We start from the raw sequence: 72,089 nt of genomic DNA, 5'->3' as shown, positions 1-72,089 counted from the left end.
CCAAATGCTCATGCCCATTTCATTCATAGCAAACAATGCCTTAGGGTGGTGATGACTCCCTTACATCCTTCTTCTTAAAGTATTTCTTGTTATTCTTGACGGATGAGAATTTTCCTTTGCCAAATGACTTCCCATTTTTCTTCATCTTCAGAAATTTGTGGAAGTTCTTTGCAAGATAAGCCATCTCTTTCTCACCATCATTCTCATTCAAGGATTCACCAATTCTTTCATTTATAGTTTCGCGAGCAAGTGATTTGTTAGACTAGTGAGAAGGCAAGCCGAGCTCATAAGTTTGAAGAGAACCGACAAGCTCTTGAATCTTGAATCTTGATCTCATCCAAGTCTTTACTTCTCTCAATGGCGGTGGCTTTAGATCAAGAACTTTCGGGTAAGGATCTTAAGACTTTTCTTACAACTTTGGCATCCTCAATCTTACAACTTTGACAATCTCATTGAGTCTACCATAGAATGAGTCAAACGACTCATCTTCACTTCCTTAAACTGTGTAGTGAGCATTTGAAATTTGGTGTCTTCGACCGTCTTATTTCCCTTATAGGTGGTCCCGAGAATTTTCCACGCCTCTTGAGCAGTCTTCACATGAGAGATCCTGTGAAATTCATCAGTTGAAACACCACAAAATATTGTATTAATAGCTTTGCTATTGGTATTTACCAAAGTAATGGCACCCTTGTCTCACTCAGCCTTGGGTGTTGTTGGTCTCACCCATCCATTCTTAACGAAGTCCCAAATGGTCTCATTAATGGCATATAGAAAAACACGCATATGTACTTTCCAAAACGCATAGTTACTCCTAACAAAGAAAGGAGGTGCGTCGAGGGATTGAGATCTATCCATCTCAAATAGGGTCTAGGATCACACAAGGATAACAAAATCCAAAAAAAGTACCCGCTCCGGTACCAATTGTAAGCTCAAATAGTGTGAAACACTATATCTAATTTAGACCCCTAATTTTAAATTACGGCTTAATTACTTTTACTCTAACTTAATTAAGTGCGGAACAAGAGCAAATGAGTTGTAATAAAATCAGAACACTACTATAAGGTATAGGTAAGTACAATAAACAATAAATGTAAAAATTAAAGTGTAGGGAAGAGAAATGCAAATAAAAAATAACACCAAGACGTGTTATAGAAGAGAAAACTGAAGTACTCAGAGAAAAACTTCCTCGCGGCCCTTCAAGCTAAAATCGATCGACTAGTGAATAAAGTTAGAGTGAATATTAAAAAGAATCTCCAAGCCTAATCTACCTAATGTACTTGAACCCTCCAAGTTCCTGCTATCAACGGGTTCACGGAACCATGTCTCACTAGTTGTCCAGATCCTGCAATTAGCTCCAAATTGCATCTACCACTCAATGGCTTCTTCTAATGCTTCCCATATGCACAAAAACTTCTCTTAACACTCAGATTGGGTTTTGGGCTAAGAACCTCTCAAGAATGTGTAGATGGGAGAGATAGGAATAAAGGAAAATTTTAGAAAAACGGTGTAGATGATTGTGGGTATACAATCTCTAACTCTCAAGTATTTAGCTAGGGTTTTGTCTCTCAAAATTTTCTTGGAAAAACTTCTTACAATTTCATGGGAAATGAGGGATTATATAGTATTGGTAAAGGTATGAGAAAAAACACACTCAAAAAGCTTTAGAAAGAGAGTTTCGCGGGTCACTAACGACTTGGCTTGAGTCACGAAGTAAATCGCAAAATCCAACCTGGCAAAGACTCTTCAAATTCTAGAATGTGCTTCTCACGTGGCCTTTTGCAGGTTGGCACTTGCAAGCCAATCACAATCTAGTCGCGAAATCTGCATCTTCACCAATCTCTCCCACATGTCACTTACATTAAATCCCACAAAAATACAGGGAAATGATTGAACAGACATATAATCAAATTTGACACGGAATTAAAGCTCAATCAGAAATGATTGCAGTTAGTTGTAAATCACAACTTTATAGTTTGAAACTTCAAAGTTACCGAGATTGCAGATGGCTACTAATAATGACTTCATCATTAATGATGGTATTTTGGCCAAATAGCATTTTAAAACAACAATTTTCTGGTCTTTATAATATCAAATTGCTGGGCAAGGACCAGTGAAATAATCTGATCTCTCTCTCTCTCTCTCTCTCTCTCTCTCTCTATATATATATATATATATATATATATATATATATATATATATATATATATATACACATATACATATCAGGTATTTGAATGTCAAAGAAACAGTAGAAAACTACTTTAAATATACTACTTTTAAATCTAATTGATTTCATAAAAAGTTCAAGAAGAAAGTTGACAAATGGTGCAAACAAGAATCATCAGTGGTCCAAACCTCACCTAGTTATTACTTAGTTATCACACACCATCATATCACTAAATCAATATGTTGGGAAATTTAGACCCCAGTTGATAGAATTAATAAGTTTTAAACCCAAGTTGTTAATTAGATTTATTATGAATAAATCTTGTGAAAGCAAACAAACATCAATATCATGTCAAAATCATATGCAGTGGAAAAGTAAATAAGACAAGATATGATGACCTAGGAAAACCAATGAAACCAACTAGTTTCATAGTAAAAAACTTGGGGGGAAACCTTCCCGAAAAGTAATTCAGTATAGTAAAGAGAAGTTTCAGATCTAGTACAACACCTTTGTCCTTAGACTCTACAATCCCCGTAGATGAACTTACAGTAGAAACATTTTACCGCTTCAGAACCTCTGAACTCTTCAATATATGAATGTCACCCTGTGATGCACAGATCTCAGTACGTAACTAACTCTTTGCACGAATCCCAGTACGGGATTCACTTACCAACTCAAGGAAGAAGAATGCTGGCTGCAAAGTTCTTCACTTCATCAACAATGAAGATCAAGAAGCACTTGGTTACAAAACCCTAAGGCGCAAAGACGCAGTAGCTTCTTTCAGAGAGAATAAGGCATCGATCACCTTTTGCATATGTTCTCTATGCATTCTCATGTGTGATGGCCTCTAAAATAAGCCTTATATATGTCTAGGGTTGTGAGAAAGGAAATCCTACACAAATACATAAACATGGGCCAAAAATCAAATCTGAAAATTCTGATTTTGTAATTCTTGATAGATAGCTATCTGTCGGCAACTGTCGAGCTATCTGTCTAGCTTTAATGAACAGCTTCTCTTCACTTGTTTCTTGGTCCAATCTTCATGGCTTTAATACTAGACTTGAACTCTTGTTCTTTGAAGTATTAAACACATTCTAGATCTACCAAAATACAAGTAGAGTGTGTTTTCACAAAGGATATGCCAATTACATAAAAATATGTCCCTAACACAATATAATCATATTTTCTTGGAAATGAAAGACTGTTAAACTTGTGTTGGGTGTGTATTTGGTGCATAAGATTTTTGACATTACTTTTACCTACCATATGTCCGTATGTTGATGGACAGTTCAACAAATTAAAACCATATAATAAAATAAAAGAAATCTGTTGTAATTGAATTCCCCTAAAACCCCTTTATAGTTTATGAACTTCTTTTAGAGAATGTGTGCTATCATAAGGAATTAAGGATTAATAACATATTAACCAAAGTTTATTTGAATGCTTTTGGATTGTTTTCACTTTTTAGCAATAGCATCACAACAAGGACCAATAGCTAATTCATTTTGAGCAATGTAATTAAGCATCATAAAACTTGGGTTTAAATTGGATTTATGACTACAAAAACACTTAGCTTAGTTTAACAGGTTCAAATTGGATATATTAGCCAATAGGCCCCAACTTTGTGTGACAAAAAATACTCCAACCTTGAGAAAGTACATGGTGAAGGAGAGAAGAATTGTTCTAGTGGGACCGATGATTTATAATATCTACATCAGTAGTTCGCATCGCCAACTAAAAAGATAAACATATGAAATAAATGTTTGAATATATCGTAGAAATGTTTGCAGTGGAGAAGCTTCTTGATCTCAATCGTCTTGTTGGTTTGGCTGTGCTATCACTACAAAAAACGTACTATTGAAGCAGGCTAAAACCGCCACAAAAGCCCATAAAAGCATTGCTAAAGGTACATTTGACCTTTAGCAGCAGGTGCTATTGCGGCGATTCTTCCCGCCACTATTGCGGTGCCGCAATAGATCTGCCATTTAGCGGCGCTTTTGGTCAATTGATGTGGGTGTAAAACCGCCGTCATATGAGGTTACCATTCGGGTTAAGTGACCTTTTAGCGGCAGGAAATAAGCACTGCTATAGGGCTTCATTTACAACGGACCCTATGTACCTTTTAGCGGCGGTTACGCCAGCCACCGCTATATGTGTGAAGCTTTAGTGGCGGGCTATAAACGCCGCTATAGGTCTTTAATTATATCATAATTTTAGTTCTTCAGTGGCGGGAGGTTAAATTTTTCTCTTTTTTTCTCCTGGGTTCTAAAACCACATTTCTATTACAAATAACCTGTAATAATTTTAGCTTCACTAAGACAATACCACAAATGTAACTAGATAATACCACAAATGTCTCCAAACTAACATTATATTAACATAGAAATATATTATCAAATACATAACATTGTCTATAACCATCATCAAAGTTCCAAGCTAATACCACAATCAAAGTTCCAAAGTATTTAAACAAATCCTTCAACATTTCCAAAAAATGCGGTTGTTCAAATGTAGTTCTTTGTACACAAAAAGCCAACAAAAAATTATAGCAACTTCAGTATTGTAGCACCACCATTAGTAATTGTCACGTCTCCAATATCATCAATGAGCATCTAAAACCATCAACCAGAAAGCAAATCAAAATTATACCCTTTGGCAGAACTACTTAGTCCAAATAAAACTTAGTAATGAAAAGGGAAAAGAAACATAAAGCTTGAACATGTGTTGGCTCAACAGCAAAAAAAAAAAAAATTATAACAGCAATGGCAAGCTATATGTCTAATAGATGTTGCTATATACATAATGGTAAAAAAACCAATTTTTTGTTCTAAGAAATAAGCATCAATGACAAGCTATATGCCTAATAGATGTTTCTATATACATATGCACAACTAAATCCTGCAAAAATTAATTTATAAAATGTAACATCATAATTCCGCATAATATGCATTTGGCAGTATATGCTAGGGTCACAACACTTGATAACTGAATTGAACCTCCGAAATTTAATTGAAGAGAAGTTAAACAAACTTTAGCTAGATTATAGCATGCTGACACCCACATAAGAGCTATTACACATTTCAATTATACCAAAAAAAAAAAAAGGCAAATTGAGGAGAAAAAATAATGATCCTCACTTGGATTTTGACAAATGCAAGACATCTCCACAGCACATGCATGGCTTGTGATACCCACCAATGGAACTAGCATTAGCCTTTATTATAAAATGATAACGTTTCCCACATATAGGATTCCCACTCCAACCTGAAGTTTTGATAATAAGTTAGTAACTGCAATCTTTTTGGAAGCTAAATCTTAGCAATTTCCCACAACTCGAAAATTAGACAAGATGATTTGCATAGTGATAAACAAGCACCAAATAGAACAACCTTTTTTTTTTTTTTTTCTTTTTTAATAGAAACCTAAAACAAATTGTCAAAAAAAAAAAAAAAAAAAAAGATAAGGTCCTTTTGTGACAGCAATGAAAAAAAAAAGAAAAAATCCTATCTTATAAGCAATCATTTTTCCAAAATTGATTTACACAAACAAACAAAATTAGTACTGGACTAATTTCAAACAATTAGTCCAAGAATTCTTTAAGAAAAAACACACAAACATTGACATATAATTTTAAGGAGAAGAAACTAACCAGAGAGAGGTTTTGAAACTCTAATCATTAAGGAAAAATATAATGAGTGATAACAAAAGTATTAACTACACTCATCATCATTAGACTCATAAAAATCATCATTAAGCTCTTCATCATCGATAAAGTCTAATTCAAGCAATTCATCCTCACTGATCAACAATGTATCATAAATGGTTCCTTCTTCATTAACTCGAGCCCAAGCATGGCTATCATTTGCATCATCACATGCATCATTAGTAGTTATATTATAAGGGACAATCTCAAGATAGGTACCCACTTCATCATCATCATCATCATCATCATCATGTGAAGCATTAATACCAATATCAAGCACCTCCCTAGGTTTTGTTTTGACCACCACCACCCAATCTTTATGTCTCACATCTTCCACGTAAAACACTTGTAAAGCTTGAGATGCTAATACATAAGGCTCGTCAATCAATCGATCACCCATGTGTATCTATCGTGAAAAATTGACAAGGGGAAATCCAAGTTCAACAATGTGCCAATTATATTATCGACTACATTCTTTTCAATATCTATCATGTCAAGATTGTGACGCAACACATGGTGCTCCTAATAAGGCAAGGTGAAAAATATACTTCTCCTCTTCCACACAGTTAAGTTTTTCTCCCCTCTTTTCCTTTTATTGGGCAAATTAACTGTTTTCTTCCCAAATACATGATCGGCTACAACATCCGTTTCTAACATGATTTCCCCTTTGGATACTGTAATAGGAGCTGATCTTATATCAACATGCCCATCAAATGAATTTTTTTGCTTACGGAATTTATAATCACTATCCAAGAATTGCCTATGTCCAATGTAACTAAATTTCCTTCCATATCTTAACCAAGGAGACTGACTATCATAGTTACAAGGTAGACATGCAAGAGCACCTTTGGTACTCTAACCCAAGATATCACCATATGCAAGAAAATCATTTATGGTCCACAATAATGCAGTAGGATTGATTTTTTGGAAGACACATCAAACGTTTCTACTCCAACATCCTATAACTCCTTCAGTTCTTCTACTAGGGGTTTTAAGTACACGTCTGTATCATTCCTAGGCGAGGTTGGACCAGGAATCAATAATGATAGCATGAAAGAAGATCTTTTCATGCACATCCATGGAGGGAGATTGTATGGGATCAAAATGACAGGCCATGTACTATGAGTATTACTCATATTCATATACGGGTTGAGAACTCAAATGAGAACTCTATGTACTTAGAGTCAAATGATTTCCAAGCTTCAAAATCAGTAGGATGCCTCAATAACCCGTCATTCACACGACCATTGGCATGCCACTTCATATGATTGGCTGTTTCAAGAGACATAAATAGTTGTTGTAGTCTTGGCTTTAAGGGGAACCATCGTAGGATCAATGCAGCTTTCTTCTTTCTTTTCTTGGAGGAAGCATTAGTACTTTGTTGACCTTTAGACTCAATACTTTCCCATCTTGAATGGCTACAGTTTGGATAAGCTTCAAGGTTGGCATTCTCCTTCCAATATAAAGTTCAATCTTTAGGAGAAGCATGAATCTTCTCATAGCTCAAGCCCAAATCCTTAATAAGCTTCTTAGCCTCATAACAATCTTTTGGAAACTTAGCATTTGAAGGAAGAAAATCAAGCAAAAATTGCAGCAACATGGTAAATGATTTGTTGGTCCAACCATTAAGACACTTCATGTGGTAGAAATGCACAATGGCTGACAATTTGCTAAAATGCTTACAACCTTCATAATAAGGTTGATTAGCATCTTCAAGCAATTTCATAAATCGAAGTACATCTTCATTAGGACATTTTGCAGGACCTGTGGGTTGTCGCACAATAGGGACTTCTTCCATTGGCCCAGATGCCATATCTTGTATGGGAAACATGTCATGCAACATGTCACAAAGATCGGCATACTCTATCGGGTTTTCTTGGACATGAGTATTAGGAATTTTTGTAGAAGTCTATGCAAATGATGATTCCCCATTAAAAACCCAAGGCTTATAACACCTACAAATCCTTTTTGACACTAAGTGAGCTTGTACAACATCTATAGGCCACGAATTTGTATGCACACATTTTCTACACGGACATGAATTCGTTCCATTCGAGTGTGCATGGTTAGATGCAAAAGTCAGATACTATTGGACTCCATCTAAATATTCTCACGACCTTCTATTGGTAATTTTCATCAAACTCCTATCCATTGTTATAAAGTAGTTTACAAGAAATACCTATAATGTGACTTCATGAAAGCATAAAGCAAGAGTTAACACACATTTCATTTACACAATTTCACTTTAATTTAAGAAACAAATCGTCTTTAATCGTTCACTTTCAGCTATGTTCCTAAGAAAACAATGAATTTAAACACATAGAGAAGTTATCAATACATTTAGTAACTATAACATCATAGCCTAAAATGAATTAATCAAATAAAAACAACTCAACAAGAATCATCCAATATTACACAAAATAGTCAACACTCCTAATATCAGCTAAAACCACCTTATTACTCCATGCAAGCCACCTGCTTGCCCCAATTCAACAACCCACCACACACACACACACACACACACACACACACACACAGAGTACCTTAATTCTTTCACCAACTTCACTTACTTTGCCAGCAATCACCAACTTCACTTACTTTGCCAGCAATTAGTTGTATCTATATTGCTACTTTGCACATATATAGTCATTATCAACAGAACTCTATCATGAACTCCGCACTGATTAATAAGTAGTTTCTAATTCAAATGCTATAGCAACCATAATTGAAAATCCATTTCCTCCATTTGTCAGCCATCAACATGAAATTACTTAAATCAAATATACAATATATGCAATTTTGTTTTTATAATATAAAAGGAGACTACAAACTTACAAAAATATATGCAATTCATACTTTAGTTAAATATCCATATTACTTTGAAGTTGGTGCAGTAATAAGTATAGTAAAAGTAATCCAATGAATAAAATTTTTAGATTAATTTTTACATGTGAATCAGAACGAAGCATGCAAGCTAATTAAAATTTCTATCCAAGTATTAGGAATTCATACAAGAGTCATATATACAAAAGCAACAACACAAATTCTGACTTTGAAACTCCCAAGCACAACACAAAAATGTATTAAACAAATACAAAATTAAGAATTATATTACAATAAGAAAAGAAGTGGAACAATCTGGTTCTATAATAATACAGCAATCAAGGTTGAATTATAGGATCAAATATGGTTTTTCTAAGAATGGACAGAACTATTAAAATTTAGCCAGCCAAGATTGATCATACTAATAAAACTCCCAACTTGAAAAGTGAAAACAGAATCCAACTGTCCTATACAGAAATGAATTCATTGCAAATTAAAATACTTAAACATGTTACTTAACTAGTTGATATTATAGTGAACAATATATTCTAAACACAAGTAAAAGACATTGTAATGCAAATCCTAGCTCTACATTTACTTTAGGAAGAGGAGAAAAGTTGGAAGACATATTTACTAGGTTGTTTATAGATTTGGAATACAAAATTAGTTATATTACTCCAATATTTATTTAGAGATATAAGTACATTAACGAAAAAGAACTGAGACTTAACCACAACAGAGTTTTGATTTGAAGAAAACTGTTAGCTAAAACAACTACCATTACACTTATTAAGAAAACCATATTTTGAACAAAAGCAAAACCAAATCCAACTCCTCAAAATTCCATCTCTTGGCACAAGCATTCACCATTACATTGAATGTAACAATATTGGGCTTAATTCCTCTACCAATCATCTCTTCCACTATCTCCCTACCCCTCTTGACCTCTCCACTCCAACACAACCCATCCACCACCACTGTCAAATAATACATAGAAACCTCAATACTCGATTCAACCATTCGATAAAAGAAGTCTAAAACCAATTGCAAAAGATCACAACTTTTAAGTGCAAGCAAATGAACAGTACAAGTCCTCTCATCAATCTCAATTCCATTATTCTTCATATAATCAAATCTTGAGAAACTAAATCGAAAATTTTACAATCCGAAAAAACCTTAAGCATAGAATTGAAAAACTTGGCTATAACTTTTGGATCATTGCAACAATTCACAATTGTAGAGGCAATAACAGAAAATGGGTACCTAGGATTTTGGCAAACCAAGTCAGATTTCATGGTTTTCTCATCATCAAAATATTGCAAATCTCAAAAGGCACCAAGAAGAAGAAGATATATGCACACCTAAAGAAGAAGAGGCCGACTCTAACTTTGTCCATGACTCAGATTCTACAATCGCACAATATATGTCACAAAGGGTCAATACACCTAATAAAAAAACACTTAATTACTCTCCATTTTCTACATTGCCTCATCAACCAGGAACCACCAATATATCTTTTCCTTTCCCATATTTTCTCGATAACCAAACAAACCCAAAATGCAATTCTTAGGACATATGTGATTCATGTTAGGAACATATGTCATCACGTATAGGCTAATCCTTTGACAAAACGCACTTTACTAGTAATTAGGTAGATTTAGGATGTGTTTAATGCTTCAAGGAACAAGGTTTCCAGTTCAAGTGCTAAAGCCATGCAAGTCTGTCTAAGAATCAAGTGATGAAGTGCTCGTTTTCAAAGCTCGACAACTAGTATCTTTTGAGGTTTAAAAATCTTTTTAAGCTTGAAGCTCAACAACTGCTCAATAGATAGGGTATCTATCAAAATTTATGAAAATCAAATTTTCAGCTTTGATTTCTTTCCAATTTGTGAGTATGTGTTGAGGCTTTCTTTTTTCATAACCATAAACATATATAAGGATTATTTTAAGGGCCGTCATAGTGAGCACTGTTGCACGAGTTTGAAGCAAAGTGTTGTTCATGCAAATTGTGACCAAAACCTAATTTACCATAGTTCTTCTTTATCTTGAAGAAGCTGCTGTGTTTGTAAACCATAGGATTTTGTGACCAAGAAGTTTCGTGATCTCATCGTGTGATGAACTGAAGAAATTTGTAGCCAACATCTTTCTCAAGTTAGTGATTAAGTCGTGTACTAGGATCTGCGCATCTATTAGTTAGACACGTATTGTAGTCGTGCATTAAAAGGAGAGATTGTCACTACAGAACAAGTCCAATTAGGTATTGAGGTAAGGGTTCAACTGTAGGTTGGTATAAGGTACTGGGATTCCTTTACTTGTAACCGCTTATTGTGATAATAGTGAATTCTTGAGAGTGGTGACCTTAAAATCACCCGGTGGGGTTTTTGACTTGGAGGTTTTTCCCATTCGAAAACAAATCACCTTGTCAACTTTATTTTCGGCTGCATTTTATTTTAATTGGTGATTTGTTTGTGCTGCCACGTATATTGCATGTTAATTTGATTAATTAAAAAACTTGGTTAATTAATCAATTAATTCATCACAAGGGGTCAATACATTCTTGGCCTATCAACAATATTTCAAAACAAACCAAATTAATATTAATAATTTGGGTTGACATGGGTCGTACCTAATGACACACGATTATACAGAAAGAAAGATGAAAAGATTGAAAAGATTACAACTAAGAATTTTTTTTTTTAATCAAAGGTTTAATACAAATAGAGAAATGTATGATCTACAAGTTTCTCTTTCTTTTCTTGTTTTCTTGAAAACCAAACAGGGAGTAGTAACTGATATATTCACATGCATAATCATAAATCAAAGGCAACAAAAATGGTTGAATCAGAGAGAAAGGGAGAGTACCTTTGGATTCGCGTGACAAGAGAAGCTTGAGAGGGAGATGGAGATGGAACCTTAGGGAATGGTCCAAAAGGGAGAGAAAACGAAGGGGCGTTGGAGAGAAAATGAAGTTGGTTTTGTGAGAGTGAGATTTGGGGGCAAACGACGCTGAAGAGATTTTGAGAGAGTTGAAGAGATTTTGAGAGAATGAGGGAAATTTTGTGGCTAACGACGTTCAGTGATAAGTGGGAAGGAAAAAATAAAACAGAGGGAAATTTTGTGGGAAGTGGGAAATTCAAAGGTCTATTGCGGTGGTCCAACCTGCCACTATAACTAAGGCAAAGGGCCACTAAAACTTGCATATTGTGGCTATTTTTAATACCGCCGTTATAGTATCCCCGCAAATGCTATATTTATTGCGGTAGGTTCTTTGGAGTGCCGCTATATCTTTGTAAATGCTGCTAAAACACACATATTGCGGTAGTTCTATGTACCGCCATTGTAGTACGATGCAAAAGATTAGAACTACTACGGCAGTCCAAAAAAACACCACAATATGCGACATATAGCGGCAGTTTTTGATCCCGTTGCAAAAAACCCTCCACAATAGTATAGATTTCTTGTAGTGTATACAACATAGTGCAATTAAATTCTATTTAGCCTGTACACAGAGTCACATGGAACCCGAGTGTGTGTGTGTGTGAGAGGAACTCTCAATGATGAGCCTCCAAACTTCATAAATGTGAGGGTGGCTTATTGTTTCCTATTGTGAATAAGAGCAACCAAAGCTTAACAGCACCAAGCTACGTAAGTTAGTTCAAATGTGATGGTGGCCCATTGTCTCCTAGTTGTAGGAATTTGATGATGGAGTACACAGGGCAGACCATAGTAAGGATTCTAATCACACACACATATCAAACGTAATTGCATGGGAGAAGGGTTATTAACAATTTTGTTTTACATCACCAAATACAATGTGTATATATGGGCTTTGATTTAATAACTATAGGTTTATAGAATTACAAAGGTCAGACCATTTTGTAATTATACTCTAGTTATATAATGCATTATGAACCAGATTTAAAACTGTTAAGGACATATTTTATGTAGTTGGCTATTCCTTTGACAAAATGCACTTTACTTGTATTTGGATTGATCTAGGATGTGTTTAATATCTCAAAGAACATGTTGTTTAAGTCTAGTATTAAAGCCATGAAGATTAGACCAAGAAATAAGTGAAGAAAAGGTGTTTACTAAAGCTGGACACCTACTAGATACCTGCGGATAGCTGCTGGACACCTGCTGGACACTTGGTGGACAGCTGCTCGATAGCTGCTCAACAAATAGCTATCTATCGAGGTTTAATGATGCTCGACAGATGCTATCTATCGAGGCTATCTATCGAGGTTACGAAAATTAGAATTTTCAAATATGATTTTTGGGCCAGGCTTTTGTATTTGTGTAGGGTTTCTTTTCTCACAACCCTAGACATATATAAGGCATATTTCAGAGGCCGTCACATAAGAGAATACAAGGAGAACATATGCAAAAGGTGACCGAAGCCTTATTCTCTAAAAAAGAAGCTACTGCGTCTTTGCGCCTTAGGGTTTTGTAACCAAGTGCTTCTTGATCTTCATTGTTGATGAAGTGAAGAACTTTGCAACCAACATCTTCTTCTCTAGTTGGTGGTTGAAGTCGCGTACTAGGATCCGCGCAATTGGTTAGTCACGTACTAGGATTCGTGCATCAAAGGGTGGCGTTCATATATTGAAGAGTTCAGAGGTTCTGAAGTGGTAGGAGGTTTCTGTTGTGAGTTCATCTACGGGGATTGTAGAGTCTAGGGACAAAGGTTTTGTACTAGATCTGAAACTTCTCTTTACTATAGTGAATTGCTTTTTGGGAAGGTTTTCCCCTAGGTTTTTTTACTGTGAAACTAGTTTGTTTTATTAGTTTTCCTAGGTCATCATATCTTGTCTTATTTATTTTTCCGCTGCACTTAGTTTTGACATGATATTGATGTTTGTTTGTTTTAACAAGTTTTATGCATAATAAATCTAATTAATAACTTGGATTTAAAACTTGTTAATTCTATCAACCGGGGTCTAGATTTCCCAACAAGCGGTATCAGAGCGGGTATACTCTGATTGGATTAATTTCTTGAGTGTGATCCGACCCCCGTTTGTCATGGAAACTTTTGGAAAGTTATTAAAATCTTTGAGATTTTTAACTCAATTTCAGGAGTATTCTAACTCCTCTATGTCCTTTAGTAGTCATACTAGGACACGTGCTTTTTCATCTTCATGGCCAAAGACTCGTGTTGTGTGGGTGAGAAAGGAGCCTAAGACTTAATTGTCTTTTCTGTTTTTCCTCTACTTTAATTCTTTCTATCTAAAGTAGGACTCTCTTTGCTTGATTTCTTTTCTGCTTTTGAAATCATGCTTTCATGCATCTGCATTTTTCTATCATGCCTTCATGCATTTGCATCTTTCTTTCATGCATTCATGTTGTCTGTCTGTTTTTGTTTGGTTGTTTAGTTTTTATTTTGTATTTTTTTCAAAAAAAAAATGGAAAAATCAGAAAAATACAAAAATAGTGTGTGTTTGTGTACATCGGTTCTTGTGAACCTTAAAATGGTCATTGAAACAGAGTTTTCTAAACTTTGTATCTCTTGTAGCTTAGATGAGCATTCTTATGCACAACTAAACAAGTGAGCTTTGTGGCTCTTTGTTTGTGATGAGTAAGGTTAAGTGATCGCTTGTACTTAACACTCGTATCACTCGTTTTAACGGGTAGGACTAGAAAATCCTAAGAGAAAGACATAAATAACCATCTCACCACTGTTACCAGCCAATCGTAATATGACATCTGTATGCTTCGGCATAACAAAAGTGCAATGTCAGTGACATCTATATATGCTTCGGCATAGCAAAAGTGCAATGTCAAAAGCTTAACATAATTGGGTATTTCTTTTCTCTCCTTCGTATACCCATGCATGCTTTGCTTAATAAAAAGAAAATATGCAAAGAAAATAAAAGCAATAAGAACAAAATGCTTTAAATATGATTGCAAGCGTGTTTTCTAGGAGATGTGGGAGTTATAGGATGTACCTCAAAGGTGATAGTCTCCATTAAACAGTTATGATTGTGTGTGAGTTAAAGTGATTTTCTCATATCTCAAATTGTCATAACTTTGAGACACTTATGCAATCTTGCGATGTTTTTCACACACAACACGCAAAATTCTTTGCTACTTTTGATACATATGCAGGTACAATGTGATTTGGCCATCACAAGGTTTACATGTGTTGATGTATGCTCACTAAACTGTCTTGACTTGTTTTTGAAATATAAAATTTGTTAGAGGTGTTTAGTGTGTGAGTGCGTGTTTTGAGATCCATGTGCTTAAGATTGTTGGTTGAAAGATGTTTTAAGAGGTTAAAATGTTGGTTGGGTCATTGGCTGAGTTGCATATTTGATTGCATTCATATCTGTGTTTTTCTCCTCTTTGAAAAACTGTTCTTAAGCCATCTCAACACCTTCTCGACACCTCTCGATACCTGGCTTATCTGTCGAGATCTTCTGTTGCATCTTATCGCAATCTCGACACCTCTCGATAGCTAGGTGGATCGATCGAGAAAGTTTCTGTCTCCTCGATAGCTGTTCGATCCATCGAGGTATGCTCGATAGCTTCTCGACACCTCTTGATCCATCGAGATTCTCTTGCATGCATTGTTTTTTACATGTTTTGCATGTTTCTTTTATCTTGTCATCCATAGCATCTTGTTTCATTACATTCATGCATTTTTATGGATCCTTTGTACCCCCTTGATCATTTTTTATCATCTTTATGTTTCTCGAGTGAAGCTTTCTAGCTTCTTGTACCCATTGTCCATCGTGACAAAAAGGGGGAGAAATTGGAGAATTTGTGGTTTCTTTTTTAGATTCTACAAGTTAGGGAGAGAAATACATGACCTTGTAAGGGGGAGATGTGTTTCATCTTGTTAGGGGGAGTGTTTACCTCCTTGTTGTTGTTATAGGAGCTACTTTTAGCTTCTTCTTCTTGTACTTAGGTCTTGTGACCATGTTTACATACATTGTGCTTATCTTTGATATATATGTGATGATGCATGTTTTCTTCACCTACCTCTACATGTGTTGTTTCTTTCCTCTCTTTATACACATGTTTCTTTATTTGTATGCAATCTATTATTTCTGTCTCACACTAAGATGCCTTGATGAGTTTTGTTTAAAGTGTTTCAGAAATACAGGTTGTCAAAGTCTTCCATGCTATGAACTCTCTTCTTGCAAAGTTTTTCAAGAGTTTGTGTTAGGGTAGATTTTATTGTATTCAACAAGTGAGTATGAGTTGAGTGATTTATTACTTCTCTTATATGTTCATTTGTTTGTTGTGGTTTTGTCACGGATTTCCAAAGGGGAGATTGTTAAGGACATATTTTATGTAGTTGGCTAATCCTCTAACAAAACGCGCTTTACTTGTATTTGGATTGATCTAGGATGTGTTTAATACTTCAAAGAACATGTTGTTCAAGTCTAGTATTAAAGCCATGAAGATTGGACCAAAAAACAAGTGAAGAAAATGTGTTTACTAAAGCTGGACACTTGCGGATAGCTGCTGGACACCTGGTGGACAGTTGCTTGATAGCTGCTCGACAGATAGCTATCTATCGAGGTTTAATGAGGCCCGACAGGTGCTATCTATTGTATTTGTGTAGAGTTTCTTTTCTCACAACCCTAGACATATATAAAGCATATTTTAGAAGCCGTCACATAAGAGAATACAAGGAGAACATATGCAAAAGGTGACCGAAACCTTATTCTCTCAAAAAGAAGCTACTGCGTCTTTACGCCTTAGGGTTTTGTAACCAAGTGCTTCTTGATCTTCATTGTTGATGAAGTGAAGAACTTTGCAATCAACATCTTCTTCTCTAGTTGGTGATTAAAGTCGCGTACTGGGATCCGCGCAATTGGTTAGTCACGTACTGGGATTCGTGCATCAAAGGGTGGCGTTCATATATTGAAGAGTTTAGAGGTTCTGAAGCGGTAGAAGGTTTCTCCTGTGAGTTCATCTACGAGGATTGTATAGTCTAGGGACAAAGGTTTTGTACTAGATCTGAAACTTCTCTTTACTATAGTGAATTGCTTTTCGGGACGGTTTCCCCCCAGGTTTTTTACTGTGAAACTGGTTGGTTTCATTGGTTTTCTTGGATCATCATATCTTATCTTATTTATTTTTCTGTTGCACTTAGTTTTGACATGATATTGATATTTGTTTGTTTTAACAAGTTTTATGCATAATAAATCTAATTAACAACTTGGATTTAAAACTTGTTAATTCTATCAACTAGGGTCTAAATTTCCCAACAAAAACACTAGTATTACTATTTTCATGTGTGTTCTAATAAGCAATACTCTATACTTAAAAAAAAAGAAAAAAGAAAAAGAAGAAGAAGAAGAAGGATGTTAATCCCACTTTGGTTGTGTGTGTCTAGTGTCTATGGTTTATAACTCCAGTCTACAATTACAAAGGTTAGGCCGTTTTGTAGCTGTACTCTAATGATGTAAAGTATTATAAACCCGGCTTCAAACGCTAGTTTTACTATTTTCGTGTGTTCTATTAATCCCACTTTGGTTGTGTGTGTCTAGTGTCTACGGTTTATAACTCCAATCTACAATTACAAAGGTTAGGCCGTTTTGTAGTTGTACTCTAATGATGTAAAGTATTATAAACCTGGCTTAAAACGCTAGTTTTACTATTTTCATGTGTATTATAATAAGTACTACTGTTTACTGGAAAAAAAATATAGTCACAAATTTAATTAAGTTCATAATTAAAGACATTAATTATATGGGAAAACATTTGGCCTCAATTCAAACTTAAGCATTTCGCAAGCAGATTAATACTATTACATGTTAGCCTCTAGGTACAAACATTTTTTTACACAATATTTACATACCTGGATTACTAATTCTAAGAAGATCATTACTCAAGATAGATAAAAAATGAGGTTGGTGCATGTGCCTTGAATTAAAGAAACAATCCATGGGCTATTGTCCAACCAATGAAAGAATCTATCCAATGCTCTATATTAATGACATTTTGTTTTCATATTACACTACTGTTTTGGCAAAGCTGGAAAATTACAAGCTTTAGGAGACGAAGCCAAAACAAGTTAGCAACATACACAGAAAGAAAAAGTCATCACTATTTCATTTGGTGAATTACATCACATGGGAAAAACATGAGTTAGCCTATCCAACACCAGCAGATAGGGGAAGAAAATGGCTGTCCCAAGAATAGCTCTGTTTTAATTTAATTTTTGTAACAAATTAGTACAAAGTCTTTTTTGAAATGTGATGAAGTGTAAAAGTAGCGAAGGCCACTTTCTACCATTTCCATCGTATGGAGGACTTCGAAAAGATGACTAAGTACAAACAGGAAGGGGTTTGAGGCCCAACTCTAGGTCAGGGCCTTGCTGTAACATGTTGGGCCCTTTTTCACCTCTTAACATTTTTTTTTAAAAATAATTTAGTTTTTTCTAATTTTAGTGTAGGCAGAGATTAAACCTTAAATCTCTTATTTAAACATCAAAGAGTTTACTAGTTGAGCTAACTAGAACTCACTATATTATAAAATAAAAATAAAAAAGTTAAACCAATAGATCTTAAGTTGTAAACATTAATAAATCACTAATTTGTTGTGCTCAAGTATACATCCAAGCATCCAAGAAGGCACGTCCACCATTAGCCCAATGCCCCTTTTTTTTTTTTTTTTTTTTTCTATTTTTTAGAAATACATCTGTTAGGTTCTAAAGATTTAGGATTAAATGTTTAGAAAATTTTTTTTTTTTGGCAAACCAAGAACAAAACATGTCTAGTCTATGTGTAAGGAATTGCTTAAAGGTGTATGTTTCAAGCTTCAAGTTCAAGCTGACTGCAGAAAAGAAAAGTCAGAATCTACCAAGCTTGATCAATCTAAAATTAGATTCAACCGATCGAGAATCGCAGAAATCAAATTCTGCAAAATTTTTAAACAAGGCCTAAGCTCGCAAAAAAGTTAAGGGTTTCAATCTAACTTGTCCACATATAAAAGGGAAACCCTAGCTACGTTTTAGAGATCTTTTTGAAGACTTGTGTGTTACTCTTTGTGAGATTTGAAAGGTATTCTAACTACACAAGTGTCTACCGGAGCTAGATCTACAATCAAGCATTGGTAGAACCTAATTGCTGCTACAAAGTTCAACAAGAGAAGCTGATTTGAAACCTTTGAATGGTATCTCAAAATCACAAGCGTGGGTGCTTGTGTTGTAGCAAGTCCAAGAAGAGAAGAATAGTTGACCTCTAGATTTGAAAGCATTAGAATGTCTAATGATGAGTCCTTTGATAATTCTAGGCTAAGTTGAATGATATTGTTAATTCTGCTTTTAATTTGGGTGAAGTTTATGATCAATCTAAAATTGTTAGGAAAATTCTTAGATCATTAACTGAGGACTTTAGACCCAAAGTGGCAGCCATAACTGAAAGTAAAGATGTGGACTCCATTCCTGTAAATGAACTTATAGAATCTCTTTAATCCTATGAGTTTGACTTACCCAAAATTAACAAATCCAAATCAATGGCTTTAAGATCTGTTGATGATGTTGATGATTGTGGATTTGACGATGAACTCTCATCTACTGAGATTGCTTATCTTGCCAAGAACTTTAGAAATTTTATGAGAAATAATAATAGAAGGGCTTGAAATAGAAATAATGTTGGCCCCAAGAATGTGAAGAAGAATGATACAACTAAAAATAACAATTCTAAAAAGTAAAAAGATAAGGTTGTCCAATCTTCTAATAGTTCTTTAGGCCAACAATGTTTTGGTTGTCAGGGGTATGGTCATCTAAAATCAGAATGTCCCGCATTTTTTAGATCTAAAGAAAAAGCTATGGCTCTTACCCTAAGTGATGATGAAGTTTCTAATCATGAGTCTGAAAGTGATCAAGAATGAAACTTCATGGTTTTCACTATTACTGCTATAGTAAATGAAGCTAAGAATGCTGATAAGAACCCTTCTGATGGGGAACTCTTTGAGAATACTAACTTGCAAGAAGCTTACAACAAGCTTTGTAAGATTGCAGCAAAAGATGCCATGAGTGTTGATCTAGGGTTGAAAAAGATAAACATGCTTAAACAAGAGAAGAAATACTTGTTGTTAAAACCATAGTTTTAAAAACTAGACTGGACTGGCCAGTTCGACCGGTTCAACTAGGAACTGGCCCTCAATCTGGTTTGGTTATGTCATAAAACCAAAAATAGACTGAAAAACACTAAATAGTAAAAATTGGCCGATTCAACCGGAGAACTGGGAACCGACACGATTGAACTAGTTACTAACCGGTTTGTCTTTTCTCACCTAAAACTACGTCGTTTAAGTGGAGGAGTCCTAAAAACTAACCCTAACAGCTAACACTCTCATCTGAACTCACTTCTCTCACTCTCAGTGTTCTCACTTCTCACTTTTCTCAAGTAGCATGCCTCTCAACTCTTAAGACTCACCGTCAAGCACCCTCACCGTCTCGCACTCTCACCCATTCTGCGAGTCACGCGGCATGCCTTTCTGCCTCGCCCACTCTGCCTCGCCCTCTCATGCCTCTCTGCCCGCTCACTCTCTCTGCCTCCATGCACGCCGCCACGCCCACGATCATGCCTTCAAGCATAACGACGCCATGCCCACGATCATCTCTTCGCCCGATCAAGGTATGGTTCAATTTCATTTCTCATTTTTCCCTTTCTTTTTTCATTGCAATTTCCCTTTCTTTTCATTTTTTTTTTTTTTCACTTCAATTTCTCATTTCCATGCTTCAATTCTTGTTTGCAAGAGAAATTTCTGGAGCATAGAGACAAATGTTGCAATTTACTTGGTATGGTTGTGATCGTGGACCTCTGAAGTGCTGGTTTTTTTTATTCTTTTTTCCTTCTCATTCTCACCCTCTGAAGTGCTGTGCTCTCTACTTCTCAGCTTCATCAAGTAACATTCTTTTCTATTGATTTTGATTTTGATTTTGATCATTTTCTTTTCACGGTTCTGGTTTTTTTTTCATTTCTCTCTGCTTCATCTCAGATTCTCCATTCGTGTTCTTGGCTTCATCTCAGGTTCTCTATTCCGTGACTTTGCGGGTAAGTGGTAACTTCTATCTTTCAATTATTAGTTTACAGAGTATGTTGTGAATTTGATTTACAAAGCATTATTATTTGTGAAATATAGTTTACAGAGTATTTTACAGAGTATATTGTGGATTTTGTGGATTTGATTTACAGAGCACTATTATTTGTGAAATATAGTTTACAGAGTATTTTACAGAGTATGTTGTGGATTTTGTGTATGTTGTGGATTTGATTTATAGAGCATTATTGAAATATTGTTTACAGAGTATTATACGATTGTTTGTGTATGTTGTGTTGATGAATTTATTTGTTGATAAAATGGTTGCTACTAGTCTAAAATTGTTGATGTTGAGTGAAATGGAGTCCGCCTCTGTACCATCTAATGAACATGCTTCTACAACCGGGTCTAATGATAATTCTTCATCTGTGAGAGCAAAATGTGATCCCGCATGGAATCATGTAATAGAAGAGTTGAAAGACGGAAAAAGTAGTTATAGATGTATACATTGTGGGAAAAGTTATAAAGGAGGGGGCATCAATAGGATAAAAAGACATCTAGCTAGAATTAAAGGTGATGTGGCTGCATGTATGGGTGTACCTTATGATGTTAGGTTTCAAATGGTTGAGAATTTGAAGGAAATTGCTAAATCTAAAGAACAAACAAAAAAGGATCAAGAAGCATCTAATTATTCGCCATTAGAGGACTCATCAGAATTTGAAGATGTCCAAGAAATTACTCCTAGAGGTAGGGGGTTAGGTAGGGAAAATAGAAGTGGTCCTAGTAGTTTTCCACCAAGATCTAATGGTGGCAAGAGAAAGGTTGGTGACATTGGTAATTACTTCGCTCCTAGAACAACACCGAGAGCTAAACCTTCTATTAAAAGTGTTCTTGCTGGCAAAGAAAAGAAGTTGAGGGTTGATATGGCTGTAGCAAGATGGATGTATGATGCTTGCATTCCAATTAATGCTATGAATTCTAGTTATTATCAACCTATGCTCAATGATGTAGCTTTTTATCGTTCTGGATATAGAGGCCCAAATTATCATGCCCTTCAAGTGCCTTTATTGAGAAAAGCAAAAAGAGAAGTCCAATTGATTGTTGATTCTCATCGCTCATATTGGGCTGACACTGGTTGTACAATAATGGCTAATGGGTGGATTGATACTAGGCATAGAACATTGATTAACTTCCTTGTCTATTGTCCTAAAGGAATTGTTTTTATACATTCTGTTGATGCTTCTGACTTGGTTAAGGCTGCTATTAATTTGAGTAACTTGTTTGATGAAATTGTTAACTAGGTTGGTCCTGCAAATATAGTACATTTGGTCACTAACAATGCTGCAAATTATGTAGCTACTGGAAGAATTTTGTGTGGAAAATATAGGAACATTAGTTGGTCACCTTGTGCAGCACATTGCCTAAACCTAATTTTTAAGGAGATTGGGAAGATGGATCATGTAGCTAAACTTGCAAAGCTTGCATTCAAGATCACAATGTTCATCTATAACCATGTGGCTTTGTAAGCATGGTTGAGGACTAGAAAAAATTGGACGGAAATTGTGCGTCCAGGGCCAACTAGGTTTGCTACTACTTTCATTGCCTTAGGGAGTCTTAATGAACATAAGCATGACTTATAAGCATTAGTGACTAGCAAATTTTATGTTGAATCAAGATATGCAAAAGATAAGAAAGCAAAGGCAGTGGTGAAAATCATTCTTGGCAATCAATTTTGGAATGATTGTCATGTAATTATGCATATTATGTCACCATTGATTCGTTTATTACACATTGTTGATTTTGATGAAAAACCAGCTATGAGTTATGTATATGATGGCATGTATAGAGTAATTGATGGAATCAAAAAAAAATTCAAGGACTAGAAGAGACTATGGGAGCCTTATGTTGATATTATCAAGGATCGTTAGGATAATCAATTCTATAGAGATATTCATGCTGTTGCTTATTGATTGAATCCTGCATTCCAATATGACTCATCTACTCTTAATAAGAGGCTAGAGACACAATCTACTGTGACAAATGTTATTGAATCAAAAGTTTCCATTGGTCAATTGAAGTTGGTGGAGGAATTAAGGTTGTTTCAAGAGCGTGAACAAAATTTTGGAACCCAACTTGCTTAAGAATCAGCCAAGACATCTCAGCTAGGTAAGATATTGTTTACTTTAGCTAATAATAAAATGAAAATATTTTTTAATGATCATAGCTCTTTTTTATATTTTTGGGATAAGTATAGTTGCGTCTATTGATTTATTGTATCTTTGTTTTGTGTTGTATATGGAACTTAGATGAGTGGTGGAAGTTGTTTGGATCTTGTGCTCTAACCTTACAAAAATTTGCAATTCGGATCCTTAGCCAAACAGCTGCCTCTTCAGGATGTGAGTGGAATTGGAGTGTTTTTGAACAAATACATAGCAAAAGAAGAAATAGATTGGAGCATTAATGACTTAATGATCTTGTGTATGTTCATTATAACTACCGATTGAAAGAAAGGTATATATTATATAATCTCTTTGTTTCAACATTTTTGTGGGGAAATATGAGTGATTCACTGATTTGGTCAAGTGGGTTCTTTGTGATTGTGAAATATCAGTGATTTGGTTATCAATTAATCATTATGTTCATCTTATGATATAGAGTCAAAAGGAAGAAGTTCAATTTTGATCCTATTGATTATGTAAATATCGATAAAACTGAATTTTGGGTAGTGGAAGATGACGAACCTCCATTTCTAGATCATGAGGAGATAGAGAATGCATTATGTGAAGGGGGAGCCTATCCAATCAAAGTAGGGTCTTCTAGCCATGTACAAAGAGGTTAGCTTATAACAATTCTTTGCCTAGTTGCATATTTTAATTAGACTATTTATGATTTATGAGAAATGATTATTAGAGTCGTTATTTCATTTATTGTTCTTTGGTTTTGGAATTTGTATAAATATGGACAATGAAGTGATTGAGGATGATAATGACATCAATTTGGAATCATTTGGTGATGAAGATGATGCTCCTCCCGGATTTGGAGATAAAAATCATCGTATTCATGTTGAAGATGAAGAAGATGAGGATGAGGATGATCATAATGATGCTAGTGGTGGAGCATTTGGTTCACATGATGATATTGATTTCAATTTTCTTCATAACAGTTAGACCTCGGTCCGACCTTAAAACCAGTAATTAGCTCATTTTTCGATTCTTTGACCGTACCGGTTTCTAAACCATGGTTAAAACTGTTTGATGCCAATGAACTCTTAAATTCTTTTAATATTGAAAAAATTTCTTTGATTGAGAAAGTTAAAAGTTTAGAATATGAATTATCTGTTACTAGAGAACAACTGGATAGGTCTTCTACTTCTAAACATGATGATATGCTAAATGTTCCAAAATTTGTTTATGATAAGATAGGATTAGGATTTGTTGAGTGTGGTTCCACTTCTATTGTTCATCCTCCTAAGTTTGTACCTCTAATCCTTTACCTGAAGTTAAGGTACCTAAGGAAGAAGTTCTAGCTTCTAGAAGAACTAGGGTAGATCTATGTAAGTCAAAACCTAAGAATCTCAATCATCCAGGAAGCAATAAACAACACAAACCTCAGTGGTTTTGTCATTTTTATGGTGGAGCTAGGCATACACACCAAAATTGTTTTAAGTTGCAAGCTTCAAAACAAGCATGAAACAAAAAGTGTCTGTGCTACAAGCACAAGATCCTATGACACTTATTCATGAATTGGTAAAAGTTCTTAACCTTTATTCCAATACTGAATTTGAATTTAGGACTAATTCAACTAGAAACTCCAACTCCAAGTTTGCATCTAAAAGAGTGTGGATGCAAAAGACTCAGTCTTAGTGAGTTTGTCTAACATGGTCTGTGTGCTAATTCTTTCAATCTCTTGTGACCAAAAATGTTTTTTTATTAGGATTTGCATTTGCCTTACATTCATGCATTTCATTCTAGGTTTGTTTTGATGTTTTTAAGTTTTATTTTAAAAAAATAAAAATAAAATAAAATTTTTGTAAGGTCACAATTTGCGCCCAAACCCAAAAGTAAGAATGGGATAGGCCCAAAAAGTCCAATATAATGAAATTTGTAAAGAGTGGGCTTGAAATCTAGGTCTTAGTGATGTTAAATAACAAAAATGATGGGCTAAATTGCAACATCATACACATGGGATTGTTTATGTAACAGAAATTGTCCTCGAACACAAGCCGAGGATGATGGATCTTATCTTTCACTCTTTCAAAGATAGATTATATTAGGGACATATTTTTATGTAATTGGCATATCCTTTGACGAAACACACTTTACTTGTATTTGGGTAAATCTAAGTAGGTTCAAGATGATCATTACAAGTGGTTAAATTGAAGACATGAAGATTACTCAAGAACTACTCAAGAAAAGTGCAATCTGTAGGTCTTGATACCTCCTCGACAGAAGCTCAATCTGTCAAGATTCATTAAAGCTCAACAAATGTCTCGATCTATCGAGCTTACGGGATTCAGTCTATAGCTAGCAACGTTTTTATTTTAAAAGGCTATTTGTTAAAGGGTTTGTATAATCCTTATTGGACTAGGAAAGCCCAAGGTTTGTGTAAACTTATTTGGAATAGGAGGGCCCATCAAACTCCTATATAAAGGAGGTGGAAAAAGAAAGCCTAATCCTAGAGAGCTTCATAAGGTTTTCTTTTTGAAACCCTAGCCTCCTCCTACAGAAGAAAGAGTTCTTGCTGTGTTTCTTGTACGCCTTTAGGTTTTGTAACCAAGCAAAGTCTCTTGCACCAACATTGAAGATCTTATTGGTGTTTCTATGTGAAGCTCCTGCAAATTAACTACAACAATCAAAGGGTTGCTATGGAGTTAGTCACGTATTGGGATTTGTACAAAGGAGTAAGCCACGTACTGGGATCCGCGCATCAAATTGGTTAGTCACGTACTGGGAGCCGTGCATCAAAATGAGAGATTGTCACTACAGAACAAGTCCAATTGGGTATTGGGGTAAGGGTTCAACTGTAGGTTGGTATAAGGTACTGGGATTCCTTTACTTGTAACCGCTTTTTGTGATAATAGTAGATTCTCGGGAGTGGTAACCTTAAAATCACCCGGTGGGTTTTTTACCTTAGAGGTTTTTCCCATTCGTAAACAAATCACCGTGTCAATTTATTTTCCGCTGCACTTTAGTTTATTGGTGATTTGTTTGTACTACCACGCATTTGCATGTTAAATTGGTTAATTAATTAAACTTGGCTAATTAATTAATTAATTCATCACAAGAGATCAATACGTTTTCGGCCTATCAAATTACAATTATGGATGCTAATGTGCACAGTGTTTTTTCCCTTTTTTCTCCGATCCCCTTCCTTGAATGTCTTCCTTTACTTTTTATATCATCCCCCTTCTCCTCTCCATCTTCCACGTATAGATCAGATTTCTGATTTAGATACTTGTCCCATCCACCTATCCCTGAAGTCTTTGGAGGCAGTTGTAAGGCTGAACCCTAAAACTCAGGCATCACTTCCCCATTAACGCGGTCAAAGAGTTAGCCACAGAGCATTCAATGCGGTGGTAACAGCTTTTTCTTAGATATTTCGTAACCTTCCTTCTTATCTTGTACATCCACCATGCCTACCCTTACTTATAGGATTTCCTAGAATATCGCCTTTGGACGCCGGACAACCCTCTCCTGCCTCGGCTTTACATAGCCGAGGACATACTCTTCCTTGGACCACCTTCTTGGACAACCTTGATCAGACCTCGCTTCTTTATTCATCAATACAAGCTCTTGGGGTGATATTCCTACATCCTCGGACCTTTCAGTGTCCTCGGATTGGGCCTCTAGCCCAACATATATTCCTGGGCCCATTAACCCCACAATAGCCCCTCAAGATTCTCATTTTTGCCACTTTGGGAGAAAAAGAGAATCTCGACATTTGCCACCGTTAATTTGTGTTCGCCACACATCTTCCCTAATAGTGATGATGTCCCTTGAACTGCCCACTGCACGTTCTTGACATTTCAGCATGCGGAGCGTCCCCTAATTAAATTCTGATAGCTTTTTGTCCCCCCACGTTTGACGACGCGATGCGCATCCAACGACTGAGGATTGCATAGGAGCATAGGCGGGAACTTTCCCACTTCATAACTCTCGCTGATATAAATATCAACAATTTAAACCATTTTCCTCACTTCAACACTCATACAACGAACCTGCCAACTCTTTCAATCTATAGATGCCCTCACAATTCCCAAGAATTAGGCTGAGGTTGTTTTTTTGTCTAAAAGTAAGTCTTCCCGAACTTCCTCATTCATTATCTTTTTACATACTTTTCTCTTTTTTGTAATTCTTTCTCCTCGGCTCACCTATCCTTCTCTATATTCGTCAATACCTCTAACCCTTTCCTACAAATGGGTAGATTTGCCTCCTTAGTAGATTTTGATGAAAAAATAGAACAATTTAAGGCTCGATATGGAATTCCACTGGGGGTTTCCATTACATACTGTACGGAAGGGGAGTGGCATGAGAAAAGGCAAACGGGAGGGGTAGTAATCCCGATGATCGCCTTCGTAGAGGGAGGGATGAAAATCCCAATGGGGACGGTTACTAGGGACTACCTTAGGGCCTTTAGATTAGCTCCTACCCAGTGCGCCCCAAATATGTTTAGGATTTTGGATTCTATAGATGCACTAAATGAGAAGATGGGTCTAGGGCTTACCCATCACGACGTGAACTAGATTTACAATCTCCACAACCAAAAGGGGCAGAGGTATTATTTAAAATCTAGGTACCCCGAGGTTAGATTAATTCAATGCCTCCCTAAATCCAACAAGGGTATGAAAAAAGATTCCTGATCATATCAGGGGATTGGCACGATGGCCTCCCCTATCCAACAAGGGAAGGGGAACTAGGTGAGGCTCTAAGTTTAGATGAACTACTTACAATTACTCTTTCTTCTTCTTTTCTAACGTGAGTTTATGTAAAAACATTTGCTTGTTTAATATTGTTTTTCTTGTCGATTTTGCAGACCCACACGCAGCTATTCATCACTCCGATCTTGTCAACCATGAAAAATTGGACGAAATATTGAAGGCTGAAGTGTTTGTGCACACAGATAATCAACTCCAAGCAGCACATTTGATCCTCGATTACAATCCCATCTCCAAAGCTTTCCAGGCGCCGAAGTGCGTGATTAAAGCGAAAAACCCACGCTTACACTGGATAAGCGTTGCTGCCGAGGGCTTCCTTTTACCTGCGGGCGCTAATATCCCTCAAGGCACCCTCGTCACATAACCCATACCTAATGGTATTCCCCTGATTCCTCTTCCAACCCCCCACACAGTCGGTGAGGCGACCTCTTCTCAACCCAGCGTAAAGGAAGAAGAAGAAATTGTTGAAGTTTCAGATTCTAAGGACAAATTTGAAGTCTTCAACCAAATCCTTCTTCTTAAGAATCGAACTAATGACCTCGGCACATCATCTGCAAGTCATCCACAAGGAGAAACTCATAGCCCTGACCCAATGGGAATTCAGTGCAAGCCTAGGCAGAACGTTAGAGACCTAATGGAAGCCAGGTAGTGAATCAAGAGCCTGAAAAGGCTGCTCAGACTAAACATCCTCAGACCAAGGATAAAGGCCCAGAAAAGTCTTCTCAGCCTAAACTCCCTCCTCCCCCACCTACCCGATCTCAACACACTGACTAAGCTGATCATAAGAGAAAGAGGGATCAGAATAAGGGGAAGGCCGTGATTGAGGGAGGGAAATGCCTCCTTCCCAAGGAGGTGGAGCCCGAAAAAGGAGTTAAACAGGCTCGCACAACACAGATGAGGTTAGAAAAAAGGACCGAGATCCATGCGCCTACGTCTGCCCTGATTTGGACTCCATCAATGATCATGGATGATCATGCGGTTACCGCCGATGATTCCATCAGGAGTTTTGATGCAGGAACAGCTGCCTGTGTGGCAGACGCGTTAGAACAAGCCTTTCTGTTGCCTGAGGACATGAACGAGTTGAGGCAGATAAGGGATCAAAATGTCTTTATGACATTAAAAAAGGAGCTTGCTATGGTAAGAATCCCATTTAATTGTTACTCATTTCATTTTCTGTTGCACTTAGGTTTTTGACCATATCCCTTTGCTCTACTCTATTACTGTGTATAGGTTGTCCAGTCTGCCCACAAGGTTGAAGAGATTATCATTAGCACTTACAAAACCCTTAAGGATGAGGAAATAAGGCGCAACAACGCCTAGAAGACCCTTGAGATAAAAGACAAAAACCTACAAGATGTCACTACCCAATTGAACAAAGTAGAAAGCAGCTTTAAATGTAGCTAAGAGGCAAGCCGAGACCCAGCGACTACAACTTTGCCAAGTTGATGAGGATTATGCTGCGGTGAAAAAGCTGATAGAGGACCTTCAAAAGGATTTAAGGGAATCTGAGAAGGTGAATGAGGAGTCCGGCAAAGCTAAGGAAGAAGCTATAAAAGCCAAAGAAGAAGCCGAGAAAGCAAAGGACCAAGCTGAGCAAGATGGATATGAGGTTGGGGTGGCTGAGACCGAGAAAACCTCAGACTTCAGGTCTCTGAGGTATGTAGATATTACTGCCCCTAAGTGTGGAATGAAGCACTTACCCAGGCTGGGGTTGATGCTTCTTCTGCCCTTTGGAAGACAGACAATGTCTATTACCCCCCCAGCCATCCGAGCCTCTACTCCATCCATTGCCAAGGCTAATGCTACCACCCAGGGAGCAGATGCTGAAAAGGATAGCTTTGTTGAGGCCCTTCCCTCTACTGGCCATGGGTCCTAGGAGGTTAAGCAATCTGAGGCCACCAAGCAACCTACTGAACCAGTAGAAAGGGTGGCCCATGATGATGCCTATCCTCCTAATGCCCCTAAGGAGTCTAACAAGGAGAAGGGAGCTACTGAGACAATGGAAATTGTCCTGGCGACCCTTCCTATCACCATTTAGGAGGATCCAAAAGGCAAAGGGCTTGCCTCTGACTCTACAGCTCCTATCCAGCCTCCAAAAAATCATAAGGGCAATTTGATAATAAAACTAAAGCCGTGATTGATCCTCTTCTGTTCTTCCTTTCAGCTTTATTTTTCTTTTTATTTGATATAACTTGATAGTTTGTAAGCAAATTGTCTTTTCAAAGGACTTTAAATCAATGAAAATACCAAGCTGTTTCTCTTATGCGTTTGACAATTATATTTTTTCTTTGTATCACTCCTACTTCACTTAATGCTTAATTGATAAGACAATGGCACACGCCTAGGTTTGTCATCTGCATAAACGATAACTCTTTTTTGATGAATTTAGAATTAGTTAATCAACCAAATCTAGCAAAACCATCTTGTAACTGATAACCCCCATCATTTCCAATATAACTTAATGATTCTAAAGAAGTAATCAGACATGAACCAGACAACAAATATGTTTATTATACCTACAAATGCTTTAAGTGATGCTCATGAACTCCCATCTGTTCATCACTGTTTTGAGAGTCTTCAAGATACGCTATCATGATAGCAAAATAGCGCTAAAATCAAATCTAGACATTAGTTGACCCAAGAATAGATCGTCCGAAGACCAGACATAGTTAAGATTCTGACCAACACATAATAAAATATCAATATATACAAGGTATGTGGCCCGAGGAGCCAGGCATGACCAAGTTTCGGTTTGATACTTAGAAAAATGAGTTGAAGTGTTAATTTCCCCAAAGCAAACGATCCGAGGACTAGACATAACTAAAGTTCTATTCAACACTTAATAAAATATCAATTTATATAAGGTATGTGGTCCAAGGAGCCAGGCATGACCAAGTTTCAGCTTGATACTTAGAAAAATGAGCTGAAGTGTTAATTTCTCCAAAGTAGATGATCCAAGGGTCAAACATAACTAAGGTTCTATTCAACACTTAATAAAATATCAATTTATAAAAGGTATGTGGTCCGGGGAGCCAAGCATGACCAAGTTTCAGCTTGATACTTAGAAAAATGAGCTGAAGTGTTAATTTCTCCAAAGTAGATGATCTGATGACTAGACATAACTAAGGTTCTGTTCAACACTTAATAAAATATCAATTTATACAAGGTATGTGGTCCGAGGAGCTAGGCATGACCAAGTTTCAGCTTGATACTTAGAAAAATGAGCTGAAGTGTTAATTTCCCCAAAGTAGATGATCTGAGGACCAGACATAACTAAGGTTCCATTCAACACTTAATAAAATATCAATTTATACAAGGTATGTGGTCCGAGGAGCCAAGCATGACCAAGTTTTAGTTTAATACTTAGAAAAATGAGCTGAAGTGTTAATTTTCCAAAGTAGATGATCTGAGGACCAGACATAATTAAGGTTCTGTTCAACACTTAATAAAAATATCAATTTATACAAGGTATGTGGTCCGAGGAGCCAGGCATGACCAAGTTATAGCTTGATACTTAGAAAAATGAGCTGAGGTGTTAATTTCTCCAAATTAGATGATCCGAGGACTAGACATAATTAAAGTTCTATTCAACACTTAATAAAATATCAATTTATACAAGGTATGTGGTTCAAGGAGCCAGGCATGACCAAGTTTCAGTTTGATACTTAGAAAAATGAGCTAAAGTGTTAATTTTCCCAAAGTAGATGATCCAAGGACTAAACATAACTAAGGTTCTGTTCAACACTTAATAAAATATCAATTTATACAAGGTATGTGGTCCGAGGAGTCAGGCATGACCAAGTTTCAGTTTGATACTTAGAAAAATAGTAATCAACGTAACACAATGTCAACAGAAATAAGATGGCAAAAGTGCCCTTCATTAATAGTAATACCTTCGTAGGGTATTTACATTGCAAGGACGTGGTACAACATTTTCATCTAGATCTTCTAGATATTATGCCCCTATTCCAGCTACGGAAGTGATGCGATAAGGTCCTTCCCAGTTAGGTCCTAACTTTCCCCATGCCGGGTTCTTCGTAGTACCCAAAACCTTCCTCAATACCAAATCTCCAGGTGCAAGTGGCCTTAGCCTTACATGGGAAGCATACCCCTACTTGAGCTTGTGCTGATAATAAGCTAGCTGAACCATAACGTTTTCTCGTCGCTCTTCAACTAGGTTTAAGCTTTTTTTCTAATAAATTGTCATTACTACTTGGGATGAAAGAGCTCGTCCTCAATGTCGGAAACCTAATTTGCGAAGGGATCACAACCTCGACTCTATAAGTCATAGAGAAGGGTGTCTCTCCAGTGGACCTCTGAGGTGTAGTTCAATATGTCCACAAAACATGTGGCAATTCTTCCACCCACCTTCCCTTAGCATCATCCAGTCTTTTCTTGAGCCTATTAACTATAACCTTATTAACAGCCTCGGCTTGCCTATTCCCTTGCAGATAAGCTGGAATGGAATATCTATTCGTAATACCTAGATCACAACAGTATCTTTTGAAGGTCTTACTATCAAATTGCAGGCCGTTATCTAAAATAAGAGTGTGAGGGATCCCAAACCTGGTGACAATGTTTTTCCAGACAAATTTCTTCGCATCCAAATCCCTAATATTTGTCAATGACTCAACTTTAACCCATTTAGTGAAATAATCTGTTCTAACGAGCAACCACCTCCTATTTCCTGTTGCTTTTAGGAAAGGCCCTACAATATCTAAGCCCCATTAAGCAAAAGGCCAAGGACTAGATAGATGGTTAAGGACACCTCCTGGTTGATGGATGTTGGGAGCAAATCTCTGACATTGGTCACACTTCTTTGCATAATTCTATGCCTCTCTTTGCATATTTGGCCACCAATACCCTTGTGTAAGAGCTCTATGAGATAAAGACCTTCCTCCTATGTGACTTCCACAAATCCCTTTGTGTAACTCTTCTAAAAGTAACTCCGTTGCTTCAGGGTGTATACACAGAAAATATGGTCCTGAAAAATAGCGTTTGTACAACTTCTGGTCCTCGGATAGCCAGAACCGAGGTGCTTTTCTATATACTTTATCTGCTGCAGACTTTTCTTCGGGCTAGATATCATTCTTAAGGAATGACACTATAGGATCCATCCAACTAGGTCCCACCCTAATTTGATGAATCTGGATGATGTCACTATTCGTCCCAATAGGTTTACATAGATCTTGAATAAAGATGACTCGAGGTAGGCCTTGTGCTGAGAATGTCGCAAGGGTGGCTAGGGAGTCAGCATGGGTATTCCTGCTCCTAGAAATATGTAACAAGGTAAAAGATTCAAATTTGGATTGTAAATACCTGACCTAGGTTAGATACTTTTGCATTCTGGGATCTTTGGCCTCTAACTCTCCTTCCACCTAGTCCACCACTAATCGTGAATCTGAGAATATTTGCACTATTTTTCCACCCATCTTCTGAACCATAGCCATTCCTACCAGTAAAGCTTCATATTCTTCCTCATTGTTAGTGGCCGAGAATCCAAGTCTCAAGGACTTCTCAAAAGTAATTCCCTCGGGAGACACCAAAACTAGCCCCATACCAGATCCTCTTTGGTTTGCTGCTCCGTCAATGTATACTTTCCATATCAGAGGTTCCTTGCACAAAATCACGCCAAATGATTTTTCATCCATACCTTAGCCTCTTAGCAATCTCTTCTAATGAGGGCTCAGCAAATTCCACCACTAAATCAGCAAGGACTTGGCCCTTCATATAGGTTCGAGGCATATACTTGATATCAAAAGCCCCTAAAATGGTACCCCATTTGGCAATCCTTCCTGTATAGTCAGCACTTTGAAGTATAGACCTAAGAGGAAGTTGAGTTAAAACAACAACTGTATGAGACTGGAAATAATGGGGAAGCTTACGCGTAGCATGTACCACTGCTAGGATCGCTTTTTCCAACGGTAAATAATGCACCTCGGCCTCATGTAGGGATCTACTCACATAATAAACTGGCCTCTATACACCATTACCAACTCGTATCAGAACCAGACTAATGACATGATTAGCCACAGCAATATATACGAACAAAACTTCATCCATTTCTGGCCGAGACATAATGGGTGGTCACGAAACATATTCTTTAAGTTGCTGAAAAGCTAAAGCACACTCCTCAGTCTATTCAAATCCTTTCCACTTATTCAACAACTGGAAGAAAGACCTGCATCTATCTGTGGACCGAGAAATGAATCGGTTGAGAGCAGTAGTCATCCCTGTCAACTTCTGAACCTCTTTAGGATTTCGAGGTGGCTATAAGCTATTAATTGCCCTGGCCTGTGCAGGATTAACTTCAATTCCCCGATGAGTTACCATGTAACCCAAAAATTTACCTGATCCCACACCAAAAGAACACTTAGAAGCATTAAGGTGCAACTTGTACTTTCTTAGCGTTTGAAAGGTGTCATTTAGGTCTTCCACATGCATGGAAACCATTTTACTTTTCACCACCATGTCATCCACATACACTTCAATAGTCTTTCCTAGCTATGGCTCAAACATCCTAGTCATCATCCTTTGATAGGTAGCTCCTGTGTTCTTCAAACCAAAAGGCATTACCTTATAGTGATAATTCCTTGTAGGAGTGACAAAGGATGTCTTTTCCTAATCATCCAAAGCCAAAGATATTTGTTGATAACCTTGAAAGGCATCTAAAAAACTCATCTGAGGATGCCCAACAGTGGCATCCACCAGTTAATCTATACATGGCATTGGGATATAATCTTTAGGACAAGCCTTGTTCAAATCTGTGAAGTCTACGCATACTCTCCACCTCCCATTCTTCTTCTTCACTACCACTGTATGAGCCAACCATTTAGCGCCAGCCTTTTTGAGCTTGACTACCTCTTCTTTGACGGCCTCGGAATACTCCTTAGATGAGCGCCGAGGTGGGTGCTTCCTTGGATCTACCCCGGGGGCCTCATAAGCATTCCATACAAATACATTAACGTTATTTTTGAAAAACATAACCAACTCCTCCTTCTCCTGAGGTGGCAAGTGAACTCCCACTTGAAAGAATTTTTCCAGGTCATCACCTACAGTAACCTCCTCTAACTCCTCACACGCGGGTTCTTCTACCGCTGCCACCCTAGGTGTGGCCAGAGATATTGATTGCTATGACCCCCCCTTAACAGAGGCCGAGGACTCCGACCCAGGTTGATGGAGAATCGCAGCCGCCATGCACTGTCCAGCCACAGATTGACTCCCAACCAGTTCCTCGATCTGATCCCCAGATGGAAACTTCAACTTGACATGTAGAGTTGAGGAAACAACACCTAGAGCATGAAGCCAAGGTCTTGCACCACCACAATGAATTCCACTTCTACTACCTCTGAGTATGATTGCACAAGTAATCTAATTTGCCCTTTTGGCATGACAGCCTTCGCCTCAATACTTATTAACGGTGAATCATAAGTTGTCAAATCCTCAAGCTTCAAGTTTAGCCCCTTGTATAAGTCAGGGTACATAATATCTGCACCACCCTGATCGACCATAACCCTTTTCACGTCGTAGCCCCCTATCCTCAACGTAACCACCAAAGCATCATCATGTGGCTGGATAGTCCCAATCTTTTCTTCTTCTGAGAAACCAAATGGGTTGGATACTCCCCCTAGCCCTCTTCGGCTCAAAACTAGAATCCTCGACAAGGGTTCGTGCTATGGACATCACCCAAGAAGGACGAGAACCAGTCCTCCTAGGAGCAGCAAAGATAACATTGATCATACCCAAAGGAGGCCTTAAAGAAGTGTTGTCCTGATTTACTGAACCTAAATGGTCTCCCTGCTTATTGGGCCGATACAAAAACTGTTTTAACCTTCTCTCCTTAACTAACTGCTCCAAATGATTCCACAGGGTCCTACAATCCTCAGTGGTATGACCCCTTTCTTGATGAAACTGGCAATGAAGGTTCTGATTATGCCTCATGGGGTCCCCTGACATCTTATTGGGCCATTTGAGGAATGGTAGGACTAGATTGCCGGGCAAAATCTCTTCGGGGCCTATTGTTGTTGCATCTGTCTGACCTGAAATCCCTCTTCTGAAGGATAACCTTCGCCTTTCCCTTACCTTGCTGCTGATTTTCGTCAACCTGTTTATATTCATCAATGCGATCCATAAGCCGACATACACTCCTTACAAGCTTTTTGGTCAAAGATTTCCTTAAGTCATGTTCGGTAGGTAGGCCAACCTTGAAAGTCCTTATCGCTACATCATCAAAATCTCCATCGATCTCATTGAACATCTCCTAGTATCTGTTAGAGTATGTTTTTAGGGTTTCCCCTTCTCGCATGGCCATGGACAATAACGAATCCAGGGGCCGAGGAACTCTACTACATGTAATGAAGTGAGACCCAAACCCCCGGGTGAGTTCCATGAAAGAATCAATAGATCTTGCCCTCAAGCCATTAAACTACCTCATTGCCACAAGTCCCAGGCTAGAAGGGAAGATTTTGCACATTAAAGTTTCATTCTTAGAATGCACCGCCATCCTCTGATTGAAATGACTCACATGCTCCACGGGGTCCGTTTGACCATTATAAATGGTGAATGTTGGTTGGGTGAATCGCTGAGGAAGCTTCCCTTTTTCCACCCTACGTGTGAAGGGTGACTTGGAAATTTGGTGCAACGCCCTACTCATAGCATCATTTGCTAAGCCTCTAGAGGAAGGCTTCTTGCCCTCACGACCATGAAGGTTGTCCTCCTTGTCGGAAAAAGATTCACTAGAAGGAGTTCTTGACCTGGGCCTGTAACTACCACCCTAGGTGTCCTTAGAAGAAGGGTCAGAAAATGAAAGAGTTCGCCTTCGCCTTTTCCTTTCGCAGCGCAACTTCTTCTTCAAGTGGTCAATCTCCAACTGCATGGCCTTAGCATTTTCCCTGTGAGGAATTCTGCTTCCACCTCGTGAATGACTCCTACTAGTGTGCGCTATATGCACACTGTCCTCCCGATCTCTTTCTTGCTCAAGATGCAAGAAGTAATCCTCATGCTGGGACCCCATAGACTCTGTATGGTGTGAACCTGAGCCTACCATAATGTTAAACTTCCTAAAACACAAGATTCCCCATAGACGGCGCCAATTATAAGGTCACAATTTGCACCCAAACCTAAAAGTATTTAGGGGATAGGCCCAAAAAGTCCAATACAATGAAATTTATAGAGAGTGGGCTTGAAATCTAGGTTTTATTGATATTAAATAACAAAAATGATGGGCTAGATTGCAACATCATACACATGGGATTGTTCATGTAACAAAAATTTTCCTCGGACACAAGCCGAGGATGATGGATCTTATCTTTCACTCTTTCAAAGATAGATTACAATTATGGATGCTAATGTGCACAGTGTTTTCTCCCTTTTTTCTCCGATCCCCTTCCCTGAATATCTTCCTTTGCTTTTTATATCATCCCCCTTCTCCTCTCCATCTTCCACGTATGGATCAGATTTCTGATTTAGATACTTGTCCCATCTACCTATCCCTAAAGTCTTTGGAGGCAGCTGTAAGGCTGAACCCTGATACTTAAGCATCACTTCCCCAGTAATGCAGCTAGAGAGTTAGCTACAGAGCATTCAATGCGGTGGTAATAACTTTTTCTTAGATATTTCGTAGCCTTCCTTCTTATCTTGTACATCCACCATGCCTACCCTTACTTATAGGATTTCCTAGAATATCGCCTTTGGACGCCAGACAACCCTTTCCTACTTTGGCTTTACATAACCTAGGACATACTCTTCATCGGGCCACCTTCTTGGACAACCTTGATCGGACCTCGCTTCTTTATCCATCAGTATTACCTCTTGGGGTGATATTCCCACATCCTCTGGACCTTTTAGTGTCCTCAGATTGGGCCTCTAGCCCAACATGTATTCCTGGGCCCATTGACCCCACAATTTTGTATTACACATCTTCAAGTTGTGTAATTCAGGTTGGCCTATGAAATTTGTATTTCATGACTGCATACCTTGTTTAGCTTTGATGAGCTTTATTTTTCTACACTTTGCTAGTTTGTACTATGCAGTGATTATATTGTGTAAGTTGTTTATGGATTTTAAAAAAATGCTTTTGATTTTGAAGTTACATTCTTTTGATTGTAAGGACTAAAAAATCCTAGGAGAAATGCATAAATAACCATCTCGCCACTATTACTCGCCAATCATGAACACCTGTGTACAAATTATAAAAGCTGTGCTCGGTAAGGTGTAGCACTTGCACAACAAGATATTTAAGGAGTCGCTTTCAAAATAAACAAAAGAAGCAAAAAGCTTAAAGAAAATCAAAGAAAAATATGCTTCAAAATTAAAAATTAAAAATTAAAAAAAGAAAGAAAAAGAAATTAAGAAAAAATTGCATGATTGCAAGCGTGTTTTCTAAGAGATGTGAGAGTTATATGATGTAACTCTTTAGGTGATAATCACTTTCAAAGTTATGTGATTGATAATATAAAAATTGTGCCTATTTTCCATCTACATTTCACATTTTAGACATCTCATATATTTACTAGTTGCACACACCACAAGCAAACCTTGGTTAAACTCTGTACATGTGATTGTGTGTTAATTTTTGTGGCCTTCCAAAATTTAACTTCTTGATATGTTTAATACTTTTTGGGGATGTGAGGTAAGAATTGTGTGATGAAAGTTTTTAGGCTTAACAAAGATATTTTTTTTAAGGGAAAGAATTTTTGAAAACATTTGAAATCATTAACATGCATCCCATATCATAAAAATCTGTTTTACAAATGTTTTTGCAGAAAATTTCTAGGTTTTTCAAAAAAAATTGAGTTTTCAGGATTCGATCGATCGAAACTGTTTTTCGACAAATCGAAAAGAAAAGTAAAAATCCAGTTTTAAGACTTAAACTTTCAGGTTGCCCCAATTCCTCTCCCGATTCCTTTCGACCAGTTAGATCTGTTTTTAAGTGTTTTTTTATTCTTGTCTCGATTCCTCTCGACCAATCGAAAATTGTGTTTTAAACACAAATAGGAATCAGATCACAGTTCTTCAAGTGTTTTGTCTTCTTCTTCTTCGATCCCTCTCTCGATCCCTTTCACTTAAATTTTTTTTTTTTCTGAATCAAAGCCTCAAGGGTTTTCTTCCTCAACACCTAGTCAGCCTCTTTAACCCTTTCTTTTTTTATTAAATTACATGCATACATACATTTTCATCAAAATATTTCTAAATTTTGAACTAAAGAAATTTTGGGGTTTTTTTATATTTTATTTTATGATTTTGAGTGTTTTGATCCAATTTGCTGGATGGTTTTTTGTTCATGCATCATATAAACATGATCCATAGGCTTTAATTTCAAAATTACTTTAATTTCTCTAAAATTTCGAAATTAGGGTTTATGTGTTCTCGAGAATTTTGAGGATTTTTTTCAATTGGGCTAAATTGACTTAAATTAGCTTATGATATTGCTTAATTGAGTGATTATAACATGTTTTATACTTGTGTTGTTCAATTGATCAATATAAGAATTTTTTAAAATTAGGGTTTTCAAAATTGGGAATTTTGCTAAATTTCTAATTTTCTTCAACTTTCAAAATTGAGATGAAATTGAACTATTTTAGAGCATTAGGTCATGCATCATTTGAGCACTTGTGTCGTGCATCATATAGTTTTTAAAATTTCATGTTATCTAGTGCTCTAACTCTATTTGATGTAGTCTATCCTTGGTTCTTGTTGGTGTTTTATTCTAAACCTTTAGACATGACTCCTAGGGTTGGTAGAAAATTCAAAACCAAAGCCAATATAAACCTTGCATCTTCTTCTTCTGCCCCTTCTTTGATTGATAGGGTAAGGTTTCTTTCTGCTAAGACTGAGGAAGTCTTTGAGACCTTAACCAAGTATAGGTCATTATGGGGAGAGAGACAGATTGTCCTAGATAAGTTAAATCCTTAAATTCGTAGGATTCTAGTGTCTAGGAATTAGGTTTCCTTGTGTGATGTTTCTGATCCTACCCCTGCTACTTTGATTAGAGGGTTTTACTTAAATCTCTCTATTTATCTTCAGGATACAGGTGGCCATTATTTGACTACTTGAATTTTAGATAAAGAGTTTAGGATTACAAAACATGTAGTCTTTGAAGCTCTAGGTGTGCCTTTAGTTCGTAAACCGGCATATCCATATGTTGAGTTTCCTCCTATAGATGATATAATGTCTTTACTTTGTGGAAGGTCAGTTTCTTGGGATTTTGAACCAAGGATAAACACATGTGAGCTTATTGAGCTTAACTATCTTTACCTAAGGATAGCCTTGGCATAACATCTTCCTTATCTCCCATGTCCACACCATTCCTATAGATAGGTGTGCTTTTCTCTATGCTTTTATTACAGATGGATCTATGTGTTTTCCTTCCCTATTCATTCAAACTATTGTAGATATTTATAGGAGTAAGTATAAAACACAAAAGCTGTTCTTTCCCAAGCACTAAGACTTCAAAGAGGCCAAGAGGTGAAGTTTCTATTGCAGCTCCTACCTCTGGTGATATGCCTGCTGCTGAGGAGGTACACGAGAATCCTACTACAGCTGTGGATCCATCTAGTGATGATGATGCTGTTGACTCTACTATTACCCCTCCACTCTCACTTCGTGCCATGATGGAGTCTTTTATGACTACTCAAGCGGCTTATGGACAACTTATTGATGAGCTACTTACTTAGGTTGCTGGCTTGAGAGCTAATTTTGCCAAGTATAGGAGTGCATTTCAACCTCCTCCACCCTCTGATGCTTGATGGTTGCCTTTGGTAATTCATAACAAAAAGGGGGAGTAGGTTTAGGTTTGGGTGAAGGCTGTTGTATTTAGAGGGAGTAGAGAGTTTTTGTATTTAGGGGGAGTTGCTTAGATTTTGAGATGAGAGATTTTGATGTATTTTTCTTTTCTCATTGTTTTGATGTATATATGTTTTGTTTTATTGTTCTTGTTTCACAAACATTGTTGGTTCATTGACTATGATAGTATATTTGATGTTTATTCATTTGTTATTCTGTCTATCTTTTATGTTTTGTGAATTCAAGTTCAGTTTTTATTTATTTATTTTGTATTGTATTTTCCACATGCATTTATGGTTTGTTTTCAGTGTTTCAGGAATTTATAGGTTAATTCTTACAACAGTTGCTATCTATACTAGCATTTAATAGTTTGTAGTTATGATAGAGTTGTATTAGGGCAATACTTTGTAATTGGGATAGTGATTGATTTGAGTAGTTCATTTTGTATGAGTGTTTTGTCACGGATTGCCAAAGGGGGAGATTGTTAGGTTCTAAAGACTTAGGATTAAATGTTTAGAATTCTATTTTGTTTGTGTTGGCAAACCAAGAGTAAAACATGTCTAGTCTATATGTAAGACATTGCTCAAAGGTGTATTTTTCAAGCTTCAAGTTCGAGCTGATTGTAGAAAAGAAAAGTTCGAATCTACCAAGCTTAATCGAACAAAAATTAGATTCAACAGATTGAGAATCACATAAATCAAATTTTGCAGAATTTTTAAACAAGGCCCAAGCCCAAAAAATCATTTAGGGTTTCAATCTAACTTGTCCATATATAAAAGGGAAACCCTAACTACGTTTTGGAGATCGTTTTGAAGACTTATGTGTTACTCTTTGTGAGATTTTAGAGGTATTCTAACTACACACGAGTCTACTGGAGCAAGATCTACAATCAAGTGTTGGTAGAACTTAGTTACTACTACAAAGAGAAGGAGTTCATGGGATCTTGTGTTGTGGGATCTTGTGTTGTGGGATCTTGTGTTGCAGCAATTTCAAAAGGAGAAGGAGTTCGTGGGTTCAGAGCTTGCACGTGGTCGTGTCAGTAAGTTACTATTTGAGGTAGCAATAAATTTAGGGTTAAATCTGAGTGTAAAAACTTAAATTCTCTTATAGTGGATTTGTTTTACCTTGAGGATAGTTAGGTCAAATACTCCCCAGGTTTTACCTTGAAACGATTCTTTTCATTAGTTTTCCTAGGTCATCATATTGTGGTGTTATTTACTTTTCCACTACTATGCGTAATATGATTTATTATTGTTTAAGGTAGATCTAAATAATTAACCTAAGTAATCACTTGGCTAATATATTAGGTTAAACAATCTAGTTTAATGGGTCTAAAAAAAACAAACAACATCATTACTAATTGTTAGGTTCTAAAGATTTAGGATTAAATGTTTGGATTCCTATTTTGTGTATGTTGGCAAACTGAGAACAAAAACATGTCTAGATTAGGTATTAAACATTACAAAGATTGTATAAATCAAGATTCAAGAACATTCAAGCTGCATAAAGGAGAGTTCAAGTTCTGTGAAGTCAACCGATTGAAATTTTAAATCTAACCGATTGAAAATCGTAAAAAATCAAATTCAACAGAATTTAAATTAGGCCCAAGCCTGTGAAAACAATTAGGGTTTTAGTCCAACATTTCTAAGTATAAAAGAAAAACCCTAACTACGTTTTAATGACTCTTGGAAGACTTATAAGTTGCTCCTGTGAGATCTGTGAGGCTCCATAACCATCTAATTCTACAAGTGTCTACTAGAACAAGATCTATAATCAAGTGCTAGTGAAATCTAGTTGCTGCTACAAGATTAACAACTGGTGATCTAATCCTTTGAGTGAGATGTTAAAGTCATAAGCGTGGGAGCTTGTGTTCAACAAATCCATGAGATAAGAGTCCGTGGAGTCAGAGCTACATGTGGTCGTGTTAGTAAGTTCTACTAGCGGTAGAATTAGATTTAGGGTTAAATCTTTTGTAAACATCAATTCTTTCTAGTGGATTTGTTTACCTTGAGGATAGCTAGGTCAAATCCTCCACAGATTTTTACCTTGAAACGTTTTGTTTCATTGGATTTCCTGGGTAATCACATCATTGTGTATCTTTCATTTCTGCTGTGCATAATATAATATTTTGTTGTTTAACCTAGATCTCATAATTAACCTAAGTAGCTACTATGCTAATTCATTAGGTTTAAACAATCTATTTTAAAGGTTTCTGAGTCCACCTCTACTCCATTGATTGAATTTGATCATATTAGGTTTCTTGATTCTGAAAATAAAAAACTTTTTGAAACCTTGATTAAGCATAGGTCTATTTAGGGAGAAAGACAAGTAAATCTAGATGAATTATATCCTTCTGTTTGTAGAAATCTACAGTCTAGGAATTGGGTCTTCGTGTTCCAATCTTGTTTTTCCCCCTACAACTTTGATTAGAGAATTCTATGCCAATCTCTCTATTCATTTTGATGATTCAAGTGGTCATTACTTGAGTACTTGGATTAGAGGCGAAGAATTTCATATTACTAAGAAAGTAGTATCTTATGTTCTTAATGTATCTCTTATTCATAGACCTATTTTTCCATACATTGAGTCTACTCCCATTAATGATGTGCTGACCCTTCTATATGGAAGATCAGTTGCTTAGGGATCTGACCCAAGAATTAACTCAAGTGAGTTCATTGAGCTTAATTACATCTTCTTTAGGATAGCTTGTCATAACATATTTCCTATCTCTCATATCCATACTATTCCTATAGAAAGGTGTGTCTTTTTGTATGCTTTCCTTACTAATAGCTCCATTTGTTTTCCTTCTCTTTTCATTCAAACCATTGTTGAGGCACATAGGAGTATGTCTTAGATGCATCGTTTGTTCTTTCCAGTTTTTGTCTATAGGGTCTTAAACTATCTAGAGTTGGAAAACTTTCCTCTTCTAGAGTTAATCCATATCACTACCCCTATAGGAGCCACTTTTCTTAGACAGCGGTATGCACAAAGGAAGCTTATTGAACTAAGTGTTGGTACATCAAAAAGACCTCGTGTAGATGTTGCTGCTACTGGAGAAATGCCTATTGAAGAGATGGATCCTGACATTGTTGATGTTGAGCCTATTGTTCCTCCTCCTCTCTCACTTCATGCCATGATGGAGACATTTATGACAACTCAAGTAGCTCATGGACAGCTTTCCATCTCCTCCACCCTTTGATTCTTGATGATTGCTTTTGGCAATACGTAACAAAAAGGGGATGTAGAGTTTGAGAGAGAGCTCTTGTACCTAGGGGGAGAGTTTTGTAGCTAGGGGAAGAGTAGATGATGATGATTTTTGATGTACTTATTTTTTATCTTTTTTTCTTGTTTCACAAACATGGTGTTATTGATTTGTTGATACTATGATGGTTTATTGATGATGTTATTCATTTGATATCTATCTACTATTTATGTTTTGTGAATTCAAGTTCAGTTTTTAGTTTTGGATTTATACTTATATTCCACACATGTGTTTATGGTTTATTTTCAGTGTTTCAAGAATTTACAGGTTAATTCTTTCACCAACTGTTGTGTATTTTAGCAACAGATAGTTAGTAGATTGTGATAGAATTGTATTAGGGCAGCACTTTGTTAAATTGGGTTAGTTCTTGATTGAGCAATTCATGTGCATGTGTGTTTTGTCACGGATTGCCAAAGGGGAAGATTGTTAGGTTATAAAGATTTAGGATTAAATGTTTAGATTCCTATTTTATTTATGTTGGCAAGCCGAGAATAAAAACATGTTCAGATTAGGTGTTAGACATTGCTTAAGATTGTACAAATCAAAATTCAAGAACATTCACGCTGCAAAAAGGAGAGTTCAAGTTTTGTGAAGCTCAACCGATTGAAAAATAAATCTGACCGATCGAAAATCACAGAAAATCAAATTTTGCAAAATTTAAATTAGGCCCAAGCCCACGAAAATGTTTATGATTTTAGTCCAACACTTTCAAGTATAAAGGAAAAACCCTAACTGCATTTTGAAGATTCTTGGAAGACTTGTGAGTTACTTCTGTGAGATTTGTGAGGTTTTGTAACCTTCTAACTTTACAAGTGTCTACCGGAACGAGATCTTTAGTCAAGCGCTAGCGGAATTTAGTTGCTGCTACAAGGTCAACAACTAGTGATCTAAACCTTTGAGTGGGATCTTAAAGTCATAAGCGTGGGAGCTTGTGTTTAACAAATCCAAGAGAGAGGAGTCTGTAGAGTTGGAGCTACACGTGGTCTTGTTAATCAGTTCTACTAGAGGTAGCATTAGATTTAGGGTTAAATCTTTCGTAAACTTCAATTCTTTTTAGTAGATTTGTTTACAATGAGGATAGTTAGGTAAAATCCTCCCTAGGTTTTTACCTTGAAACGGTTTGTTTCATTGGTTTTCTTGGGTAATCATATTGTCGTGTCTCTTTCTTTTCTGCTATGCATGATATGATATTTTGTTGTTCAACTGAGATCTCATAATTAACCTAAGTAACTACTTGGCTAATTCACTAGGTTTAAATAATTTTCTTAAAGAGGTCTAAACATACAAACAGCAATTACTAAACATACCCTGCCCTTGTGGGTTCTTGTAAGAATATTTTATAGTTGAATAAACGACATGAAGAGAGATGATTAAGGCCCCCTCAATATCCCAAAACATGTGAAGAGATCAAGTTGAAAAAAATAAAAAATAAATAATTCCTAACAAAAGTAAATTCTCAATTAATATTAGGGTGAGTTTGGTTCATCTTTTTGAAACTTTGTTTTTTGAAAAAATTGTGGTTTTTGAAAAGTGCGGTATGAAATTAGGTTTTTATTTTTTTTTTTTAAGTAGAACATTTGGTAAAAGCTATCAAAAAGAGAATCTTTGTATTTTTAGAAGATTATTAACGGCTTCTTGTGACTCCACATAGTCAGCTATTGCCACACACATCTTCACCTTGATCTTCTTTATTCTCTTTCTTTTTCATTAAATTCCACTGCTCACACATGTCTTCTACGAAAAACAAGCAACTCCTCTCAAATTCCCAACCTCTTATCTTCCAATTGAAAAGCATTGAGACCCGAGGTAATATCTCTTAGTTTCACCCAAAACCTTCAACACCTCTCTCTCTCTCTCTCTCTCTCTCTCGATGACCATAAAATCAAACCGGAATTGAAGTCAGATTGGTGCATCAGAGCTCCTTCTCGTTACTTAGCCTCAACCATGTCGATAAATTCATTTCAGGATGTTGAGAGTGAGATTGGCAGTGGAGGTTTAGCTTTCTATTGCTATGATTCTCTGTGTTTGTGTTTTTATTTTCCTGTGTGTATTGTGGAGATCATGAGAAAGTTAAGGGTAATTTGGAGATAAAAGGAAAAATATCTCAACGGTATTCCGTGCGATTTGGAATCACATCTCTTGGGTTGGAAAAATAAAATCTAATGTTCATTACTGGAAATTTTCCAAGAGAGATTATATATATCTCTAATAACAAAAGGAAGGAAAAAAAAAAAAAAAAAACAATTTGTCTCTCTAACTTTCAATTTTAATCCTTGAAGAAATTAAATCCTTTTTTTACAATCTCAATGCCAACTTTGTTTAGCCAGCATGCATAGGAAAACAAATCCCCCTAGGGAACTTACTATTAATGCTAATCCATTATTTCTAGCTCAAAGTTTGCCCTTAGTTGTCTCGAAGTTATCTGTTTGGCATGAGTAGATTGGCTTGCTCACCTTATTGCTCTTCATCTTTTTTAATTTTAATTTAGTTTTCTTTGTAACAAATGACTCAGTGTAGGTGTACTGCGCGTGAGCCGACCCTATTTTGATATTCAGGTAAGCTTTTATCATTATTTTTTTGTTCTTATAGTCTTGTTCTTTTGCTTCTTTTAGTAGTACAAATCCACTCTTTTGTTGTTGTTGTTGGCTTTCTCTACTTCTATTTATTTTTTGAGAGATTTTTAATTTTATTTCAAAGACTTAAACTTATCTACACTACATATTATGCATTGTCTGTTGATGTCGCAGAAGCCTAAAGAAAATACACACGATACTCTCTTGATGGAATAGAAACTATACTATTAGTTTCTAAGTACCAAACCTCGAGTCCTGTCAGGGGAGTCTTTGACTTCAACATTGTCCAATTGCAAAGAAGTCCAAAACTGGGGTCATTTAGTTGGGTCCCTAGACTTCGACTTCCACGTCCACATCCACATCCACATCCACAATTGTCTTTAATTTTAAAGCGGACTAGAGAAGGTCAGTCCTATATTCAATGGGCCTCATGTGAAATGCATGCCCAGCTTTTTATTTTATTTTATTTATTAGAATAGTAGAATTTGTTTATATGATTTTTTTTTTTTTTTTTTAAATTATACGAAATCCGTGTATTACATGCATTTGGACAATCTCCCTTAACCCAAGAGGCGTTTCATCAATCCACATCCTATCTTCAGCAACAGGTTATTAATGACAACTTGGCCAGCTATTAACTGAAATGCTTGAATTAGACAAATTTTACTAAACAAGATTTAAAAATTGATGTAGAAATAATTATAATTGATGGATTTCAAAAACTTCCATTTTATTATTATTATTATGATTTATTAGTAGCACATAAATTTGTTTGTATTCTAGCATCACAATTTTTTAATTCTTGAGTATTTTATAGTGGAAACCGATGCGTTCTACCTTCTAGAAAAACATAGTTTCAAATCCAAGACATGGGTTAGTTAAGGGTTAATGTTTTTCTGTTAAGAGCACTCCATTGGATTAGTCAAAAGTTTCAAAAATTAATTATAGAAATCATATATTTTTTTTTACTAATATTTAACTACTTACTTTTCAAAATAATTTACAACAACTTTTCTATTTTTTCTTCTCTACTCTATTAGAATATTTGTTTTCTAAAAAATGGAAGCACTTGGTTACAAAACCCTAAGGCGCATAAGAATGTAGTAGTTTTTCTGAAAGTATATGAGTTTCTAATTTGAGTCTTTGTGTCTTTGATGACTTTAAAATAAAGCTTTTAATATCCTCTAGAATTTTAGTAAATGAAACCCTAACAATCTAAGTCATCATGAGCTGAAATTTTGAATTGAGAATTCTAGATCTGCATAGCTTGATAGATTGAGAGGCGCCAAGTTAGTGTCTAGATTTCTTCATTAAGTCTCGATAGATGCTAGCGTCGAGCTTGTGTTAAAAATAGTGTCGAGCTTCATTATTTCAACTTTTCTTCACTCGTTTCTTAGTTTAATCTTCATGTCTTCAATGATATCACTTGTTCTGATTCATCAACACATTTCTTGATATCCTAGACACATCTTAGACCTACCAAATTACAAGTAAAATGCTTTTTGTTAAAGAATATGCCAACACATAACAAATATGACCCTAACATGACCAATAAAACCCATCTAATGGACCAACATAATTTAACACTAATATACATCATCGACAAACCCATATTACCATTAAGATCATCATGTAATATTAAAGCCACCATCTCTTTCTGCCCCTACATTAATGGCCATGCTAGTACCAAATTCCTTCAAAATATCCTTAAATTCATCCACTACCATTTGAGCTGACAAAGGACAACTTGAATCTGAGTGCATCGCTCATATAGGTGACAAATAGGTCTATCATTGTGACTAAGGACATCACTCGCATAGTGTATTTGATGATTGATAGTGTTAAAATCAAAGAGAGAGATGTGGAAGCAGAAGAGAGGAGAAAGAGAAAGGAGATAGGTTTAGATGGTTCGGCAACTATGCTCACGGTGTAAAGCCCTAGCAGCTATATTGTTATATTATGATGAATTGTAGATTACAACATTCCTAATAGGGTTTATATTGGAGTACTAGAGTCTAGGGTTAGCCCTAGATAGATTTTACACTAAATTGGGCCACTTGGGCCATTAATCAATAACTATAATAATATTATCTCTAACACCCCCTTAAACACAATGTGAAATTAACTCCCAGAATGAATGATGAACATAATGGTGTAGCCTAGGAGAAAAACCAATTGACTAATGGGGTGACATGGAAACTTATATATTCTGTTGAAGAAACTCAAAACAAAGGCAAGTGAGTGGTTTAGTGAAAATATTAGCAAGTTAGTGTTTAGTATGAATGTACTTAAGAGACAAGACCTACTTTTATACAAAAAGATCCTTAACAAATAGTGCAAGTGATGATGTTGAAAATTGTCAATAAGCTACACAGTCCTCATATGCTCCAAGCAAGACTTACACAATACAAAGAGAAGAAGAAGACCCTATGAAGAGTACCGGTGTGGTATTGGCCAAATAACCTCCAAATGTCAAGTTAAGAAAATTTCACAACTCTAGAGTGCCAAAGCGGTGGGAATTATGCGTACCTTGGTTTGCAAGGGTTTTGGGGTTTTTATAGTAGGTAGGCTTGACATTCGTATCTTGGCATAGAGGGCTTTTCGTTGTAAGGAAGATCTTCATTAATGTGAGTATCTTGCGAGATCCTTTCCTTATAGGGATTCCCTCGATTAGAGTTAGTCGTAGAGCACAAGATGTTTCCTTATATACTCATGCGTGGAGGCCAAGCAAAGCCATTTTGGGTCTGTCAAGGGCTTCTTTATCCCCGTCAGCTTCCTCTCTTCAGCTTCCCATCCTGCCTGGGCATTCTAATCGTCAGGTCCCAAATATCATTTTCTTGGAGGTGGAGTTGTCAAGTCAAGATCGAAGTTGTCGACTTCGAGTGCATAGACATTGGCTTTACAAGGACGTCATCTTCTTCATTGAAAGTATAGTATGGCGGACACGTTCATTGAGCCCGACAGTCCTATCTTATGTAAACGAGTCTGATATCTTTTCAAAATTACCCTTATCAGCAAGAATGTTTGATAGGATTCCTAACTTCTTGGAGATGTTAATAGCACTTATATTTGTTAAAATCAATCATGGTGCCTTGAGTAATGCTAGTCTTGGAGCAAAAATTTTCATCTCAAGAAGTTGAGTACAACAACTTCTAATGGTAGTGTATTTTGTTTCAACAGGGAAAAAATTATATTGCTTTTACTATTATTTCTTTAGATTTGGTGAATGATTACTGTGGTTGAATAACTATAACTAGAATACACATAAATTGTTCAACTAATATCAACTAATCTATTGCATAAATAATTTGGGGTCTAAATTGGATTTTTGAAAAATGTTTTCCTAATAACCCAAAATGGTGAAAAACATTTTCTACTTTTGAGAATTGGGAGAAATTTTCTACAATTTCCTTACATCCTCCCTCCATTCATTTCTTCATGCTCCTAACACCATTACCACTACCACCTTCACCACGACCACCACTGCCATTATCTTTGAAGACACTACAAATTGTACTCCCACCTATACTAAGTATTGTGTCTATATGAGATATTAATAAATTTTTAAGCATATTAAATGTATATATAAAAGTTTTTCAAGATCATATTCAAAGTTGTAACAATACACATGAAAATTAGTCACTTTATTTTTGGAAAACATTTTCCACAAACAATGTGTTTTCAAGGAAACTATTTTCCACCCAAACAAAACGAATTTGAGACAGTACAATTATCATATCTTGTCGATAGAAATACCAAAAAAAAAAAAACCAATTTGAAATTACAAGGGAAAATGGAATTAGATTGGAAACTCCAACGTTTCACCTCCCCTTGTGTGGATTGTGCCTATTTCATGGGTCATGTACTTAAGCTAATAACATCATCAATTATAACTTAATGTAAATTCACTCTTTGTTAATGTAGGAACCAATTTTCTTGACATGATACCTCATGAAAATTCTCATTTTCTCATAAATTTTTTATTTATTTATTCAATAAATATGAGAGAAAAAAACTAAGATTTAGTTTATTTTCAAAACAAAAAATAACGTGGAACTTGTAAATAGTAGATAATTTAAGCAAAAAGTTCACTTTTAATCTTTGTGAAACACACACTGATAAATATTTCATTTATTCAGTTAATATGAAAATGTGCCAACACACTAGTTCAGCAAATATGGATCTTCATTAATTCCCTGGTAGTTCTTGACTTCTTGCATAGCCTTGTAGATGGAATCTATGCATTCACTATTGCATGATTGAGATGTACTAAATCCTCCCTCTGCCAAGGATACTCAAAAGTTATTCTGGATGTATAGGTAGTGTCCATTATAAAGGGCTCAATCCAAAAGTCAATAAATGATTGTTCAAGTGTTTCTAATGTAGCAAAGATCGTCTTCTGCAACCCAGTTTATGTCAAAAAAAGGAGCATTATCAAAAGTCAAGGAGGAGAATTCTCTGGAAGACGTTTCTAGGGGTAATTGGGAGCTTTCCATAACTTGGTAAGAAGGAGAACTGCTTATAGAACTGTCAGTTTCCACTTTCCATTTTCCTAGCTATATCAGCATCATGTTGGTAAGCTTCATTGGACAGAGTTTTCATCTTGGATATTGTAGTATTATTCTTGGTGCACTTCCTCAGGTGAGCATGCCAATGGTTTTTTATATCATTATCTGTTCTTCTTGTCAAGCTTGCCGCAATCATAGATAGGAATGGCAACGGGTCGGGTTCGGGCCGGGTTTTTGCATACCCGGGCCCGACCCGCGGGCCAAGACCCGAAACCCAGACTCAGCCCGATTATTAATCGGGTTTTTTTTCCCGGGGCCCAGACCCGCCCCGCCGGGCCTCGTTTAACTTCTTGGGCCGAAATTTGGCCCTACCAAAAAAAAAAATTTTGAAGCCCATTAATTTTTTTTTCCTAAATTCAAGCCCATTCAAGCCATTTAACGTGGCCCAAATGCCAAAATTTGCCCTATTATATGGCAGCCAAATCATTTACCTCCATTTATATGGCAGCCAAAATTTGCCCTGTTATATGGCATTTAGGCCACATTATATGGCAACCAAATCAATAAATCACAACTAAGATTTTAAATCAATAAATTACTTAAAAAGCTACAAAATAAATCTCACAAGTCTAAGAAATTACAAAATGTCTTATCCTCCATTAACCAACAAATTAATCTAACAAGTCTAAGAAATTAAAAGGGCTACTAAATTTTTACAAAATGTTTAATCATCCACAACTGTGACACAACTCCCATCCTCTTCATTAGGCTCCCCATCATCAAGAATTGCTTGAAGATCACAATCACCAGACATAGTTGAAGAACCTACAACAACAATGAATTAAAAAATGGAATAAACTTCATCAATTTGTAACAAGCAAATATAAAAATACAATTTTGATTTTATAAATAGAAATTAAACAATTACTAACCATTGATTTCACTCCATAACCAATTCTGAGCACACATCATTGCCTCTATAGTCTTGGGATGTAGCCTACTACGGTGTGGACTTAAAAGCCTCCCACTAATGCTAAAGGCAGATTCTGAAGCAACAGTTGTGACAAGAATGGCTAAAATATCTCTTGCAATCCTTTGTAAAGTAGGATACTTGAGACCATTACTTTTCCACCATCCCAAAATATCAAAATCTTCACTTCTCTTCAACACTCCCTCATCAATGAAATAATCAAATTCCATTCTAGCACTCCCATGTTTCTTTGAACTATTGTTCACAAACAAATCATAAAATGACATTGACCCACTCAACCTAAACTTCATTTGAGCCGCAGGGCTTGAAGCACTACTTGTAGGAATATGAGAACTTCCTTCATTATTTACAGGGGACTCATCTAGATCTTCATACTCATCAAGCAAATCATAACAAAGATTCTTTATTTTTTCAATCTCTAAATTAGAATTATCACCACAAATGTTAGGATAATAAAACTCCAATAACTTCATCTTATATCTTGGATCTAAGATAGCAGCAATAGTCATAACAACACTAACAATAGCCCAATAAGAATTAAATTTAGCAAGCATGCTTTCTGCCATTGTAGCTATCATCTCATTTGAAAACAAACTCCATTCATTCAATGCAATTTTCAACTCACACACCAAAGTAAAATACATATTAGTTGTGGGGTACTTACGACCAGAAAAAAACTCAGTCACACTATGAAACAACTCCAACTTCCCACAAATATCTTTGGCTAACTCTCAATCATGATCATATGGCAAAGAAGAATAAGATGTTTCACGTTTAGCCAAACGCGGGAAAACATCTTTATAAATCAATGCAGTAGAAAGCATTAAGTAAGTTGAATTCCAACGAGTTTTACAATCTAAGACTAACTCTTTGGTGCATTGAACACACAATTGACGTGCATTTTCTTCAAATTTTTGCCTCCTTTTGGGTAATCCAGTCCAATAAATCACACTATCACGAATCCTTTCAATACCATCACCAATAAGAAACAACCCATCTTGAACAATTAAATTCAAAATATGTGCAGCACACCTCATATGCAACATAGACCCACCCAACATAAGAGAACTAGTATCAAGCTTATTCAAGAGAAGTCTTATCATAGCATCATTAGTACTACAATTATCAATGGTTATTGTGGACAACTTCCTATCAATATTCCACTCTAAAAAACAATCAACAAGGACATCAGCAAGGACATCTTTTGTGTGTGGAGAAGGAACATAAACAAACCTAAAAAAATAATGGGAATAATTATAACATAACCCAATAAACATTCTAAATGTAAAGTCTTTAACATTCAATTTATAGATAAAAAAATTACCTTAAAACCCGGCTTTGCAACATCCAAGTATGATCAATAAAATGAGCGGTAATGACCATAAACCCTCTCTTTTTGTTACTTGAAGTCCACATATCAGTTGTAATTGCCATCCTACTTCCATTCTTGTCCATCATCTTCAAAGCTTTCTCATTCTCATTATCATAGATTTTAAGAATGTCACTCTTCAAAGTATTTCTTGTGACAAGTTTAAACAAAGGTTGAAGAGAAACCACAAATTCTCTAAACCCAATGTGGTCAACTATTAAAAGGGGGTATTCATATAGGATGACCATACGAGCAAGATTATTCCTCACTTTGCCTTGATCAAATTGGTAAGCATTTAAACTCATAGTTCCATCCATCTTATTTTGTTGTTTAACTAACACTTGTTGTCGCATATCCCTTATATCTTTAAACTTCAACCATGGACATCTTGCTAAATGATTACGTAAATGGGTTGTACCTTGGCTAGAATCACCCAAGTAAAGTTTGCTACAATGATGGCATTGGGCTTTAATTTTTCCATCAACTTTCTTCCTTGTAAAATGATCCCAAACATCTGAGGTAGTCTTTCTTTTTCTACTTGTATCCAACTCCAAGTCCTCATTTGTAGGCTCTTGCTCTCGCGCTCCCTCTCCCTCTCCCTCTGCCCCTTCTTGTTCCTCTGCCTCTAAGTCTTCTCCTAAGTCCACCGTTGGGGATTTTGGACTCCTAATTGGTTCAAAAGTTTAGGAGTTAGAATCACAACAAATATACTTAAATTTATTATTACACATACTCATTGATTAATACGCACAAATTCATAATTACACAAATTCACAAATTCTATCAACCCAAACATAATTAAACATGATTAACTACAAATTCCAAACACTTACTCATTGTTTAATGGGCATTAAGGTGATGGTGATCCTGAGGGTGAGCTGCCAGGCGACAATGGCAAGGGTGAACGTGAAAATGGTGAAGGAGGCCGCATAGCTGGCAAGGGAAAACGTTCGGTTCTCAAGGGAGAGCCGCTTGGCGAGGAAGAACTAGATTTGTTTCTCAAGGTAGAGCCGCTCGGCGAGGAAGAACTAGATTTGCTTGTGTTTTCCATCTCCGTTTTAGGCTCTGCATTCTCAACAAACACAAAATCAATAAACAATTTCTTCCATTATTTAACACTAGTATGATACTTTGTGCCACCAATACACATCACCAAACATGAAACCCACATTACCCCTTACATAAATTTCAAAAATAAAGAAACCTCCAGATACTCCACTCTAACACTGGAAACTCATAACTCACAAATATATCCAATTAATCACGTATCCCATAATCCAAATTCAATATCCCAACTTATTTTCTAAACCAAAATTCAAGACTATCAAAACCCAACATGCAAATTTCAAAATCTCTCCACATTTCCAAATCCCCAACCACATAAACACATCAAAGATCAAATTTTAACTCAAAACCCATTACACAAATTCACTGGAAATTGACAAGTCACAACTCAACAAGAATATAACATAAATTCAAAAAACCCCTCCACCTTCCCAAAAACTAGACCCATTACACAAATTCATTAAAAACTCAATTCAACAAGAATTACCCAAAACCCACATGCCCCATATTTCAAATTCAACAAACTGTTTAACCCCAAAATTCAAAATTACCAAAACCCAACATGGAAATTCCAAACCCCAACTATGTAAACAATATCATGAAATTCACATTTAAACTCTGAAACCCATTTATACAGATTCACTATAAGCTCATAACCCACATAGAATTGCCCAAAAACGTACACATATATAATTGAAATAAGAATCCAACAATAACACAGATAACACTTAAGTTGCGTTCATGCACCCAAAATTAAAATAAAAAATAAAAACAGGAAAATAATTAGCTTACAATGTTGAGGCGTGAGGCGTGGCTGTTTGCTGAGGGGCTGAGAGGGCGTGATGAGGCGAGGGGCGAAAGGGCGTGATGAGCTGTGAGGGGCTGACTGAGGCGTGATGAGGCGAGGTGAGGGCGTGCTGAGGCGTGAGGGGCTGACTGTGTGAGGCGAGGTGAGAAGGAGTGATGAGGCAAGGTGAGGGGGAGTGATGAGGCGTGGTGTGGCCTGTGAGGGGCTGACCGGCTAAGGTGTGACTCATGAGGGGCTGAGGCGAGAGGGCTGAGTGTGTAGTGAGAGGGGCGGCTGGGCTGTGTAGAGTGAGTAGAGAGTAGAAACTTAGTCACTTAGGGTTACAAAATCAGATGATATATATATATAAGGGGGTGTTTTAGTAATTTAACATACCGGGTCGGGTCCAGGTTTTTTTGATAAAACCCAGACCCAACCTGAACCCGCTTCGGGGGTTTTTTTTTTTTTAAACCCATACCCGACCCTATTCTTTATCGAACTGGGTAGAACCCAGCCCATTAGGGTCGGGCTGGGCCGGGTATCCGCGAGTCGGATCTAAATTGCCATCCCTAATCATAGACCATCTACAAAGAAAAATACAAGGGGTTTATATGGAGTTTTTTTTTTTATGAATGAGAAGCTTGAATTGCATCAAGTGAATAGAGTGCAAAGATCAAGTAACAACACCTCTTAGCAAAACTGGAACAACAGTATATACATTAAATCTAACTCAAATACAAGGGTTTATATATAAGTTCATTGAAAAATTAATTTTGAATCATTTCAAAGAAAAGCTGACTAATTATGGTCACATATCTCTGTTACTTACAGACAAATTTAATGCAAATATAAGATGCTTATGAGTTTCACCATGCCTACATGTTTATGCTAAATTCTTCAAAATTACTAGCATGCGTGAAGTAGGTTCATAAATATTTGTTATCAAGTATGAAAACATGTAAACAAGCAAAAGCGCATGGAAAGAAGGGGAGATTTTGTATATAAACTTATCTACATCTACAAAGTCTTCCCAAATTCTTGTCGAAGAATTTGAAAGTTTTAAGTTTGTACTTATTTCCTAGTTTTCCATGCAATTTGATGATCATAAGCTCTTCTTCTTCTGGGTAGTTTCCTCGTTTTAGATCTGGCCGGAGGTGATTCATCCATCGCAGTCTACAACTCTTCCCATACCTTGATAAACCTGTAAACCAATGTATAACCGAAAAGGTTGATTAGCATGAAATGCAATACCACAAGATTACATTTAAAAATTCTTTTTTTTATATATTTGGATTTTCCCAGGAAAGAAATGTATTACAGAAAATGGATTACAATGATAGTTGATAAAGTCGAATCATGCATAAAAATGTGTTAGGGACATTATTGATGTAATTGGCTAATCCTTTGACAAAACGCACTTCACTTGTAATTAGGTAGATTTAGAATAGTTTAAGACTTCAAGAAACATGTTGTTCGAGTCAAGTGTTAAAGTCATGCAAGTCTGTTCAAAAAACAAGTGAAGAATTGATATTCATTAAAGCTCGACAGAAGCCTATCTATCGAGATTTAATATGAAGCTCGACAGCAGCTTGACAGCAGCTGTATCTGTCGAGAATTACGAAATCAGAATTTTCAGATCTGATTACACGCATATCCAAATGTATTTGTATAGGGTTCCTTATCTCACAACCCTAGACATATATAAGAATTATTTTAAGGGCCATCAAAAAGTGTTGCAAAATGTTTTGTTGTATCCCTACATGCACATTGTAACCGGAGATAGAAATTGTCCTAGTTCATCATTCTCACCGTAGAAACTACTGCGTCTTTGCACCAAGGGTTTTGTGACCAAGGAGTTTCTTGATCTTTATGTTGATGAACTAAAGAACTTTGCAGCCAACATTTTCCTCAAGTTGGTGTGTTAGTCACGTACTAGGATCCGTGCATCATTGGTTAATCACGTACTGGGATTCGTGCATTGAAATGAGAAATTACCGCTAGAATACAATTCCAATTGGATATTGGGGTAAGAGTTCAACTGTAGGTTGGTATTAGGAACTGGGATTCCTTTTACTTGTAACTACTTATTTTGATAATAGTGGATTCTAGGGAGTGGTGACCTTAAATTCACCTAGTGGGGTTTTGCCTCGGTAGTTTTCCTCATTCGTAAACGAATCACCTGTGTCAAACTTATTTTCCGCTGCATTTAACTTAGTTGGTGATTTGTTTGTGCTACCACGCTTATTGCATGTTAAATTGACTTAATTAATTAACTTGGATACTTAATTAATTAATTTGCCAAAGGTATCAATAAATTTTTGGCCTAATAAAATGAACAATAAAAGTCAAGGAAAATGTTCATAGAATAGGCTTCTCTGTCATAAAATTAAAACTAGAAGTGCTTAATCACTATGTTCATTTTTTAGTAATTTGAGAGAAGCTGAGGAATTAGACAGCCTTAATTAGTTAAACATTTCATGAGACAGTAAACATGATGACCACTAATGATACAAATATAGTGTTTTCTCTCTTTTCTTATGTAGAAAAAATACAAATGTGCTTGGATTGATTACTATCTGCTTCAAAATAATAGTTTCTTAAATACCCGCAAATTTGGGAAGTTCCCGCCAGTTCCAATGGCCAAATCTCTAAATATAAGCTCTTAATTTATTATCTTTTTCTACACTCCATGCACCTTTCTTTAGTTCATTTTTATTGATGATGTGCCGAAATCGTCAGTGAGTTGTGGGCTCCAAAGCGCTTCAATGGATACTTGTGAAATAAGAACAAATTGGCCAAACAAAATGCACCGGTGTGGTACCGGCCAAGAACCCTTCGAAGATCAAGTTAGTGAATAAGAAATCTCCAAAAACTCTATAGCGAGAGAGTAAGAGATTTTCTATGTACCTGAGGAAAGAAGAGGTCTGGTACTTATATAGTGGTGAGTAGTAAATCAAGTATCTCTTAGGAGTAGGGATCTTCCCTTGTGGAGGGTTTTTGGTATTAGGATTTCCGTGATTCTAGGGTGTCTTTCCATGTAAAAAAGACATGTGAGCGTGATAAGGTCTTGGTAGGGACCACGTATGGCCACGTGGGTCCCTTCTGCTTCTCTATCTTGTCGGTCTTATGGTCAACTGCCACTTCAATTATTCCCATCAGTATGTGACATATCCGTCGGCTTTGGTGGCATCACGTCTTGAAAGCGTCGTCGGTTTATCAAAGATCCTCCGTCATCTTTTTGTGAAGCCGACGACCCTACAAAGGTCGTCCGCTCTTCTTGCCTTTAGCCTATAGGTCAATTTATTTTTGCCAAAAATACCCCTATCATTTATCATAGAAGGGAACTCTCACCATCTCTGTAAATAAAAATTTTGAGATCAAGTAATTCCCTAGCTCTAAGTAGCACATTTATACAAAAATTTTGAGTTGAAAAATGTTCATTATTTATACAATGATTACAACCTTGAAGGTGGACCTGTCATATGTTCGGTAAACATAATAATATAAAAAACTAGGGCGCAATCTGAAGTTGCAACGAAAAGGGCTTTGATAAAGTAATGATTTCATGGGTGAATAGGTACTCCGTACTCCTTAGAATGTGTTACATGCAGCAATGTAAGCTGAATTCCCGAAATACCATAAATGTTAACTAAGCTTCTATATAGCCATGAGGTTGGCAAAATTTTATTGATAGATATTTGGAGATTATCAATGTAAGCATTGGATTCTAAGAGCATCCACATCAAGCCAGTCAAATTAGCAATTCGGTAAAAAAAAAAAAAAAAAAGGTAAATGATGTATTCGGTCCCTAGACACCATATTTCAATTTTATCCATACCTTTCAATTGTATCCATTTGGTCTTTAGCATTTCAATACTGTGTCAATTTTGTCTCTGTTGTTATCTTTTGAATGAAAATTGATAACATGTTTAATGATCAAAATAAAAAATTAGATTTCGTTGATGTGACAATAAATTAAAATTTTATTTTGATCATTTGTCATATTAGCATTTTTAATCTAATATATAACGGTAGAGGCTAAATTAACATGACACTAAAAGTTATGTACTAAATTGACACAATTGAAATATTATGGACCAAATTGAAAAATAATATAAAAGATAAGGATTAAATATGTTGTTTGCCCAAAAATAAATAAATACCTCTAAAACCGGCATGCACCAGGCTCAAGTGTTTAACATTCCAAAATAACAAATAAATAATAACTTAATACCGTTATTGAATTACTGTGCATCAAAAAATTTAAAAATAAAAAAAATAAATCTCTCTCTCTCTCAATTGATTTTATGTGAATTGTCCAGTGTTTGACTTTGGAGTTCTTTGCACAGAAACTCTCTCTCTCTCTCTCTCTCTCTCTCTGACCAAATCGAATGTATCGACTTTGTAGATCCCACGATGAAACCCCAACAGGCAATTGTTATTGTTGTTCCAAATTGGACAAAGAATTGCAGTCTTGTCGCAGCTTTTTTAGTGCGAAAATCAATGATGAGGGGGAGCTAGGAGAGGTGGTGGAGCTCGTGGGGTGTCTAGTTTGGCAATTGTGGTGGCGGAACTCACGGGATTGCTGAAGACTGAGTTGAATGTGACAGAGATGGAGTGTTGAAATTCATGTAGTTATTTGTGAGTAGTAGATGAACTAAAGTAAGAAAAATGTCCAAATTAGACTAAAATTATGTAGAGCCTAATGGGACTGGTAAGTGAGGTTGAGATTAAAAGTCTTGGCAAAGCTACGTTACCTCAAACATCAGTTCATGTCGAAGTAACTTCCATCCAGTATTCCTGTTGGTGGTCCCTCATCGACGTCATCGTTATACAAAGACAGAAAACAAAACCAACAACGTACATCGATGCAAACATCACCGATGGAAAATTTACAAACCAGCACATGCAGATTATAACATAGCCAGAGTCAGACAAAAATATAGATTTGAAATTGTGATCAATTTCCCACATTTTCATGTACTCTCTCTCTTTGAAAAAGGGGGGAACCAAACTGATGTTGCGACGAAAGTGTGGTCATGGGCTTAATAATTCCATTTGAAAGTGAATTAAGTACGATTCACAATGTGTTACATGCTTCATTCGACATGTGCATTGTAAATAATTGTCTTCTTGACTAATTCTCAGTCATTACTATAGAATAAGAGTTAAAATAAGCTCCTATTCTTTCTAGCCCCAACAAATATAGGAAAACATTACTTAAGGAATTTGGTAATCTATAAGTACTAGCTATATATGATACAAGGCTAAGCCTCTATTTGAATACAAATTATAAATGAAAATTATTCTACTATTCAGCTTATTTTTGCTACTATTTTACTAACAGTCAAAAATATTGTCTTGAACTCATGGTTACATTGTCAGATGAAATGAATTTGAGACCAATTAATTTCTGACACTTCAATAATTCTGTCATGCTAGATTGATCTAAGAATTAGTCAATTCGCTTTTGAAATTTGAACTAAGAATTTCGCAACCTTAATAAATCACTTGAAGCTCAGAAAGGCCATCGCATTACTATTAGCTTCAAAAATATATATGTATCACGTATAACCTGTTCCTATCGTATACAGCGAAACTAAGTAGGCGGAAAAACTTCAGCATCCAAATTTTTATGTGCATTTGCTTCAAGAATATGTTGCGCACGTTTGACAAAGCATGCCAACCTTTTATGCTCATCATAAAATATTGACTAAAAACAGTTTTTTTTTTTTTTGAGACTTTTGTAATTCAAAATCTAAATTATTCATGTCATTGTTTCAAATGGAGTGTGGGGTCTGGGGCTTCGGCCGAGAGCATGGGGTTTTGGCCGAGATCGTGAGTAGTCCGAGTCCGAGGAGGAATATCTCCTTGGATAAACTAATCGCAGATTAGATATAGATCCTAATGATCAAAGTGACCTTTCAAGAAGTTCTAATGATAGAGACGAGTATCATGAACATACAAGAGGGATAAGGACTCAAAATATCTAAGGGAAAGCTGCTACACCGCATTGAATGCCCTGCAGCTAACTTTCTGACCGCATTTATGCAGAAAAGACCCCTGAACAGTGCTACCTCAGCAACCACAACTCACAGAAAGCCAGAAAAGGTGTCTGATGGGACAAGCACTCAAGTGGTGGCTCAAAGGATCAACAAGTGTAGGATTAAAATCATCTAAAAGGAACTATATAATGGAAGAGACCCTTCATGAAAAGGGAATGAAAAAATGAGAAGAGAAAGCACTGTAACAATCTCAACAACTCTTGTAACCATTGTCATCCAATATATATTAGAACAGAGCTCCTCAGAACAGTCCGAGGACAAACTTTCTTGCACAAACCGGGTTTAATTCTTGTTGGCTCATCATCTATGTTAGAAATACTGAATTGAATAGTATTGTATTTCTCAAGTAAAATAATATACATGAGTGCCTTTATATAGGAGGCATATGAGTGTTGTACAAGTAAATATGAGTGCAGTACAAGTAGTACAATGTGTGCTCTACAAGTAAGTGATCTAGATGGGTCAAGCCCACATATGAGTGTACGTTAACAGCCCCCCTCAAACTCAAGGTGGATGTGAGACCAACTTGAGGTTGTCAACCAAATCACGAAAGCGTCCCTTAGGATGGGACTTGGTGAAGATGTCTGCAAGTTGATCTTTGGAGGAGACGGAGAAGAGCTTGAGAGCACCATGAACAAGATGATAACGGATAAAATGACAATCAATCTCAATATGCTTAGTCCGTTCATGGAAGACATCATTATGAGCAATGTGAATGGCACTCTGATTATCACAATAAAGAGGTGTAGCAAAGGATGTAGACACACCTAAGTCTGTAAGAAGCCATCGTAACCAAAGAAGCTCAAATGTGGTATCAGCAAGAGCACGATATTCTGCTTCAGTACTGGAGCGGGCCACAAAGGTTTGTTTCTTACTTCGCCAAGAAATTAAGGAAGAGCCAAGTAGAAAACAATAGCCAGTGGTGGACCTACGATCTGTGGGATCTCCTGCCCAATCAGCATCAGAGAATGCACGAAGTACAAGAGGAGATTGAGCTGAGTAGAAAAGGCCATGGAAGAGAGTTCCCTTCAAGTAACGAAGAATGCGCAGAACAGCAGCATAGTGAGTCGACCATGGAGCAGACAAATACTGGCTGACCTGATGAACAACATAAGAAATGTCTGGACGAGTAACTGTGAGATAAACTAGGCTGCCAACTAATCGTCTGTAAAGAGAAGGATTAGACAATGGTTTCCCCCCCGAGGGAGTCAGATGCGCATTAAGCTCAACTGGGGTGTCAACAGTCTTGCTGTCAGTGAGTCCAGCACGAGACAAAAGATCAGAAGCATACTTGGCTTGAGTAATATAAAGACCATCTGAGGAACGAGTGATTTCAAGCCCCAAGAAATAGCTAAAATGTCCAAGATCTTTCATCTCAAACTGCTGACTAAGAAAATCCTTGAGTTCTTGTATGCCACTAAGGTCATCACCAGTTATGATCATATCATCCACATAGAGGAGAAGTAGAATGGTGCCTTTATCAGTATGACGAAGAAATAAGGCAGCATCATAAGGACTGGCAGTGTAACCCAAGCGAAAAATAGTAGAGCTAAATTTTGCAAACCAGGCTCGAGGAGCTTGTTTAAGACCATACAATGCTCGGCGAAGGCGGCAAACCTTGTTGGAGTCAATGGAGAGACCTGGAGGAGGTTGCATGTAAACTTCTTCACTCAAGTCCCCATTAAGGAATGCATTTTTAACATCCATCTGAAAAAGATCCCATTTTCTAGCAACAGCAACAGCCAGGAGGGCACGAACAGATGAGATGCGAGCAACTGGTGCAAAGGTCTCTTCATAATCAATCTCATACTCTTGTGTAAAACCTTTTGCAACAAGGCGAGCCTTATAGCGCTCAATGGACCCATCTGAGCGAGTCTTAATCTTGTAGATCCACTTACAACCAACCACAGACTGTCTAGGAGGGAGAGGAACTAAGTCCCAAGTATGGTTTTTGGTTAATGCATCAATTTCCTATTTCATTGCAATCTGCCATAAAGGGTCAGTGGAGGCCTCACGATAGGTTTGAGGCTCGTGGAGTGTAGCAAGTGCAGTGTAACAATGGTAATCAAGTAAATGTGTAGGAATGGATCTTACCCGGGTTGAGTGACGAGGTGGAATGTCCTGTGGAGGTGGAAGGTCTTGTGGAGGATCTTCAAGCGGAGCAGAAGCGGGGGACCCAGGCTCGAGTTGGGGTAGCTCGTCATCAATCTACTCGTCATCAATCTGCTCATCTTCGACCTGTCCAGAAGAGACATTAAAAGGATCGAGTGTTTGTATAGAGAAGTCTAAAGGAGGATCAATTGGAGTTGGAGAAGGAACATGAGACTCCTCTGGAAAAACTTCAAGTACAGATGAGGTAGTGAGAGAAGAACGAAAATGAGAGAGCTCAACAAACAAGCGATGTTCCCAGAAGACAACATTACGAGAAACACGAAGGCGATGAGAGACAGGATCATAACAGCGATACCCTTTTTGTGTTTCGCCATAACCAAGGAAACAGCAAAGTCTAGATCGAGGCTCAAGTTTGTTGTGCTCATGAGACTGAAGAAGAACGAAATAAGCAGATCCAAAAGAGCGAAGGTGATGATAGTCAGGGGGTGACCCAAAGAGGTGCTCATACGGAGTTTGATTATGGATGACAGTGCTTGGAATGCGGTTAATGGTGTGAACAGCATGAAGAGCAGCTTCACCCCAGAATGGAGGAGGAACCTTGGCAGAAAGAAGAAGAGTACGAACAGTGTCAAGAATATGACGAAGTTTACGTTCAGCTCGACCATTTTGCTGAGAGGTACCTGGACAAGTTAGATGATGTACAGTGCCATAGGAGTGTAATAGAGCTTGAAAAGCATATTGAGTGTATTCAAGAGCATTATCAGAACGAAATATTTTGATTCTTTTGGAGAATTGAGTTTCAACCATTTTTGCAAAGTTACTATATATTGGCAAAATTTCAGAACGAGATTTCATAGGAAATATCCAACTGTAACGAGAATAATCATCGATGAATACAACAAAATATCGAGATCCACCAATACTAGCAACAGGAGAAGGTCCCCAAACATCAGAATGAATTAACTCAAAAATACTATTAGAAATAGAATCACTATTATTAAAAGGTAAAGCTGGCTGTTTTCCTAACTGGCATGAAGTACAATCAAAATTTTCTTTGGACACAGAACCTAACAGACCCTTAGAAGCTAACTGTTGTACCCGAGAAGAGGGTGCATGACCAAGACGAGAGTGCTAAAGTGAGAGAGAAGGTAAGGAAGACACCACAGCAGCAGCAGCAGCAACAGACACCGGAGCAACGGGTGGAAGATGAAGATTGTCCACTGGAAACATATGCCCAATTCTAGGGCCGGTCCCAAGCTCTTGCCCCGTCCTCGGATCCTGCACAATACACCCAGAATAGTCAAAAATAAGGCGATAACCTAGTTCAGCTAATTGTCCCACAGAACACAAATTATAGGATAGATCAGGAACATGGTAGACCCCAGGAACAGAGAGGTTGGAGGTTGAAACAAAACCAAAACTATTCCCATGCATGGTGGAACCATCAGCTATGTGAATATTGAGGGGATGTGGAGCAGGGTCAAGTTTGGAGAATAAGGACGAGTAAGGTGTCATGTGATTGCAACAGGCAGAATCAAAAAGCCAAGTTTGAGACTTACCAGGTAAAACTGAGAGAGCAGTGGAAAGAGATGCATTACCAGCCATACGAACAGCTTGAGCTATGATCTCCTGTAGGTCAGTGGGTGAGAGGTTGATAGTGGATCCAGAAGACTGGGACTCAGCTGAAATGGGAGGCATTGGCGGAGTAGACTCAGTGTTAGCAACTGCAGCAGTAGATTTGTTGCGACGGTAACAAGTCTCAATAGTGTGGCCAGGGCGCTTGCAATAGTTGCAGAACTTTTTATTGGTCTATCTGCGACGATTGCTGGAGCCAGAAGAATCACCTGAGTGCTGAGGTTGCTCTATGGAAGGAGTAAGGGCCAGAACATTAAACTTATCCTGGGCTCGAAGAGTTGCAAGGCTAGCTTCTTCTCTGACTAACTCATTCACAGCAGTATCAAGAGAGGGAGGAGGACAACGATTCAGAAGCTGACCTTGAATGGGCTCATAGTCCTTGTGGAGTGACATCAGGAACTCATAGAGACGAAATTCATCTCTAATAGCAGCATATTGTTGGGCATCTTTTGAGCATGCCCAAGTTGGATCAGAAAGGTCAATTTGGTCCCAAATGAAGCGAAGCTGATCATAGTAGTCATTGATGGACTGCCCCGGTTCTTGCCTGAGTTGATGCAATTCAACCACTAACTGATATTTCATGGATCCGTGAGTGGTAGAGTATCTTTTGGCCAACATATCCAATGCTGATTTCGCATCATCAAAGCTGCCCAGCAAATTGGAGATGGAGGGAATGGAAGTATTTCGAATCCATGTGAGGATCATGTGATTGTGACTATCCCATTCAATCATGCGATTGAGAAAAACAGCATCTTCTTCACTTGCCCCCTTCACAGGAATAGTAATTGCACCAGTGCAATAATGCCAGAGCATGCGACCCTTAAGGAAACTGCGCATAGCTTGAGACCAAGATAAGTAATTCCTAGTCCCCTCCAATACAGTATTGATGGGGCGAGGAAGAAAAATATCCTTTTTATCCATTTAGAGACACAATATGCAAAAACAGACTGCAAAAATGAAATCTACGCGAAAAACTGAGTAAGGAGAACCTGGCCTGAAAAAAGTCAACTCCAGAAAAAGTCAACAGTCAAAGTCAACGGTCAACGGTCAATGGCCAGAGGTGACGTCAGCAGCGCGCTGGAAGTGACGTCAGCGCTGACGCGGCAGCTGACGTGGCAAGCTGACGTGGCAGGCTGACGTGGCAGATGGCGTGGCAGATGACGTGGCTAGGGCTAACGTCAGCAGGATAATCTGGCGCATGGCGGCGCGTGAGAAGGAGTTTCGGTGCGTGGCGACTCGGTTCGGCGCGTGGGCGCGTGACCTGGAGTGCAGAAACTTTGGGCGGCGCGTGAGGGCGCGTGGAGACTCCGATGACTGTAAGGTTTTCACGAGCAGGTAGATCGGAGCAAGACGATCTTCGTGGTACCTTCGAAAAATTTTTCGGAGCAATATTCACGGCGAAGCCGGAAAAGGCAGTGGTCTTTGCAGTGTTCGAACTCCCCAACGGCGGCTGCTACAGGTCCGGAACCTGAGGACGATGTCTGGAAGACTCGAAGGTTCAACGGCGAAAGACTGTGGCAGTTGTTGTGACAGCGGAAGCAATATGAAGAATGGAGTTACACCAATAAAGACAAGACTGCGAAGAAAAGTCAGAGCAGTGGCTCTGATACCATGTTAGAAATACTGAATTGAATAGTATTGTATTTCTCAAGTAAAATAATATACACGAGTGCCTTTATATAGGAGGCATATGAGTGCTGTACAAGTAAATATGAGTGCAGTACAAGTAGTACAATGTGTGCTCTACAAGTAAGTGATCTAGATGGGCCAAGCCCACATATGAGTGTACGTTAACAATCCAAAACCATATTAACTGTTATCCATGCACTAAATTCTAGCCCTTTGACTCACAATCTACAAATTTATTGTACTGGGTTCACTAGGCCAAGATCCCTTATATTTTGGGCTTGGTCTGAAAATCATGTCCCTACATGGAGTACATGACTTATGAAGTTAATAATTACTTTAGTAGGTTTTTATTTTAATGAGGAAGTTTGTATGTATAATTGTCCTCTTTTGGTCGGTTCTTTTAATAGATTATGTTTTGGAATTAACATGCATAGTTGAGAAAAAGTCATAGGTTAAAATTCTATTAAAAAAAAAAAGAAGTTACTCGCACTGAAAAAAGTTTAGAAATCTCGCTCATCTTTGTCAACCTTGCAAATGAAAATATTCACACTTCGGCAAATAAAAATAATGTATAATCGTGAATGGACAGATACATACCATGTGAATTTAATTTTATAAAGATTGCCAGTAAAACTCAATATTATTATCCTCTTCTGTTATCTTTTGTGACATTACATTTTAATAAAGTAAAGAATGGGCTGTTTTGCAATAAATACAGCCTCATTACAGTAAAGTAAATAGCAAATATAAAAAATAAAAATAAAAGAGACAAAATTTTCTAAAGAAAGAGACAAGACAAACCCAATTAAAAAAAAAAAAAAAAAAAAAAGGATTAACGCTCAAGTTCAACATCTTTGTTTGAGTCTTTGACAAAGGCTACATTGAAAGAAAAAAATGACGATTAAAATAAAAAAATTCGAATTAATATTTGAATCTTTTATATTTAATTTCCTGTGAAAGTAGTTGAGACCCTCAATGCTGATCTTATAGTCGTTGGGTCTCTCTTTTTGTTTTGTGTTTGCTGTACATTTAAATTGTACAATTTTCAATTTTGTGCAAATAATAAATAACATTTTTCAAATTCAAACAATATTTTTCATAACAGTTGTGTGTTGGCAAGGTTTTATAAGTTTTTATCTAGACTCATCACTGACATTATTTTTTTGCTTACAACTAATAATTTGTTACATCAGCCAGATGTAAAATTTTTGTCAAATTCTTTGTATCCATAGACTTTCTCAAATAATAAATTCTCTTGAAAAAAAAAAAAATTCTTTTCACCTATCAAGTAAATTGACCCTTGGATTCTAAACCAATCCAAAACCCCAATTGAATTGGCCAAACAAGCAACAAACTAGTGTAATCTGGGGTACTCAAAGGGATGGGTTTGGATTGGGCATAAGTGTGTTGGATATATAGAACTCATTTAACCAATTAATTATAATCCGAACCCAACCCAACCCAATTATAATAGGTTAAACCCAACCCACCAAATTACCCAAAATTCAATAAATATATACAAAAATGGGTAATTACACTCTCCTCTCTTGAGGTTTTAGGGAATGAGACTCCACCCCAAAATTGAAAGGAAAAACACTTTCCCTCTCTTGACATTCAATTGACCAAATTTTGTTAAATTAATATTAAAAATGTAAAATACTAACCTGCCCTTTTCTTAAAGGCTAGTTTCAAAAATTATCCTCCATTTCAGTATTAAAATTCATTGTGTAAAATTTTTAAATAAAGTGTATTTTAAAATATTAAGTATAAATTTTTTTTATTATTTCTTTTCTCATTTTTCAACGAGTTATGGAGAGATTTGTTGTAGAAAGTGTTTTGGTGCTTGAAAAATTTTGCATTTTTATTCTAAATTTATTATTTATTTTTTACTAACCATGATTAAACTTTTGTAAAGAGATTCATATAGAAATTAAGAATATTTACTAATATAAATAGAAAGGATGGGAGTGTTAATTTCTTAAAATCTTAAGGGAATGAAGTATTGTTTTCCCTTGAGGCTTGGGGGAACAGGTTTGGGTGGAGTTTAATTCCCCCAAACCTCAAGGGAGGGAAGTGTAATTACCTCTAAAAAAAATATACATCAGTAAAACGACCAAAATACCCCAAAAAACCTTTAAAATGACCATAATACCCACGAAACCCCCAATTGACCAAAATATCCCCAAAAATTATTGAAATACCCCTAAAATTCCCAAAAGGACAAAAATGCCCACGAAACTCAAAAATACCCCTAAAACCTAATAAATGACTGAAATACCTCAAAACTATTAAAATAACGAAAATAACTTTGAAACCTTTAGAAAGACAATAAAAAGAACACCCAAATATCTAAAATGACCAAAGTACCCCTCAAAAACCTTAAGACAACCAAAGTACCCCCCTTAAACCTCAAAATGACAAAAAATACACATGAAACCTCTAAAATGACAAAAAAAAATCTCGAAACCTCTAAAATAACCAAAGTATCCCCCCCCTCCCCCCTCCCCCCTCCCCCTCCCCCCCAAACTTCAAACTAACAAAAAATACTCATGAAACTCTAAAATGATCAAAATATCTTGAAAACTCTAAAATGACCAAAATACCTTGAAAACTCTAAAATAACCAAAAATACCCTAAAACCTCAAAACGACGAGGGTATTTTTATAGGTTTAGGGGTGTTTTGATAATGTTATAGGTTTCGAGGTATTTTGGTCATTTTAGAAATTTTAGGGTAGTTTAGTCATTTTAGAAATTTTGGGAGTATTTTTGGTCATTTTAGAGGTTTCGGGATATTTTGGTCATTTTAGCAATTTAGGGGTATTTTGGCCAAGATTTCAATGTATTTTTTGTCATTTTATAGATTTGGGTTGTATTTTGATTATTTTAGAAGTTTCAGGGGTATTTTGGTCATTTTAGAAGTTTCTGGATATTTTGGCTCTTTTTAGATATTTTGGAGGTATTTTTGTCTTTTTAGAGGTTTTAGGTATTTTTGGCAGTTTTATAGATTTGGTCATTTTTGTCACTATTTTGGCTTATTTTAGAGATTTTGGGGTATTTTGGTTTGTTTATAGGTTTTTGGATATTTTAGTCATTTTTGAGATTTCAAAAGTATTTTTGTCATATTTTATGTTTCAGGGTATTTTATGTTATTTGGAGTGTATTATAGTCGTTTTGGCAGTTCCAAAGGTATTTTGGTCTTCTTAGTGATATTAGGGGCATACTAGAGTAGAGTAATTTGGGTAAATGATACATTGGTCATACTTGGGTCTAATTAGATTCCTAGTTAAAACCCAATTAATACTTATGTTAATTGGGTTTAATTGAGTCAATACTCATTTGACTTAATTAATAATTAGGTGGGTTTGGGTCTTATTTTAGTTGGTGGGTAAATGAGTTTGATTTGATTTTGTCACCCCTAGTAGAAGCCCAATGACAATTAATCAAGCTCATATATACCCTAGCTACCACATTAAATCACCAACCAAACACTAATAAGTCTATCATTCCATATGATAAAATCTTCATCCATTTCCTTACATTTTCTCTTCTAGGGATTCTCTCTCACACAACATGAAAAGGGGGTAAAGGAAATCCCTTAACCTAATGAACAAATCCATGTGGAAAAGAGGTTGTTTTTTGTTTAGATGGAGTTTGCCAAGTGGAATTTTCTTACACCACATATCCGACCTACAACCTGATTATTTTAGATGTATATACCATTGGTGTTCCTTCATGTCTGTTAGTTACATGTTTAGACCCTAGTATAGCTTGATGAAGATTTTAATCAATTACTTGGTTATTCAAGTTGCAAGCATCATGAATGTGCCATAAAAGTAAATAATTCACAATATACCCCCAAAGACAGTATGTGTTTATGAAGAGAAACCCAAAAGGGTACAACCCTCTGAAGCCTAGCCTAATAAATGAAATCTACTATGAAGATACTTGTGGTACATAACGAATTTATAAATAAATAAATAAAAAAAAAAAACTCTAATTATGTAATGTTTTTGTACCCAAGCCCCTATCTCCTACTAGTAACAGATTGCACTAGTTGTTTTTCTTCATAGTTTCCAGAATGCAAGTTGCCACATCAGCTTCTAATTCAATCTCTTAGACACTCCAAAGCCACTTGAAGATTTGCTTCAATGGTCTCCGTGATTTTCAGCAGTTCACATCAAGGTAGTCGATACCGTATCAATATCGACTGTACCAGCCGGTATGTATTGTACCAGTACATGTACTAGTATCGAAACATTAACGTTTCATATCGGTTTAAATACCGGCCGTAATGACCATTCTAGCCGACTTTGGGCAATACTAGCCGGTACTAAGCGTACCGGCCGGTACAGAAAAAAAGGCTTTTTTTTTTTTTTTAGTTTTGTAATTTTTGAATTTTTGTAAAGACAGAATGGTAACTTGCTTGCATTAAATTATTAGTATTATTTGTTTTCTTAGTATGCAATAAACAATTAATCTTTTTATTTTTTATATTGTGTTTTTTTTTCTTTTAATTGATGTTAAAGTATAAAATCATGAATAATTTGTTCTGAATTGAGGTAATGTTTTATGGTAAACTTTTATATTTATTACAATACACACACACACACACACACACACACACATATATATATAATAACGGTAAACCAGTATTGACCAGTACCGAAATATATCGTTCCACTGATCAAACCAGTACAGCCTCCGGTATGAGATTGACTCCCTTGGTTCACATACACTCAAGGTTGCACTCAATTTTTGTATGGTGGACTCTTTTTAATGATATGTAAATTTGGAGAGAAGTGAAGCTATATGAGTCCTCAAGGTTTTCTCTCTAGGGTTTCAATAGGCTCAACTTTCGTTCTCTAATTTTAGGGTTTTATTTTGATTCTTATATTGAACATAATTGAGGTTGGTTGTGGCTACAAGAATAATTGGGAAAATCTTATATGAAAAAGTTATGGAAATCTCACTCCATCTAGATTTCTTGCCACTATCAAACAACATTCTCTATGTAATAGAATTTCAAATCTAAATGAACTCACTTGACCAAATTCCTTAACGCAAAACTTTGAACTTATTCTTTCAACTCTTCAACCTAAACTACTTGATACAACTACAACTCAAATAAAATGAATACAAGGAAATATTGCAATTACATTAGAAATTTTGACATTGAAAAAAGAGGGTTTCCAGTGTTGGCTCATTGACCTCCACGCCACGTGATGGCAATAGGTAATACTACGTATACCACACAGACCTTACTGGAGTTTTCGCTCAAACAGCTCCTCTTTGGGTGCTGAGACAAGGGTAAGATACTTAGTAACATATCCAACAAAGTTATCACTACAAATACTCAAGTAGAGTCTTAGCCAACACAATAATAATAATAATAATAATAATAATAATAATAATAATAATAGAATCATGTGTAAAAAATGAGAGGTTAAGGGCAATGTATCTTGTGAGATGGGTGTATGAGACTTTCCTCTCACCGACATATGGACTCCACACAATATGAAGGTTCTCAGAATGAGAAAGGGGTCCCTACCACACCCGTTCAATCTGGGTCGACTATAGACACTTTGGGGCCTAAGGCGAGAACTAAAATGGCGCATTTTTTACACTTATGTATTAATTAAATTAATATTTATTTAATATTTTTATATTATAATATATTTCAT

General features: G+C 36.6%; 1 protein-coding gene and 2 pseudogenes across 1 annotated transcript; all 3 read right to left on the bottom strand.

Moving 5' to 3' along the window:
- Positions 1-34,921: 34,921 nt before the first annotated feature.
- LOC142639842 (uncharacterized) lies at positions 34,922-35,747 on the bottom strand. The gene is made up of 2 exons (XM_075813979.1): positions 35,252-35,747; positions 34,922-35,163 (listed from the first exon to the last, which is right to left on the bottom strand). Exons 1-2 carry the CDS (start codon positions 35,745-35,747, stop codon positions 34,922-34,924), a joined length of 738 nt encoding a protein of 245 aa, XP_075670094.1.
- A 14,663-nt stretch (positions 35,748-50,410) lies between these two features.
- On the bottom strand, positions 50,411-58,375 carry LOC142639178 (transcription factor MYB15-like; annotated as a pseudogene).
- Positions 51,480-54,166, bottom strand: LOC142638290 (zinc finger BED domain-containing protein RICESLEEPER 2-like; annotated as a pseudogene).
- Positions 58,376-72,089: the final 13,714 nt, after the last annotated feature.

This window comes from Castanea sativa, chromosome 6 (genome assembly GCF_040712315.1).
Source record: "Castanea sativa cultivar Marrone di Chiusa Pesio chromosome 6, ASM4071231v1".
Taxonomy (NCBI): Eukaryota; Viridiplantae; Streptophyta; class Magnoliopsida; order Fagales; family Fagaceae; genus Castanea; species Castanea sativa.
The sequence above is the reverse complement of the archived record's forward strand: the minus strand, read 5'-3'. Positions and strand labels throughout refer to the sequence as shown.

Coding starts and splice junctions, on each gene's coding strand:
- LOC142639842 (XM_075813979.1), bottom strand. CDS start 35,747: ATGAATATAAACAGGTTGACGAAAATCAGCAGCAAGGTAAGGGAAAGG. Junction 35,164..35,251: donor GCCGAAGAGGGCTAGGGGGA/GTATCCAACCCA, acceptor CGTTGAGGATAG/GGGGCTACGACGTGAAAAGG.